At 44.2% G+C, this 59,048-nt stretch overlaps 1 protein-coding gene and 1 non-coding gene across 4 annotated transcripts; both read right to left on the bottom strand.

Annotated features, from left to right (window-relative positions):
• Positions 1-11,360: 11,360 nt before the first annotated feature.
• Positions 11,361-22,401, bottom strand: RBMX (RNA binding motif protein X-linked). Of its 3 annotated transcripts, XR_010336693.1 has the most exons (10): positions 22,251-22,401; positions 20,954-21,098; positions 20,654-20,760; positions 19,532-19,703; positions 18,113-18,265; positions 17,401-17,515; positions 17,198-17,323; positions 17,029-17,111; positions 14,204-14,283; positions 11,361-12,589 (listed from the first exon to the last, which is right to left on the bottom strand). XR_010336693.1 is itself a non-coding variant. In XM_021669383.2 (9 exons), exons 2-9 carry the CDS (start codon positions 21,060-21,062, stop codon positions 16,082-16,084), a joined length of 1,176 nt encoding a protein of 391 aa, XP_021525058.2. In that variant the 5' UTR covers positions 21,063-21,098; positions 22,251-22,401; the 3' UTR covers positions 15,889-16,081. The 3 variants fall into 3 exon arrangements, 2 of the variants coding, with proteins under 2 accessions (XP_021525058.2, XP_064216959.1); XM_021669383.2 differs by lacking the exons at positions 11,361-12,589; positions 14,204-14,283 and adding an exon at positions 15,889-16,392; XM_064360889.1 differs by lacking the exons at positions 11,361-12,589; positions 14,204-14,283; positions 22,251-22,401 and adding an exon at positions 15,889-16,392 and having other exon boundaries at positions 20,954-21,194.
• Positions 20,835-20,906, bottom strand: LOC135269370 (small nucleolar RNA SNORD61). The gene has a single exon (XR_010337661.1). It is a non-coding gene; the product is annotated as a small nucleolar RNA SNORD61 (small nucleolar RNA).
• Positions 22,402-59,048: the final 36,647 nt, after the last annotated feature.

Raw genomic sequence — 59,048 nt, 5'->3', positions numbered from 1 at the left:
TCTCTATTAAAAATACAAAAAATTAGCCAGGCATGGTGGCACACGCCTGTAATCCCAGCTACCTGGAAGACTGAAGAAGGAGAATCGCTGGAACCTGGGAGGTGGAGACTGCAGCAAGCCAAGATCGTGCCATTGCAATCCAGCTGGGCAACAAGAGTGCACCTCCGTCTGGGGACAAAAAAAAAATAAGAAAGAAAGAAAAAGAACGGTGTTGCTTCTCTGCATGTTCTTTCTTTTTGTCCCTGATGTAATTTTTTTTTTTTTGACAAAGTCTCACTCTGTCACACAGGCTGGAGTGCAGTGGCACAATCCTGGCTCACTGCAATCTCTGCCACCCAGGTTCAAGCGATTTTCCTGCCTCAGTCTCCCCAGTAGCTGGGATTACAGGTGCCTGCCACCGCGCCCAGCTAATTTTTGTATTTTTAGTAGAGATGGGGTTTCACCATCTTGGCCAGACTGGTCTTGAACTTCTGACCACGTGATCCACCTGCCTCGGCCTCTCAAAGTGCTGGGATTACAGGTGTGAGCCACCGCACCCAGCCCGATTTAAATTTTTTAAATAAATGTGAAAACTATCCAAGTCTTGATCATCAGCCAGGATTCTGTCACAGCAATTTCATTCTCTCATGTGAACTTATACATGTCAAAGTATATTTCAGGGTGCAAACATCACACAAGTAACATATTTTACCTATAGATACTGGAGAAGATGTTCTTTTGCTATCTATTGTGAGTAAAAATAAAGCTGTTATCTACTGAAAATGTTCAAAATAAGGCTGTAATAGAAATATTTTTTCATTTTTAAAAAGGGGCCTGGTCGCCTGTAATCCCAGCACTTTGGGACGCCAAGGCAGGTGGATCACCTGAGGTCAGAAGTTTGAGACCAGTCTGGCCAACATGGTGAAACCCATCTCTACTAAAAATACAAACAAATTAGCCAGGCGTGGTGGCACACTGTTGTAATCCCAGCTACTCAGGAGGCTGAGACAGGAGAATTGCTTGAACCCAGGAGGTGGAGGTTGCAGTGAGCCAAGATTGCACCATTGCACTCCAGCCTGGGCGACAAGGGCGAAATTCTATCTCAAAAAAATAAAAAAACAGGCCGGGCACACTGGCTAATGTCTATAATCCCAGCACTTTGGGAGGCCAAGGGGGGCGGATCACCTGAGGTCGGGAGTTCGAGATCAGCCTGACCAACAGGGATAAACCCCGTCTCCGAGGCTAAGGCAGAAGAATTGCTTGAACCCGGGAGGCAAAGGTTGTGGTGAGTCAAGAGAGTGCCATCGCACTCCTGCCTGGACAACGAGAGTGAAACTCCATCTCACAAAAAATAAATAAATAAAATGGGGGCCTAAATTGTCTATATTGTAATTTGTGTTCATTATGTTTTATATAATACTTAGGTTAGATGACTATCAATTTAGATAAATGTTCAGCTGATGCTCCATGCGGAATTTCTCCTGTAAACTGCCTAAGAGTAGTCCATGAATGAGTTATGATACAGTAGGTTGTTTATTTGTTTTGGGGGTCTGTTGTGGTGGTGGGTTTTTTGGTTTTGTTTTTGTTTTTGAGACGGGGTATCCAGGCTGGAGTGCAGAGCCACAACCACACTCACTGCAGCCTCAACCTCCCAGGCCCAAGTGATCCTCCCACCTCACCGCCCAAGTAGCTGGAACTACAGGCATGTACCACCACACCCGGCTAATTTTTAAATCTTTTGTAGAGACAGGGTCTCACTATGTTTCAAGGGCTGGTCTCAAACTCTTGGCCTCCCAAAGTGCTCGGATTATAGGTGTGAGCCACCACACCCAGCTAGTTTGTGGATCAGACTGTACCTGATGTTCAGATGTTTTTCTCTCACAAATTTAAATTTTTTTAAAAGACCCACAGGGGCCGGGCACAGTGGCTCATGCCTGTAAGCCCGATAGTTGGGGAGGCCAACATGAGCGGATCACCTGAGGTCAGGAGTTCAAGGCCAGCTTGGCCAACATGGCAAAACCCCATCTCTACTAAATATAGAAAAATTAGCCGGGCATAGTGGCAGGTGCCTGTAGTCCCAGCTACTTGAAAGGCTGAGGCGGGAAAATCACTTGAACCTGGGAGGTGAAGGATGCAATGAGCCAAGATCTTACCACTGCACTCCAGCCTGAACAACAGAGTGAGACTCTGCCTCAAAAAATTAAGAAATAGGCCAGGCATGGTGGCTCACACCTGTAATCTCAGTGCTGGCAGGCTGAGGCAGGCAGATCACGAGGTCAGGGGTTCAAGACCAGCCTGGTCAACATAGTGAAACCCCATCTCTACTAAAAATACAAAAATTAGCTGGGTGTGGTGACAAGCACCTGTAGTCCCAGCTACTCGGGAGGCTAAGGCAGAAGAATCACTTGAACCCAGGAGGCAGAGGTTGCAGTGAGCCGAGACCAGGCCATTGCACTCTAGCCTGGGTGACAGAGTGAGACTCCATCTCAAAATAAATAAAAATAAAAAGACCTACAAAGAACTCCCACACCAACATCTGGGGGATGCTGTGTATCTCTTTCCTCTTCAAAACCCAAACTCTGATCTTTGCTTCCTTTGCCCAGTGAGAACACTGTGCTGTGTTTGAACTTCATCTTCCTATGCTACAATTAGAAAATTGCCCCTAGTCAGAGAACTAACTGAACATGGGGCTCTCCTCGTGTGGTTTTTTCTCAGGGATTGTCCTCCTAGAGCACTTGTGCAATGTCTGAAAATAGTTGCCTCATTATATGTTGTTTGGCTTTACAGTTGTTTATGGGGAAAGAACAAGTGTAGTATCGATTACTCCATCATTGCCAGAAGTGGAAGTTGCTTTGTTTACTTTTCTGTGTGTTTCCCTTCAATTTTTAAAATCTTTTTCACGCTCATTTTTGTGGTGGAATAAAAATGGTATTTTTTATGTTTTATGAGACAGGGTCTTGCTCTTTCACCCAGGCTGGAGTGCAGTGGTGTGATTATAGCTTACTGCAGGCTTCATGGGCTCAAGCAATCTTCCTGCCTCAGCCTCCCGAGTAGCTAGGACTATAGGCAAGTGCCATCACGCCAGCTAATTTTATTTTTTGTAAAAACAGTCTAGCTATGTTGCCTAGGCCTCAAGCTAGCCTCCTGCCTCGGCCTCCCAAAGTGCTGAGATTACAGGTATGAGCCATCACACCCAGTCAAAATGTTTTTTAAAAGCTAAAGAAAGATTATTACATCACACAGGCTTAGACCCCTCAGGATTGAAGGTTTAGTAAACCAAGTAAATACCACCATTAATTAAGGTAAAAAAAAAAATGGACATTTTTGGAAGAATATTATAATGACCAGCTATTGCCTTGTGACCAGTTACCTAACTAAGCAAGAGTCACAGTCTCTACCAGAATTTCTCCTTCTACTGTACCATACTCTTGTTTTTTCTTCTCCCAATATGTTATATAGAATGTTCAGGGATACATTTTAACATTTTCAGTTTATGTATTGAAAAATTTGCAGGTAAGACTCCAGACACTCTGCACTTGGAGTTGAATGCAACTATTCACAAAATTTTAGGTTGTCTTTCTTTGGGGTGGCCATAAAGCAGTACACCTGAAGATGTATGCCAAATAGCTAAAGTGTGTTAGGCAGAGGTATTTTTGAAAGAACAAATATGAGAAGTGAAGCATATTCATTCATTTAGCACATACTTGTTGAACTAATAATATGCTCTAGATACCATTTCAGGCTTTGGGGATGCATGAATAAACAAAACAGGCAAAGATCCCTGATCTTATAGATATTATATCCTATCAAGGGAAGACAAAAAGAAACAATGGGTTTTTAAACACTGGCAGATCACGAGGTCAGGCGTTTGAGACCAGCCTGGCCAACATAGTGAAACCCCATCTCTACTAAAAATACAAAAAAAAAAAAAATTGGCCAGGCATGGTGGTGGGCGCCTGTAGTTCCAGCAACTTGGGAGGCTGAGGCAGGAGGATCACTTGAACCTGGGAGGTGGAGGTTGCAGTGAGCTAAGATTGTACCATTGCACTCCAGCCCAGGTGAGTGTGAGACTGTCTCAAAAAAAAAATTGGTCCGTTGGCTGGGCATGGTGGCTCACACCTGTAATCCCAATACTTCGAAAGGCGGAGATGAGCAGATAATTTGAGGTCAGGAGTTCAAAACCAGCCTGGCCAACACAGTGAAACCCCATCTTTACTCAAAATATAAAAATTAGCCAGCTGTGGTGGTGGACGCCTGTAATCCCAGCTACTCAGAAGGCTGAGGCAAGAGAATCACTTGAGCCCGGGAGGTGGAGGTTGCAGTGAGCAGATATCACACCACTGCACTCTAGCCTGAGCGACAGAGTGAGACCCTGTCTCAAAATAAAAAAAAAAAAAAAAAGAGGTTAGGGAAGAGGATCAGGACACTGGAAGTAGTGATCAAGGGGTAAAAAAGTGCAGCATTCTAAAATTCAAATAAAGAAATTCTATCAGGGAAGGAGTGACTAATGGAGTCAAATATGGAAGGGGAAACCTGGAATTGAATGTAACAATGTGCAGGTCACTGGAGACCTTGACAAGAGCAGTTTCAGTGGAATGATGAGGGAAAGTTTGACTGAAATGAATTAAAGAGAATGCGTGTAGAGGAACTGCAGGCATAAGTAACTCTTTCAAGACATGTCGCCGAAAAGGAGAATGAGGAAATGGGGTAGTGTGTGGACAGCAGTGTAGTGCATAGTTATTACGGATTTTACTGTCCCATATCCATTCTACCTTCTCTTGGTACATCAATTTATCTTCAAGGAGCTACTTCTCCCTCACTATATACTTGCTTTGTGGGACCAACAGCTGCACTCAAGCTGTAAGTGTTGCTGGAGAAAAATACATAAGCATGCTTAACTGGTTTCTCTATAAATTGACGGTACAACTGTCAAATGGGACTCAAAACTACCAAGTGCTTCTCTAGTTTGTTTGCTTTCCAACTTTTCAAATGACTGTCTCATTTATTATCTCTCCTCAAAGCTCCACTACTCACTCCTCCTCACTTTTAGTTGATAACTTTGCCTCTAAATAACTAGAAAAAAGAAACAACATTAAAAGTTTCTTGGCAGGGCATGGTGGCTCGCGCCTGTAATCTCAACACTTTGGGAGGATGAGGCAGGCAGATCACTTGAGGTCAGGAATTCAACAACAGCCTGGCCAACACGGTGAAACCCTATCTGTCTGTACTAAAAATACAAAAAGTAGATGGGCCTGGTGGCAGGCGCCTGTAATCCCAGCTGCTCAGGAGGCTGAGGTAGGAGAATCGCTTGAACCTGGGAGGCAGAGGTTGTAGTGAACCGAGATCACGCCACTGCACTCCAGCCTGGGCGACAAGAGCGAGACTCAGTCTCAAAAAAAAGAGAACACATACAACAAAAGGACATATATTAAATGCATGACAGAGATTGCCAGTGATAGGTGAATGAATGGGAGTGGGAATAGGGAAGGAAAGTAAAAATAAAACGAGAAGGGCTCTGTGTGTACTAACCAGAATACACCAAAAAATTGAGGAGTACGAGGAACTCAGGAGAAAAAGGAAGCAACGCAGCTTATCTTGTCCTTGACAAGATGCTGATCTAACAAAGTGCTGGCCCCTAATTCCAGCCCTAAAGATGACACACAAGAAGAAAGTTGATGGAAATAATAGAATCTAACACTTATGCAGCATTTACCATATGCCAGGAACTATTAACTCATTTAATCTTAGCAGCCAATGCTATGAGATAAATACAATTATTCCCATTTTATAGATGAGAAAACTACTGAGGTGAAGCAACTTGCCGAAGATCACACGGCTGGTAATGCCGAAACTGGGATTTGAACTCAGTCTAGATAGAACAGAGAAACACCTAGAGACAGGAAACGGTGAGTTTGGGGTAGGAACAGAGGTCAGGGAAGGGTAGCCTAAGATGGAAGAGGGGGCTCCATGGACAGAAAAGCTAGGCGTGAAATGTGTAATTGTGCCCTTTCTTCTCCAACACTGCACCAGGAAGATCATCTGCCACCTCGTCGCCACAGCAAGACAAAGAACATCTGTGCCAAGCCAGCCGGAGGTGGGTTCCATTGAGGCAGCACTGAAGCCCAGTTGGATGGGGGAACATACTACATGTACAGGCACACAGGACACCCTGAAACCTCAACTACACCTTCAGTTAGTCAATACAGCCTACACTTTCAAGGCAAGGATTTGGCCATATGTTCCTTGAGGAATTCCTTCCAAGAAAACAACCCTGAAAAAATTGACATCGGGTTATCTTATTGTTTTCTGTTGTTATAACTGAGTACCTGGGACTGGGTAATTTATAAAGAATTGATTTCTAATATTTCTGCTTGCTGAGAAGTCCAAGGTCAAGGGGTCACATCTGGTGAGAGCCTCCTTGCTGGTGGGGACTCTGCAGATTGCAGTCTCAAAGCAGTGCACAGTATCACATGGTGAAGAAGCTGAGTGTGCTAGCTCACGTCTCTTCCTCTTCTCATAAAGTCACCAGTCCCAGTCCCATGATAATCCATTAACTCATTAATCCATGAATCACTGAAAATTAAGTTTCAACATGGGCCAGGCATGGTGACTCATGCTTGTAATCCCAGCACTTTGGGAGGCAGAGGTGGGCAGATCACTTGAGGTCAGGAGTTTGAGACCAGCCTGGCCAACATGGTAAAACCCCATCTCCACTAAAAATACAAAAATTAGCCGGGCGTGGTGGCATCTACCTGTACTCCCAGCTACTCGGGAGGCTGCAGCAGGAGAATTGCTTGAACCTGGGAGGTGGAGGTTGTGGTGTGCCAAGATTGCACCATTGCACTCCAGCCTGGGCCACAAGAGTGAAACTGCATCTCGAAAAAGAAAAAGTTTTACAACATGGGTTTTGGAGGGGACAAACATTCAAATGATAGCACAGGGGTTCTCCAACAAACAGCATCCATGGTGAAGCTTAGTAAAAAAGCCCTCAGAGCTTATAAACATGTTAATCCCCTCTTCTTATAATCATGAGCACAGACCCAAAACTTTCCAGTTATTTGAGGAAAGCCCCTAACAAGAAGTTTGAAGTAGGAAAAAAACAGTAATAGTAACTTCAAAGGAAAAAAAAATCCACTCTGCAGGGAGCAAACTTTGGGACCTTAAAAATTACTATCCTTAGAGAGCTTCCTATAAAACTACAGTAATCAGGCCGGGTGCAGTGGCTCACACCTGTAATCCTAGCACTTTGGGAGGCCGAGGCGGGAGGATCATCTGAGGTCAGGAGTTCAAGACGAGCCTGGCCAACATGGTGAATCCTTACCTCAACTAAAAATACAAAAATTAGCCAGGCACCTGTAATCCCAGCTACTGGAGAGACTGAGGCAGAATCGCTTGAATCAGGGAGGTGGAGGTTGCAGTGAGCCGAGATCATGCCATTGCACTCTAACCTGGGCAACAAGAGCAAAACTGCGTCTCAAAAAAAACAAAACAAAACAAAACAAAAAACTGCAGTAATCAAGATAAGGATGGACATTACTGATCAATTTTTTTAAGTACAGTAATGGACCCAGATATGTGTATTTCCTATTAAGATACTAAGTACTGGAGGCTAGTCTTTAAAAACTGATGCTCAGAGGCTGGGCATCGTAGCTCACGCCTGTAATCTCAGCACTTTGACAGGCGGAGGCTAGAGGATCAAGGTCAGGAGATCGAGACCATCCTGGCTAACTCGATGAAACCTTGTCTCTATTAAAACTACAAAAAACTAGCTGGGCATGGTGGTGGGTGCCTGTAGTCCCAGCTACTCAGGAGGCTGAGGCAGGAGAATCGTTTGAACCCGGGAGATGGAGATTGCAGCAAGCCGAGATCACGCCACCACACTCCACCCTGGACTAGAGCAAGACTCTGTCTCAAAAATAAATTGCTAATGAGGGCATAAAATGGTATAACCACTTTGGGAAAACTTTGGTAGTTTCTTAAAAATTAAAACATACTGGCCAGGCACGGTGGATCACGCCTGTAATCCCAGCACATCAGGAGGCCGAGGCGGGCAAATCACAAGGTCAGGAGTTTGAGACCAGCGTGACCAACATGGTGAAACCCCTTCTCTACTAAAAATACAAAAATTAGCTGGGTGTGGTGGTGCGCGCCTGTAGTCCTAGCTACTCAGGAGGCTGAGGCAGGAGAATCGCTTGAACCTGGGAGGTGGAGGTTACGGTGAGCAGAGATCACACCACCGCACTCCAGCCTGGGCGACAGAGCAAGACTCCATCTCAAAAAAAAAAAAAGAAAATTAAACATACAGCAGATCCTTTAAAAATGTCACTTTGGTCAAGATCATTTTGTTGAGGAAAAACAAATCAACTCCTGGCTGGGACCACTGTTACGGAGTTAACACATCCTCCCCGTGTCTGCATGGGCTTTCTTCTCTGGGTACCCGAGTTCCCTCCCACATCCCAAAGACCTGAGGTAAATTGGCAAGTCTAAATGGTCCCAATCTGAGTGAACGTAGGTGTGAGCATGGCCTGCAATGAAATAGCCTCCTGACCATCATCAGTTCCCACCTCAGCCTTGAGCTGGCTAGATAGGTTCTAGTTTCCTGAGACTCTATTTAGAATAACTGGGTAATTTACTATATACCTTGCTTTTTCACCCTTTCTTAAATGTATGCATAGCTCACGTTTACTTCAATATTTAGATGTGCTTTGGCTCTTATTTGGTGCCACATGCAGTGGCTGACACCTGTAATCCCAGCAATTTGGGAGGCGAAGAAAAGATTGCAAGGTTCAAGACCAGCCTGGGCAATGAAGGCAGACCCCGGCTCTGTCTATATTTAAAAAAAAAAAAAAAAAAAAAAAAAAAGTCAGGCATGGTGGCACGGGCCTGTAGTCCCAGCTATTTGGGAGGCTAGGGTGTGAGGACTGCTTGAGTGCAGGAGGTCAAGGCTGCAGTGACCCATAATGGCACTACACTCCAGCCTGGGCAAGAGTACGATGTCTCAAATGTTTGATGTTTGTAACCAGAAATATGCTGTAGGAACTTAATTCTTGTGTCAATTAGCCTATGGTGAAATTGATTTCATTATATATCATTTCACTTAGTTTCCAATAACTCTTCAAATAATCTGCAACAATGTTTAAGATTTATTGTATTATCTACACCCTGTCACTCCACAAATCCCACTCAAGACATTTATCCAAAAGAAACTGTCACATCCAGGCTGGGAGCGGTGGCTCACACCTGTAATCCCAGCACTTTGGGAGGCCAAGGCGGGTGGGATCACAAGGTCAGGAGTTCGAGACCAGCCTGGCCAACATAGTGAAACCTCATCTCTACTAAAAAACACAAAAATGAGCCAGGTGTGGTGGCAGGAGCCTGTAATACCAGCTACTCGGGAGGCTGAGGCAGAAGAATTGCTTGAACCAGGGAGGCAGAGGTTGCAGTGAGCCGAGATCACGCCACTGCACTCTAGCCTGGGCCAAAAAGCAAGATTCTGTCTCAAAACAACAAAAAGAAACTGTTACCTCCAAAACTTGCACAATACTCATAGCAGTATTCTTAATAGGCAAAAACTGGAAATGGCCCAGATGTCCATCAATAAAGTTACTTCATACACTGCAATTCTACTCTGCAATAAAAGGAATATACATTCAACTATGTGGATGAATCTCAAAAATACTCTTAAGCTTAAGATAATACAGATTATCTGTGTGATCTGTTTATCAAATTACACAGATATAGAATTTACATAAACAAACATGCAAAAAATATGATGGAAACCAGGTCAGTGTCTGTTGCTGGTGTTGGGAGGGGTCTATTGGCTGAGAATGGCACACACAACTTTCTGGAGCAATGTTCTGTGTCTTCATGTGCTAAGCATTTCTCAAGGCTGACTGAACTGTACATGAGATCAGTACACTTCACCATATTCTTTAAGTGCTACTCATTCCTCAGGGGATAAGCCACAAATTCAACATAAGGGCTAAACTTTAACACCAGATACTGACGAGGGCAAATTACCTCACACATCGTTGGCTGTTTCCAAAATATTACTTTGGACAAAATGCCTGGCCATCTCAAAAATCTATCCTGAATCAGCAATTCCATATCTGTTTTCATCTCAGTAATTACAAAAACTAGTGTTAAGAACATTTATGGCAACTTTATGCATGAAAACAAAAAACTAGAAAAGGCCCAGGTTTCCATGATTATGTAAGCATACTATACTCATGATTCGAAGTAAAAAGGAACTGATGTATACATGGATAAAACGCAAGTTTTTAATCTTGGTAGAATACACATTTCTCACAGTTCATAAAACGGCACACTTAATACTTTAAGATTACAGATTTAAATGTTACCTTGAAAATCAGTAAAAGCTGAATTCATTGATACAAAAGTCCAAATTATCTTTCAGGGAAGTATACTGATATGTGCAACATAAAGTATTGATGGGATGGGTAGATTGATGTTTTTCTGGAACAGTAAGCGTAGGGCTGGCTGGGCGTCGTCAATCCCAGAAGTTTCAAAGGCCAAGGCAGGCAGACCACTTGAGGTTAGGAGTTTGAGACCAGGGTGGCCAACATGGTGAAAACCCCTCTCTACTAAAATACAAAAATTAGCTGGGTGTGGTAGTGCATTGCACACCTGTAATCCTAGCTGAGGTAGGAGAATCACTTGAATCTGGGAGGCAGAGGTTGCAGTAAGCCAAGATGGCACCACTGCACTCCCACCTGGGCAACAGTGAGACTGTCTCAAAAAAAAAAAAAAAAGGTAGAGCTGAGACTATTTTCAGAATGACAATACTTACGGCTTTCTCTGCCATTTTAATGCTCAGCTGCTTTCTTTCTCCATGTGATGAGTTCTGTTCAACTGACTACATAAACCCAAATGCAATGTCCAGTTTTAGATGCAAATGATCAATTAGAGTCAGATATACATAGGACACTAGGTAAAGCAGAGGAACTGAAAACTAAATTCAGAAGCATATTATCATATACATTGCTTGGCCCAAAGTTATCTGGAATCCACAGCCACAACTGAGTTGTTGCTGACCTGTTTTTGAAGCGGGAATTAAGTAAAAGCACTATAATTGATTCCTGGTATTTAGCCTCTGCTTCTTAGGTGTGTGATTGTTCTTCCATTTAATTTTTAGAGTGAGGATTGAATGAAGTCATCGACATTACCGCTCAAGCTCACTATCAAAAAAGGAGGCCTAGTCACATGAACAGCCTCAATGGCTCAGGACATTCCCATGCAACTGATTAAGTGCAATCAATGCAACAGAGCTGGTGTTTGGGGGAAGGGGGACATGAGAAACACTTAAAAACATAAACCCCTAATTTCTAAAAGTAAAAAAGAGCCCCTTGCCACAAAAAAGATGCCATGTTAAAGTTTTATTAAGTTTCAATACAAAACATTCCAAAAAGTGAAAAGAGATCTAAATACCCAAGTTCTATGTTCAACTACCAGTTAAACAAGAAAAACATTTTCTGTATCATTCTGTTTTACAACCAGTATAAACCCAAAAGAATCAAGATCTGATTCTTTTTCCACACATCTGCTAGGTCAGTAAACTATTTATCAAACAGGTATCTGGTCATTTTAACATCCTCCTTGCTCTGACGTTAATATTCATTTATATTTGGTACAATCTCTATATCCTATACTATCTTTAGGATATCTAAATATCTTAAATATTTAGGATATCTCAAGAGCCAAAAGGTCCTCACAGAAGCTTTAACCCAAGTAATCATAAGAGTATGGAAGACTGGGCTAAGACAACTATGGAAGTGCAACAACCACATAAATTTGGTGATTACCCTTGTGGTCTGTTGATTAGTAGTCATCTTTCAAATCAGAGTTTAAAATGTTGTATTTACTCTCCCTAGTTGCAAATGTTAAAACAGGACAGTGCGATAATCACAACAAAAAAAATCTTGTAAGTTGAGTTAGTTCCTCTACTCCAACAACTCAAGTCTGTTTCCTTTCAGAACATTATGCTATTGGCTCTAGTCTCCAAAGCAATAAACTAAAACTTGTTTCCAAGACTGGGAGATAAAGCAGGCTTATAAAACAACTTAACAAACGAAAGCCAAGTGGCCTAATTGTTTCCAGTGTGCTTGCTATCTCAGCATGGTTGTTACTTTCCAGATGTTACTCTTAATTCTACAACTAAACTGTTTCTGGATAAGCTACCACCAAACAATGTTTCACTTACTGACAGACACTTCACTAGATAGAGCTACCACTTCTATCCATCATTTTTATAATTCAACTTAAGTTCTAAATTGTTGTCCCCATGACTTTAGCTAAACAAAATGAAAGCCAAAGCTGTACAATCTATGTAAAGAACCACAAGAACTTCCTGACTACCTCCACTTACCAACTTCCTTAATTACTTCCCCTTCTCCATTTGGTCAGTTACTTGTTTTAAGTAACTACCACTCACTCCCTAGTTATGAGTGTTAATCAACACTTATGCCTTCCTCAGATCCACAGGAACCCCCAAAGGCAAAAATCTATTGCCTGCCCCAAACCAATTCTGACAGTACTGCTTGTGCAACTGTAGTGATTTATCGACAATCAGCCGCCTTCTCCTTCAACAACTCTGTAAAATGAAAAACATGGGATCTTGTTACGTGGTATTTGTATTACTGCGAAGTACTTCCCTCCCCAACTATTTTTTAAATATATACTTCCTTGTTGCTTTAGCTTAAAATAGAAGTATATGCTTTAAAACCAAGTCTGGCTGGGTGCAGTGGCTCATGCCTATAATCCCAGCACTTTGGGAGGCCAAGACAGGTGGATCACTCAACGTCAGGAGTTCGAGACCAGCCTGGCCAACATGGTGAACCCCATCTCTACAAAAAAATACAAAATTAGCCAGGTATGGTGGCACACACCTGTAGTGCAGTGAGTTGAGATCAAATCACTGCATTCCAGCTTGGGTGACAGAGGGAGACGACATCCCAAAAAAACAGCTGGATGCCGTGGCTCATACCTACACTCTCAAGCACACTAAGAGGCCAAGGCAGATGGATCACCTGAGGTTAGGAGTTTGAGACCGGCCTGGACAACATGGTGAAACCCCGTCTCTACTAAAATTACAAAAAACTAGCCAGGCATGGTGGAGGGCACCTCTAATCCCATCTACTTGGGAGACTGAAGCAAGAGAATCCCTTGAACCCAGGAGGAGGAGGAGGTTGCAGTGAGCTGAGATCATGCCATTGCACTCCAGCCTGGGCAACAAGAGCAAAACTCTGTCTCAAAAAACAAAGAAACAAATACAAACCCACACAAGCTCTAAAAAGCAACCATAGGCCAGGCACAGTGGCTCACACCTGTAATCCCAGCACTTTGGGAGGCCAAGGCAGGTATATCAACAGAGTGAGACACCATCGAAAAGAAAGCAACCATAAATACCCCATTACAATTACCATAGGCATCAGCTTGGTACTATTAAAATTACATACTAGGTCATCATTATGTCAATAAAATTATATTAATCCAACAGGAAACCTGCAGCCACAGCTGCATCATCAACTCCACATTTGGTCAATTTGTATTGCGGCTGTGCAAATGAGCAGGCACTAGTAACAATGGAGTATATCCTTTTACAAAACACACTGAGCAAACTTTTTTTTTTTTTCCTCTTCTTGACACGGAGTCTTGCTCAGTTGCCCAGGCTGGAGTGCAATGGCATGATCTCGGCTCACTGCAACCTCCACCTCCTGGGTTCAAGAGATTCTGGTGCCTCAGTCTCCCAAGGAGCTGGGACTACAAGCACGTGCCACCACACCTGGCTAATTTTTGTATTTTTAGTAGAGACAGGGTTTCACCATGTTGGCCAGGCTGGTCTTGAACTCCTGACCTCGGGTGATCCGCCCACCTCAGCCTCCCAAAGTGCTGGGATTACAGATGTGAGCCTAAGTATATACTTCCTGTTAAGAATGCTTGCATATGAAGAGCTATTAGCAAGCTTTACAGGTTCAAAAATAAGAATAATCACATGAATGAGCCACACTCATGGAAACGTACTTTCACAATCAATGTGCCAGGTATTACACATTAAAGCACTTAATTACATCTTCAATTCCAAGTGGTAGTCTTTTACAAAGTGAGAACCACAAGTGTAACAACTTTCCAATGTCACAGCTAAACTAAGTGGTAGTTACACAGCATTTAAACTTTCAAAGGCCACTGCTTTCAAAACTTACCTTACCCTTTGATTTCTCTCACTGCCAGCTTTATCTACTGTGAATAAATCAGCACTCCACGACCATAATGAGCATAATCCTCAACCTGCAAAAGTTAAATAAATGAAAACTAGTTATCTCTCTTAAGGAAATTCTTCAAAACTTGCCTATTACTGCCCTCTTTTCCAGAAAGAAAAGGCAAGTTCAGACTTGCAGCTTAACATATTTCATGTTCTACTACTTCTCTTAAGTGGTGGAAGATTCACTGGCTTGGGATGGACTGGAATGGCTTAAATGGTTAAGTTGCATGGCTTATGGATTGTCATTCTGTTCCAATGGTGCACTGCCACGTTAAATCCATAAGTTGAACGAACAAAACTTATTTGAAGGAATAAGTGCAGTATAAGGATTTTTAGTTGGAGGTCTTCAAGTTTACTATATTCAAGAGCATCTTTTTCAACTTCATGGCTGGACCTGGGTCATGCTGCCTCAGGTTTTGCTTTTTAAAGACCACTTGCAATAGATTTTCTCCATACAGTGTAGTTTCATAGAACTAAAAACAAGTCAGGCATCCAACTAAACGTTAAGTTTGCAATGGCTTACAGGGGTAAAAAACGGGACCCCAAACTTAAGCCATTTCCTATATTGACTAAAAGACTAATTTGAAAAAAAAAAATGTAAAAACATATGAAGCATGTTTAAAGGTCTTCATCAAAAATAGACTTTGAAAAAATACCCTCCCCCAAGCCCCAGATCGCTATTGGTAAACAACAGCTCTATTATTAAAGCCTTTAAGTGTCACACATGCTTTAAAAAAAAAAAAAAAAATCCAAGTGTTGAATTTGGAGGACTTCTAATATGCTATTGAATATTTGTTTTTTCCAAGTTTTTTTTAAATCTAGAAGGCATTTCCATTGCCATGAGGTACAGTATGTTTCACTGTACTATGAGGAAGGTAAGTGTTCAATTTCGACTTAGACGGAAAAACTAGTTTGCTTTGCTTACCATCTTTGCTGTTTCACAGGCATTTGATGCTTTAAATCTGATGTGGAATGCTGATAGATTCACTTTTTAGAAGTCATAAGCCTTTAGGAAGTTGGAGATAACTTCATTGCTTATCTATTTTCTCCTTTGCAATCAAGCTGTTCCTTTAAAAGTGAGACACTACAGAGTTGCAAAAATTTGAAACAGTAAGAGCAAGCACCTTTGCAGCTTCATGGTTGGTTTTGGCCAAACTTTTTATTTAGTATTCTGTAGTTGTTTAACACACACTTAAATGGTCTTATTGGGGGAGGGGAAAGGGGAGGTTCTTGCAGATTCCCAAGGAAATGTCAAAGGCAAAATGGCCAGCATTATCCATTTGCATTTTTGGGTTTACTGGGTGATTATTTCCTTACATAGGCATCTGATTTCAGGTTTTTCATACTGAGATCATGGAGGTTTTAGTTGGAAGACACCCTGAAATCTTATGAGTAGCATACCCCAACCACCCTCTAACAGCTAGTTTGTTTGTATAGGCAGAATGATTCATCTCTCCATTTTAGATGGCTAGATGTTCTGTGGAAGATCTTAAGAATTGCTTGCCTCACTTACTGGGAAAAATCATATAGGAAGTGGCCTTTAGGGACACTTTAACTTGGAAAGTTACAACACTAGTACAACAAGTCTTAACACATTTAACATTTGCTTGTTGAAAAGCAATGTCATAAAGTCAAATAATATTAAACATGTTTTACTTTTTTCCTCACAAGAACATAAAAATTATGGAGGGGAACTTAACAGGGAATTTAAAAAAGGTAACACAATTTTTCTTTTTAGCAGTCCTTGGGTAGTTATGACAGAATAGTTTCCACTTTTTGTTTGTTTCTTTGAACTGGGATTTTGGTCCAAAGTTTTGTTTGTTTCTAGTATCTGCTTCTGCCTCCCCCTCTATCAGATCGGCTTCCTCCACGGCCACCACCTCTTGGTGCTCCGCGGCTTGAACTGCTGTAGGAATCACGTGGAGGAGGGTACCCCCTTTCCATAGAAGGGGGAAGCCCTCTTTCTTGTCTGCCAACCCGATCACGACCACTTGAGTAGAGATCACTTCGGCTGCTTGAGTAACTGTCTCGACTTCCACCATATCCGTCACGTGAGCTGCTGTAATCATCATAGCGACTGCTTCCACCATAAGATGGCGGGGGCCCTCGTGTAGGTGGAGCACTACGTGAGTTACCTGCAGGGTCAATGGTCAGGTAATATGGCAACACTATAAATTGTATATATACAACATTTTAAATCTGAATTTACAGAATTCTTGTATTAAAAGTTTACTTTCTCAACTGGGTGGGAGGTTTTAAACTCTGCCATTGCTGGCCATAACAGGGATTTGCTCATCTGCTGAGATATGGAAATGGATTCATTTTAATGTTTGTTTGAAAAGACTGAAGACGGTGTGTATTTCAAGAGGATATTCCAGAGAGCTTGTTATTTTATAGTAGACACTCAGCCACTTTCCAGTGATAAGTTGCAATTTTGAACTGTAGAACTTGCCTTCATATTGCAATGGTAAATATTTGATCTTGTTAATAAATATTTTTTAATTGTATTTTCACTGTTGGGGGAAAACACATAAGGCTGCCAATTTAAGCAAGCAAAATCCCCTCCAAAGCAAGCAAACAGCCTCAAAAGAAACTTAGAAAAACAAAAAAAGCCCCTCACAAAAACTAGGAAAAGCCCAGCTGATAAAGTTATCCCCTTTAAAAGCAAGCAAACATCCCTTTAAAAGCAAGCACCACGCAGCCTAATAAACTGGCTCACGAACCTAAAAACTCAAGCTGGTGATACTCAAGACCCTTAACCAGTATCTTACCATAACTCTCATATGAATCTCTGTAGGAACCTCCACTTGGATGATCTGAATAGTCACGATCACGACCATATCCATCTCTATCGCTAAATTAAAGAGAATGGTTAAGTGCCAGAGCATCAACTTTCATAGTGATTTTTCTTACACGCAAGCCACAGAAGCAGTCACTTACCTATAGCCTCTTGATGGATAGTCATCACGTGAACTGGAATGACCATAATCACGGTAAGTATAATCTCGTGGTGGTGGTGCATAATCTCTGGTATCACGAGAACTTGGGTAATCTCTGCTGGAATAGCTACAAAAACACAGGTTTTGGTTTGTGCTTTTGATAAGTTTTCTTTTAATTATTAATAAACAAGCTGCACTTGTTACCTGTCTTTAGTAGAATACCCATCATCTCTTGGGGACAAATAAACATCTCTACGAGAAGGCAGCGGTTCTCTTCGAGGTGGACCTCCGTAACTATCTCTTCCACGTGATACAGGAGCTTAATGAAAAAAAAATTGTAAACACAGAGAAAAATGTTAAAACGTGAACTTACATTCAGGCTATGAAAAGTAATGAGACTGACTTCAAAGATGACATTATGGAGGCTAGATATAATTTTATTTTCTAGAATTTTCCATTCACATTTTAGATTTTTTTCAGTGCTCACTAATTCCATGTATCTAGATCACCTAGAACCCAATGATTATTTCTTTTTTTTTTTTTTTGAGACGGAGTTTCGCTCTTTCTCCCCGGCTGGAGTACAGTGGCTTGACCTCAGCCCAAAGCAACCTCTGCCTTCCAGTTTCAGGCAATTTTCCTGCCTCAGCCTCCAGAAAAGCTGGGACCCACAGGTGTCCACCACCATGCGCATCTAATTTTTGTATTTTTAGTACAGATAGGGTTTCACCACGTTGGCCAGGCTGGTCTCGAATTTCTGACGTGGTGACCCACCTACCTCAGCCTCCCAAAGTGCTGGGATTACAGGCATGAGCCACCCTGCTCGGCCTCTATGATTAAGGTTTTAGGCATCACTCGCCTCTCAATTTTTTGTTATAGTAGTATCATAGATTGTCATACATGGAACATTTACATTTACCTCTTCCTCCCATTCCACTGCTGCTGCGAACTGGTCCTGAAGGTGCAGATCTCTTAGGAGGAGGACCCCCACTTCTTGGTGGTGGTCCTCTTTTTACTGGGAGTGGTCCTCTGGAAGAACTCATGTTAAAATTCATGGAATATCCACCGTCATCTACATTAGAATAGAAAAGAAAAATGTTACTACTCACAAGAATCAAGGAAGCTATAGAAGTTTTTTGGTTTTCTTTTGTTTTTTTTTTTTTTCTTCTTTTGAGCTCACTGTCACCCAGGCTGGAGTGCAGTGGCACAATCTCAGCTCACTGCAACTTCTGCTTGAGTTCAAGCAATTCTCCTCCCTCAGCCTCTCAAATAGCTGGGATTGCAGGCACATGCCAACATTCCCAGCTAATTTTTTGTATTTTTTTTTTAGAGAGGGGGTTTCACCATGCTGGCCAGCCTGGTCTCAAACTCCTGACCTCAAGTGATCCGTCGACCTTGGCCTCCCAAAGTGCTGGGATTATAGGTGTGAGCCACTGCACCCGGCCACTATAAGTTTTCTTTGCTTCAATAAGAATATAACCATCATTGGGCCAGGCGCGATGGCTCACACCTGTAATCCCAACACTTTGGGAGGACAAGGCTGGTGGATCACCTGAGGTCAGGAGTTGAAGACCAGCCTAACATGGTGAAACCCCGTCTCTACTAAAAATGCAAAAATCAGCCAGCCCTGGTGGCACATGCCTGTAATCCCAGCTACTCGGGAGGCGGAGGCAGGAGAATCACTTGAACCTGGGAGGCAGAGGTTGCACTGAGCCAAGATCCCGCCACTGTACTCCAGCCTGGGTAACAATAGTGAAACTGTCTCAAAAAAAAAAAATATATGGCCATTATTTAGTTGGGTGGTCTAGTTTCACTTATACTTGATAGAGCATGTAGTGCAGTCATATAGACTGGGGAAGTAAGAACTGAAGGTAGTCTTAAACTTTTTTTTTTTTTTTTTTTTTTGAGAAGGAGTCTTGCTGTGTCACCCATGCTGGAGTACAGTGGCGGGATCTTGGCTCACTGCAACCTCTGCCTCCCAGGTTCAAGCGATTCTTCTGCCTCGGCCTCCCAAGCAGATGGGTTTACAGGCATGGGCAATCACACCCAGCTAACTTTAAAAAATAAAAATTGCTTCCATGTCCAACACCTAGGCCTATCAAAAATTTTTAAATGTCTTTCCTACAAAGTGAACTACTTGGACAAGGACACCGTACACAATTTAACACTATAACATGCTTCCTATGCTTTCAAGTGGCAATCACTTTGGTAGACGAACAAGTGTTGTCAATTTTAAAAGTTGGTGCCTTTCCTCAAGGACTTAACCAAAACATCCACTTGGTATGAGTTTGCAGTCCCTGACTTACACACTAAACCCGAGATCCACACAAGTCATTACCCATGTGTCCTCCCCGTGAGGGAGGTCCCCTGGTTCCTCCACTTCCTCCTCTTCCACCTCTAAGACCTCTTGGAGGGCCTCTACTTCTTGGAGGTGGAGGTGGCCCACGTCTACCACTTTCAAATGATGGTTTGGTGGCTTGTTCCACTTTGATGGCTTTTCCATCTAATGACTACAAAAAAAAGATATGGTTAAATTAAATCAAGATTTAAAAATAATTTGCACATCTATGCACTAAGACACTAACAGGTCCTTCAAAATGCAGTTATGGATAAGTGTTGCTCATTAATTAGTCAAAGAAAAAACACTGCAAATACAGTCAGTTTATATAAATGGGGCTTTTCCACCTAAAATTCTTAATACTTAAAAATGATACTGATGGGCCAGGCACGGTGGCTCACGCCTGTAATCCCAGCACTTTGGGAGGCCGAGGTGGGTGGATCACCTGAGGTCAGGAGTTGCTGTTTGGTAAAATTTAAAACAAGGCCAAGCAGATGACAGCTTGTTATCAAAACTAAAAGCCAAGTTATCAGAATATGGCTTAGGGATCTCAAGATAAAATGTATCATGATGGCAGGGCGCAGTGGCTCATGACTGTAATCCCAGCACTTTGGGAGGCTGAGGCAGGTGGATCACTTGAGGTCAGGTGTTTGAGACCATCCTGGCCAACATGGCGAAACCCCCATCTCTACTAAAAATACAAAATTAGCCAAATGTGGTGTCGGATGCCTGTAATCCCAGCTACAGGGAAGCTGAGGCAGGAGAATCGCTTAGAACCCAGGAGGTGGAGGTTGCAGTGAATGGAGTTCACACCCTTGCACTCTAGCCTGGGCAACAGAGAAATACTGTCTCAAAAAAAAATGCATCGTGTAATGACATAATTATTTTGAACTGAGAGCATGTTGTTAACAGCGTAAGATATAACTCACTACTAGATTTGGTTCTGGAATTACAGAATATTCTTTGGAAAAGAATCACAAAAGGGCAGGATCAGTTGGTCCCAGACAGGTACATACTGAAAAACAATGAAAACTCAAAAGCTGTCCTAGTCCAGACTGGGGCAACTACATGTTATTTTATGCACTAGTAACAGGTTATCATCCACTGTGTAGACAATCTCACCTTTCCATTCATGTCTCTGGCTGCATCCTTAGCGTCTGCTGGGCTTTCAAAAGTGACAAAAGCAAATCCTCTTGATTTGTTGGTTTCACGGTCTTTCATCAAGAGTACTAAAAAGTAGTTTTCAGAAAATTAAGTGTTACCCTAGTTCAAATGAAATAACCAAAGTAAATGTGTAAAGAGAAAGCTCAGAACTTCTTAGAGGACAAAATACATTATCACGTCAGATGATCAATGCAATCAAATTCATCATAGCTTATGTTTTAATTATAATAGCCCAGCCTGTACTTCCAGACAACTCACCTTCCACTATTCGTCCATATTTGCCAAATACTGCTTCAAGAGCTTTCTCATTTGTTTCCGTATTAAGCCCACCAATGAAGAGCTTTCCTGGGCGATCTGCTTCAACCATTTTTTTTTTTTTTTTTTTTTTTTTTTGCCGGTGAGTCTGTTGAGAAGGAATAATATTACCTCACTGCAAAAAGTTCCTCAAGTTTATTCGACACTTTTACTGTGGCACGTTTTTCATTATTTTCCACTAAAACCATTATTTCTTAATGACTAAAGAAAACGCTAACAAGCTAAGCCTCAGCCACAGTAGGAAGCAATTTGAATTAAGGAGTTTAGTAACAGTGTAATTTACATAAAACTGGTTAAAAGGGCCAAAATCACTTCTACCACTACCCTTGATCAGCCTTAGCTATTCTTCGCAACAGCTGCTTAACATTTGAGAAAGCAACTTTTAGTTCTAGTCCTTTATTTCTGTTGCCTTTGAAAGATTCAATTATTCATCACACCCTTCCTAAGGATGGGGTTTTAAAAGACTCCCAAGGTCACAGGCCAGACACACGACTTTAACACCAAGCCCTCTTCCAAACGACTCCTCTTTTCCTCATTAGAATTCCCTACTAAATCTAGGGAGAAATGTGAAGTTTGAGCCAAGTTATGCCACCTCTTCTTCACCGGTCCCCGCCCTACCGAAAATGCTACTCTCCAGCCAAAAAGATAAAAACAAATTGTCAACACTATTTCCTATTAAGTAACGGAACGCGGACGCACACACTAACACTCGACACTCCGTGACTGCAGCGGAACCTAATTAAAACTCGTAATTAAAAACCGCGTGTAAAAGACAAAATGGCGACACTTGGATTCAACCCAGAACCACCGACACCGGTAATGGGACTAACTTTTACCACCAACACTGGCTGTGCACATTCAGAGGGGTTTTTCTCCAGGACCGCCAATGAATACGGAGCCCGCAGCCCGCATGGAAGTCCACATGCCCATCATTAGCGCCAGCGCCATCCCAATGCAGGTATCGCGGTGGTGCAGTCGCTCCTCGCCCGGCTCCAGCCTACAAAGCCCCGACCTCCGCTACCCACTCCCGCAGGCGACTGCCAAACTTTCTCGAGAGGCATACAACCAAACAGACCCCCTCATTTGTTTTCCCTCGACCCCCTCAGCTTTATTTAAATAGGTCGGCACCTTTGGGTTCTTAAAATGGCGCCCGCCACCCCCATCTCCAGAGAGATATAATCCCCAATTCTAACACGACGAGAGTGTCAAGAAAAACAGACTGAGGAAAGGAAACACGTACCGGAGGGGTGACAATGGGTTCAAGCTCCAACGAGGTCGCCGAGAGGGGCTTCCTAGCAGCTTAGCACCAAAAGCGGCTGCCGGGTCCGAGCACCGAAACGCGAAGCCGCTAGCACTACTGCGCAACGAGGACGAACAAAGGAGACAGCAAACTTTATACTGCCCGGGAACGAGGCTGAAGGACCCGGATGGAAACGGAGCTTAGAATTTGAAACGCAAAGGGAGGGGGGAAATAGTTCCCAGTCTCCCCATTGGCTGCCTCCTCTGTCGTTCACTCTTCGCTCCTCCCATTTTCCCGGACCCTTGGTGTTGGGTCGGCGGACCTTTCTAACCGTTTTCCCTTCCCCCACCCGTTCCTTACAAACGCGCTTTTTTTGCTTGGCGCTAAAATGGTGCACAGGCTTTATTTAATAAAGAACTGTATTGAGCTTCCTAGTGGGCCGGGCACAGTGCAAAACTTTACTTTTACTTTTTCACTAACTCTTTTAATTGCCAAAACAATGTGATGAGGGTAGATACTCCTACGCCAATTTTGCAGAGACGGAAAACAAAGAAGTTTTGGCAATACAATATATTTTCCAAAATTGTCTTGAATAAGTGATTTCAGTGGATGTGGGAATTTCTGATAAATACATGTAAATTTCAGATGAGTAAAAAACGTACAAAACAGCATGCAGATAGTTCATTCATATACAGCAATTACCGAGCACCTTGTAAATGAGCTCTGGGCTAGGCCGGGAGGATACAACCTTAGGAAAAGACAAGAGTCAAGCCTGTGGGTAAGGGTGTCGGATTTAAGAAATGAAAATACAGGACGCTAATTTATTCTGGGAAGCTGTCAAAAAAATTTTAAATACACATATGGGATGATTAAGTTTGAATTTCAGATAACGAATACTTTTTAGTATAGTATGTCCCAAATCTCATATTTTAAAAGTTCGCTGTTTATCGGAAATTCAAATTTAACTAGGTATTCTATATTTCATCTGCGCATCCTACTTGTTGGAGGAATATTACAAAACTTTTAAATTTACTTTTTCTATTAAAGAAAGAAATTGTGCGGAGCGCCACGGCTCACGCCTGTAATCCCAGCACTTTGGGAGACCGAGGCGGGTGGATCACGAGGTCAGGAGTTCAAGACCAGCCTGACCAACAAGGCGAAACCCCCATCTCTACCAAAAATACAAAAATTAGCCGGGCATGATGGTGTGCGCCCGTAATCTCAGCTACTCAGGAGGCTGAGGCAGGAAAATCGCTTGAACCCCGGAGGCAGAGGTTGCAGTGAGCCAAGATTGCGCCACTGCACTCCAGTCTAGTCTGGGTGACAGAGCCAAACTCCGTCTCAAAAAAAAAAAAAAAAAACAGGCCCGGCGCGGTGGCTCACGCCTGTAATCTCAACACTTTGGGAGGCAGAGGCAGGCAGATCGCGAGGTCCCAGCACTTTGGGAGGCCAAGGTGGGCAGAAGATCACAAGGTCAGGAGTTCAAGACCAGCCTGACCAATATGGTGAAACCCCATCTCTACTAAAAATAAAAAAATTAGCCGGGCATGGTGGCAGGTGCCTGTAGTCCCAGCTACTTGGGAGAATTGCTTGAACCGGGGAGGCGGAAGTTACAGTGAACTGAGATCTGCCACTGCACTCCAGCCTGGGCGACAGAGCAAGACTGCATCTCAAGAATAAAAAAAAAAAAAGAAAGAAATTGAATATATTTAACAGAAGAATGACATATTATGTTAATGCCAGGGAGGAAATAAACTAGTTGCTTTTTGATGGGCAATATTAGGGAGACCAAATTTAATTAAAACATCAGGGAAGGTCTATGTGAGGAGGTGACTTTGGAGATTAGAACTGAAGGAAGAAAAGAAACTAGCTATGGGAACAGCTGAGGCAAAAGCCTTTCAAGAAAATAAGAGAATATTAAACAGAGGAGAAGTAGCCTGCTGGCAATATTGGGGCCAAACAGCACTTCCAAGGATCAAAAGCGAGTGGGTGGGGCAGGGATGGTTAAAGAAATTGTAGGAGGGTATCAGTCGACTATATTGTCTAGTAGGGACACAGAGAAAGAAGAAGCTTGAAGGGGAAGCAGAGTGCTACTGACTAGATCTGGAGAGTAATAGAGACGGGAGCTTTTTTTTTTTTTTGAGACAGGGTTTTGCTTTTTTGCCTAGGCTGGAGTGAAGTGGTGCAATCTCAGCTCACTGCAACCTCCACCTCCCTGGTTCAAGCGATTCTCCTGCCTCAGCCTCCTGATTAGTTGGGACTACAGGCATGTGCCAGCACGCCCGGCTAATTTTTTTGGATTTTTAGTAGAGATGGGGTTTCACCATGTTGGTCAGGCTGGTATCGAACTCTTGACCTTAGGTGATCCACCCACCTCGGCCTCCCAGAGTGCTGGATTACAGGCGTGAGCCACCATACCCGCCTGGAATTATTTAATAAATACAGGTGGCCTTAAATCTGGATTTAATTACAAGGGGCCCATATTTCATACTAAAAAAGGAAAAACAATAAGCAAACCTGTAGTTTTAAAAGCTGCAACCAATTAAATTTAAGAAATAACCTTTCAGTCATCAAACCAGGAATCACTGCAATGAGCAGACTGAAGCTCTCCTGTCCGGCTTGCATTTTTACAGGAAGCGCATTTGTATGGTCACTCTGTTTCCAGTTATGCTTGTTCTCCAAAGTACAGAAAGATAACCCTGCCACATATTAGAAAAAAAAATATCTGTTATCTTGTGCTAAGGAGGAAGGAAAAAGGGAGGAAAGAAGTAGATGTGATTAAAAACTGGGTAACTTTCCAAACCACTTTAAGTAGCCACCATCCAGAAGATAGCCTACTTAGCTACAAAGAGCAAGAAATAAAAACATTTTAACCAACATATGGCTCTTGTATCTATCTTGGAACTGACTGACTAAATAAAGATACAATTCTACTGTATTTTTCTCCACGATAAAGGAGATGATGCATTTTAACCAAACTTCATATCCAATTAAAATGAACCAAAGTATGCCCTAAGAAACATTTGGGCCAGGCATTGTGGCTCATGCCTGTAATCCCAGCACTTTGGGAGGCCAAGGCTGGTGGATTGCTTGAGGTCAGGAGTTTGAGACCGACCTGGCTAATATGGTGAAACCCTCTCTCTACTAAAAATACAAAAATTAGCCGGGAGTGGTGACATGTGCCTGTAGTCTCAGATACTGGGGAGGCTGAGGCATGAGAATCACTTGAACCCAGGAGGCACAGGTTGCAGTGAGCCGAGATCGCGTCACTGCACTCCAGCCTGTGTGACAGACCAAGACTCTCAAAAAAGAGAGTGGCTCACGCCTGTAATCCCAGCATTTTGGGAGGCCGAGACAGGCGGATCACCTGAGGATGAGAGTTCAAGACCAGCCTGGCCAACATGATAAAACCCCGTCTCTACTAAAAATACAAAATTAGCTGGGTGTGGTGTCACGTGCCTGTAATCCCAGCTGTTCAGGAGGCTGAGGCAGGAGAATCTCTTGAACCTGGGAGGAGGTTGCAGTGAGCCAGGATTGCACCACTGCACTCCAGACTGGGCGACAGAGTGAGAATCCTAAAAAAAAAAAAAAGAAAAAAGAAAAAGAAAAAAAAAGAAAGAAAGAAAATATTTAATAGGGACAGAAGCAATGCTTGTGGCAGCCAGAAGTAGAGATGGGGTTTGACCATGTTAGCCAGGCTCGTCTCAAACTCCTGGCCTCAAGGGGTCTGCCCACCTCGGCCTCTCAAAGTGCTGGGATTACAAGCGTGAGCCACGCCTCCAGCCCAATGTCACTTTCTTAGTGAGGCCTATAGTTTAAAATTTGCACTCTTCCACTCATACTTCTTACTGTCCCGCCCCCCCCCTTGCTATTCTCTATTTCTTTAATAGCACTTTCTACATTCAAACATACTTCTTTTTTGATTTTTCGGAGTCTCACTCTGTCAACAGGGTGGAGTTCAGTGGTGCAATCTCGGCTCACCGCAACCTCTGCCTCCTGGGTTCAAGCGATTCTCCTGAGAGATGGTGATCCCTGCACCTGCTCTCCAGAAAATATCCTTTATTAAGCGAGCTTTTAGGGTAAAGCAGGTACAACTGGTTACATCTCAGACTGTCTTGCCAAAACTCATGACCACTGGGGAAACTAGACAAGCGTCTCTATGAGGAGCTATTTATGCTTCAGGCATTGTTCTGAGACCTTGATGCGGAACACCACCTTGATGTGCAGGAGTCAAACATCAAGTCATTAAAAAAAATTATCAGTCACATGGTGGTTTCACTTCAAGATGGCATCACTCTAGCCATGCAATAGGCTCTTTTCCTAAAGCAACCCAGAAGAGGGTCCTCACCAGAACCCAACCGTGCTGGCATCCCAACCTCGGGCTTCCAGCCTCCAAAAATATGAGAAGTAACTCTTTTTTCCTTTTTTTTTTTTTTTGACACTCTTGTTCTTGTTGCCCAGGCTGGATTGAAATGGTGTGATCTTGGCTCACTGCAACTTTTGCCTCCTGAGTTCAAGAGATTCTCCTGTCTCAGCCTCCCGAGTAGCTGGGATTACAGGTGTGTGCCACCATGCCCGGCTAATTTTGTATTTTTAGTAGACACGGGGTTTCTCTGTGTTGGTCAGGCTGGTCTAGAACTCCTGCCCTCAGGTGATCTGCCCACCTCGGCCTCCCAAAGTGCTGGGATTACAGGTGTGAGCCACAGCTTCTGGCTGAGAAGTAACTTTTTATTGACCCAGTCTATGGTAATTTGTTACAGCAGCCTGAACAGACTGAGAAAGGGGATAGAATATAAACAGCAAGCCAAATAAATAAATAAATTAGAAGTATGTTTGAGGCCGGGCATGGTGGCTCATGCCTGTAATCCCAGCACTTTCAGAGGCCGAGGCAGGAGGATCACGATGTCAAGAGATCGAGACCGTCCTGGCCACCATGATGAAACCCTGTCTCTACTAAAAATACAAAAATTAGCCGGGCGAGGTTGTGCATGCCTGTAGTCCCAGCTACTTGGGAGGCTGAGGCAGGAGAATCGCTTGAACCCAGGAGGCGGAAGTTGCAGTGAGCCGAGATTGCACCACTGAACTCCAGCTTGGTAACAGAGTGAGACTCCAAAAAAAAAAAAAAAAAAAAAAAAAGAAGTATGTTTGAATGTAGAAAGTGCTATTGAAGAAATAAAGAATAGCAAGGGGGGGGCGGGACAGTAAGAAGTATGAGTGGAAGAGTGCAAATTTTAAATGGTAGGCCTCACTAAGAAGGTGACATTGGACTGGAGGCGTGGCTCACGCTTGTAATCCCAGCACTTTGATAGGCCAAGGTGGGCAGACCACTTGAGGCCAAGAGTTTGAGACGAGCCTGGCTAACATGGTCAAACCCCATCTCTACTAAAAATACAAAAATTAGCCGGATATGGTAGTGAACGCCTGTTATTCCAACTACTCGGAAGGCTAAGGTAGGAGAATCGCTTGAACCCAGGAGGCAGAGGCTGCAGTGAACTGAGATTGTGTCATTGTACTCCAGCCTGGGTGACAGAGCAAGACTCGGTCTCAAAAAAACCCACACACAAGGTCGGGTGCAGTGGCTCACCCCTGTAATCCCACCACTTTGAGAGGCTGAGGTGGGTGGATCACGAGATCAGAAGATCGAGACCATCCTGGCTAACAGGTAAAACCCCATTTCTACTAAAATACAAAAAAATTAGCCAGGCATGGTGGCATGCACCTGCAGTCCCAGCTACTTGGGAGGCTGAAGCAGGAGAATTGCTTGAACCCTGGAGGCAGAGGTTGCAGTCAGCTGAAATTGTGCCATTGCACTCCAGCCTGGGCAAAAAGGGCAAAACTCCGTCTCGAAAGAAACAAACCACACACACGTAAAAGAAGGTGACGTTGAAGTAAAGACGTGGATATTCAGGAGAGGAGCATGCTGGGAATACTGAAATATACCTATCATGTTCTAAGAACAGTAAGTAGGTCAGTATGGCTGAAACTGAGTGAGAGAATACAAGAGTAGTAGGAGATGATGCTGATAAGTAGCAGAAGAGCCAAATCATGTAGGTTCATGTAGGCCGTGGTAGACTTTGGCTTTTACTGTGTGTGAAATGGGAAGTCACTGGAGGGCTTAGAGCAGAGGAGTGATATATCTTACTTACGTTGCAACAGGATCACATTGGCTGCTGTGTTGAGAATACACTGTAGGGAGCAAGGGTGAAAGCACGGAGACCAGTTAGGAGAGTTTTATAAATAGTGCCTTGGATCAAGGTGGTAGCAGTGGAGGTGGTAAGAAGTTATTGGCTTCTGAACATATTTTGAAGGTAGAACCAAAAGGATTTCCTGACACAAAATCCAGATGGCATGAAAGAAAAGACTGACTCATTTGACGATAAAAGCATTCATTCATTCTCAAACTGCTTTGATGGTTCATTCTTTTCTAGTGGAACTTTATAAATATTTCTTTGGCTTTGTTACCAAACCCTCTTGTTTTTTTCATTCTGTCATTACTTCTTAGGCAATTTCATCCATTCCCAGGGTGTTAGTTACACTAACTATCCCTAAGACTCTCAGATTTATATTTCTGTGCCAAATCTTAGCCTCGAGCTCCCCAACTTGCATATCCAACTTCCCACTTGTCATTATCACTTGGCTGCCTTAAATTCATTAACTCATTCCCTTGAGGAATATTTATGAGTACCAAATATGTGTTAGACACAACAGTATACAATGGTGAATGGATGAAACAGACTTGGGCCCCTGCACTCATGAAGCTTCCAGTCTAGTGAGGATGGGGGCTGGTGGGGGGTAAGAAAATAAATAAAAAAACAAACAAAAAGTGCTATTAAAAAAACAAGTTGCAATAATACAGAATAAAAAGTATGTATATGCAAGGGGAGGAAATTTCTCTAAAGAAGTTTCATGGAAGCTGAGAGTTCAAGGAAGAGAAACAACCACCCATGAGGAGAGCTATAGAAAGAGCAGTGTAGACGACAGCAACAGCATGTGCAAAAGCTCTGTTGAGGAAAATAATTTCATGTATTTGAAGAACTAAAATGAAGCCACTATGGCTGGAACATAGTAATTAAGGGAAAACAGTGATAGATTATTAAGCTGGGGGGTTAAGAAAGTGTCAGATCAGGCAGAACCTTATAAGTCATAGCTGGGAGTTTGGGGCTTTAGTCTAAGAACAATGGGAAGCCATTGAAGGGTTTTAACCCAGGAGAATAATTTGAGCTGATTTGTGAGTTGTTTTTGTTTTTGTTTTGAGATGAAGTCTCGCTCTGTTGCCCAGGCTGGAGTGCAAATGGCTCGATCTCAGCTCACTGCAATCTCCACCTCCTGGGCTGATTCTCCTGCCTCAGCCTCCCAAGTAGCTGGGATTACAGGTGCACGCTACCACACTGGATAATTTTTGTATTTTTAGTAGAGATGGGGTTTCACAATGTTGGCCAGGCTGGTCTAGAACTCCTGACCTCAGGTGAACCACCCATCTCGACCTCCCAAAGTGCTGGGATTATAGGCGTGAGCCATCGCACCCTGGCCTGATTTATGTTTTTGAAAGATCACTCTGGCAGCTGTGTGGAGAACGAGTTGCAAGGGGCCAAGTGTGGAAGCTGGGAAATCACTTCGGAGTTAAAGGCAGTATTTTGAGTGAGAGATGATGTGACTTAGACTAGGTTAGTGGTCATGGAGATGTAGAGAACAAGGTGGATCAGATACATATATATTTTGTTGTTGTTGTTGTTCTTTTGAGACGGAGTCTGGCTATGTTGCCCAGACTGGAGTGCAATAGCACAATCTTGGCTCACTGCAACCTCTGCCTCCCTTGTTCAAGTGATTCTCCTGCCTCAGCCTCCTGAGTAGCTGGGAGTATAGGCGGACCACGTCCAGCTAATTGTTTGTATTTTTAGTAGAAACAGATATTCGAATTATAGAATCATGGTTAAAAGCATGAGCTCTGGAGCCAGGGAGCCCTGGTTCAAATCCCATCTCTGTCACTTCCTCGCTGTGTGACCCTGGGAAAGTTAACTGAAGTCTCTAGTCCTTCATTTTTACAATCAGGAGAAGGGCAACAAAAAGAAAAAAGAAAAAGAAGAAAGAAACAGGATTTCACTGTGTTAGCCAGGATGGTCTCAATCTCCTGACCTGATGATCCACCCGCCTCAGCCTCCCAAAGTGCTGGGATTACAGGTGTGAGCCACCATGTCAGGCCAATCAGAAATAAGTTTAGGAAGTTGAAACAATGCATAGTAGCATAGTTAAGAACATGGACTCTGGTGATAATTACCTGGCTTGAAATGTAGCTCTGCCACTTCCTAGCTGTGTGAATTTGGGCAAATCCATAAACTCTCTATTCCTTAGTCTCCTCATTTACAAAACGAGGATAGTCATATTTGTACGAAGTGTGGGGGTTAATATTCACAAAGCATTTGGAATCACTCCTGGAGCACAGTAAGCACTATATTAATTGTTAGCTATCAATAATGATGGTGGATGGCTGGGTACAGTGACTCGTGCCTGTACTCATCACTTTGGGAGGCTAACGTGGGAGGAATGTTTGAGCCCAGGAGTTCAACACTAGCTTGGGCAACATAGCAAGACCCCATCTTATTTAAATATTAGTAAAAAATGGGCCGGGCGTGGTGGTTCACGCCTGTAATACCAGCACTTTGGGAGGCTGAGGCAGGCGGATCACGAGGTCAAGAGATCAAGACCATCCTGGCCAACATGGTGAAACCCCATCTCCTACTAAAAAATACAAAAATTAGCTGGGCATGGTGACGTGTGCCTGTAGTCCCAGCTACTCTGGAGGCTGAGGCAGAAGACTTGCTTGAACCCGGGAGGCAGAGGTTGCAGTGAGCCGAGATCGCCCCACTGCACTCCAGCCTGGAGCCTGACTCTGTCTCAAAAAAAAAAAAATTTTTTTTTAAATGAAAGAAAATAAAAAATGATAGTGGATTGACTGTGAGGATCGAGGGAGGAACCAAAGGTGATTCCAGGTTTTGGCATGAGCTACCAGATTTTTTTTTTGTTTTTTTGAGATACTAGGGTGGCAAAACCTCAGTCTTGGGGGAAGTCACTAATTCATCGTCCACATCAACTGGACAAAGTCATAGATTTTCAATGGAACAGATCGAGTCTATTATAAAATTCATGATCACAGATCTCAAGTGACAAATTTATATCATCTAGCAATTCTACTTTACATCTTTGGTCAATTCACTCTCCTACCTTCTGCAATCATTTTTGTTAAACCTATTCCATTCTTCTCTAACCTTCTAGTCCAGCACCAAGTTCCCCCTGCACTCACACTTGTAATATTTGACCCAAACTCCTACTTTACAGAGAAAATAGAAGCTGTCTGATAGGAACTCCCTCATCTTCTGGATACCAAACGTACATACCTACCCATCTCTATATCCATCCTATCTTCTTTTCCTCCTGCTACACAGAATAGTGATTCCCAAAGTGGTGTTAATTTCCCCAGAATAGCAGCATCAGCACCACCTGGGAAGTAGTTAGAAATGCAGATTTGCAGCCTCATTGCAAACCTACAGAATCACAAACTCTGGGGTAGGGTGAAGGAAGGGGCAGCTTTCTGTGCTTTAGTAATACTTCCAGGAAGATTCCGATGCACACTCAGGTTAGAGAATCACTGCAATAAGGAGAATCGCTTGAATCCTGGGGGCAGAGGTTGTGGTGAGCCGACATCACACCACCGCACTCCAGCCTGGGCGACAGAGCCAGACTCTGTCCCCCCCAAAAAAAGAGAGAGAGAAAGAGAATCACTGTAATAGAATAATGCCTCCTTTCATTTAAGGCCTACCCTTCTACTTGTGCTTCAGATAACGTCCTCCCTGTCTTCTTTTTCTTCTTCTTCTTTTTATTTTTTTAAGAGGGAGTCTCACTCTGTCACCCTGGCTGGAGTGCAATGATGTGATCTCGGCTCACGGCAACCTCCAGCTCCCAGGTTCAAGCGATTCTCCCCCCTCAGCCTCCTGAGTAGCTGGGATTACAGGCACCCGCCATCATGCCCAGCTAATTTTTGTGTTTTTGTAGAGATGGAGTTTCACCATGTTGGCCAGGCTGGTCTTGAACTCCTGGCCTCAAGTGATCCGCTTGCCTTGGCATCCCGAAGTGTTGGGATTACAGGCGTGAGCCACTGTGCCCGGCTGTGTCTTAAGAATTTTATGTCATTAATTGTTCTTTTTTTTCCTCCTGTGTATTTAACCACTCCTTTTCAACTGGAACTTTCTTGTGTACATAAATAATGCTCAAACCTTTCTCGTATACAAAACCTCCTCTCTTAATGGTTCATCTCCTTCCAGCTACCTCATGATAGGTTTCTTCTCCTCCACAAACAAAAGAGTTGTCAGCATCAAAAAGAAAGGAAATCCTGCAGTATGTGACAGCATGGGTGAAGTGACATTATGCTAAGGGACATAAGCCAGTCACAGAAGGACAAATACTGCATGCTTCTACTTGTATGAAGTAGCTAAAATAGTCAAACTCATAAAAGCAAAGAACAGAATGGTGGTTGCCCGGGACTAGGGAGGGGAGGAAACGTGGAGTTGCTAATCGATGTGCATTACATTTCAATTATGCAAGATGAGTAAATTCTAGAGATCTGCTATAAAACATTCTGCCTACAAATAACAATACTGGGTCGGGCATGGTGGCTCACGCCTGTACTCCCAGCACTTTGGAAGGCCAAGGTGGGCAGATCACTTGAGGTCATGAGTTTGAGACCTGCCTGGCCAACATCGTGAAACCCCATCTCTACTAAAAAAGTACAAAAATTAGCTGAGTGTGGTGGCAGGCACCTATAAAGCCAGCTACTTAGGAGGCTGAGGCAGGAGAATCTCTTGAACCCAGAAGGCGAAGGTTGCAGGTCGCTGAGATCACACCATGGCACTCCAGCCTGGGTGACAGAGCGAGACTCTGTCTCCAAAAAAAAAAAAAGATACTGAGCTGGGTGCAGTGGCTTACACCTGTAATCCCAGCACTTTGGGAGGTGAAGGTGATAAGATTGCTTGAGGCCAGGAGTTCGAGACCAGCCTGGGAAACAAAGCAAGACCCACCGCCCCCTTCCCTTGCAAACCCTGCCAACTCTACCAAAAAGAAAAATAAATAACTATATATATATATAATTAAAAAAAAAACAAAAACAAAAAAACCAGTACTGTGTTGTACACTTAAAAATCTGTTAAGAGCTGGGCGTGGTGGCTCACACCTGTAATTCCAGCACTTTGGGAGGCTGTGGTGGGCAGATCGCCTGAAGTTAGGAGTTCTAGACCAGGCTGGCCAACCCGGTGAGACCCCGTCTCTACTAAAAATACAAAAAATTAGCCGGGCATAGTGGTGCACGCCTGTAATCCCAGCTACTCGGGAGGCTGAGGCAGGAGATCGCTTGAACCCAGGAGACGAAGATTGCAGTGATCAGAGATCCTGCCACTGCACTCCAGCCTGGGCAACAGAGTGAGATTCCATCTAAAATAAAAAATTAAAAATTAAAAAAATCTGCTAAGAGAGTAGATATCATATTGTCTTCTTACCAAAAATAAAATAAAATAAAGAGTTGTTGAAGGTATGGGGAAATGGGTAGTCACTAGTCTCATACACTGGTGGGAGGAAAATTGATACAGCCACTTGGGTTGGCAGTTTAGAAGTATTTATTAAAATATAAAAAATGTACCTGGGTGTGATGGCTCACACCTATATCCTAGCACTCTGGGAGGCTGAGGTGGGCAGATCACTTGAGGTCAGGAGTTCGATACCAGCCTGGCCAACATGGCGAAAACCCATCTCTACAAAAAATACAAAAATTAGCCAGGCATGGTGGCAAGTGCCTGTAGTCCCAGTTACTTGAGAGCCTGACCCACAAGAATTGCTTGAACCCGGGAGGCAGAAGTTGCAGTGAGCTGAGATCGTGCACTCCAGCCTGGGTGACAGAGCGAGACTCTGTCTCAATAAATAAATAAATATAATATAGAAAGTACAAGAAGTGTCTATTAAAATTTTATTTTATTTTATTTATTTTTTTAGATACATGGTCTCACTAAGTTGCCCAGGCTGCCTCAAACTACTGACTCAAGCAATCCATCTGCCTCAACCTCCTGAGTAGCTGGGACTAAAGATGTGCTCCACTGCATGTAGCTGTCTATTAGAATTTTAAATAAGTGGCTGGGCGCGGTGGCTTACATCTGTAATCCCAGCATTTGGGAGGCTGATGCAGGCAGATTGCCTGAGGTCAGGAATTCAAGACCAGTCTGGCCAACATGGTGAAATCCCATCTCTACTAAAAATACACAAAAAACCAAAAATTAGTCTGGCGTGGTGGCGTGCACCTGTAATCTCAGCTACTCGGGAGGCTGAGGCAGGGCAATAGCTTGACCAGGGAGGTGGAGGTTGCAGTCAGCCAAGATTGCGCCACTTCACTCCAGCCGGGGCAACAGAGAAAGACTCCGTTTCAAAAAAAAATTTTTTTAGATAAACATACCCTTTTTGTTGTCCACCCTAGAGAAGAACCGTCATACAGGCCCAGGGCAGCATGTATGAGGCCATTTTTTTTTTTGCAGAATTGTTAACGACTGTGGAAAAAATGAAAACTTAAATGACCATCAGTAGAGGAATGGCCTAATAAATTATGATATACTCATAATATATAATATCAAATATCTGTTAATGCAGTAGTTTATTCTATATACATCATGTTATACTATATATAATGTGTGTATATAAAACATATGTATATGTAAAATTATGCTATATATGATGATAATATGTTACCACCTAGAAAAAAGCAGGAAGGGCTGGTCCGAAGGTAATGAGTTATCTCAATTGACTATTCAGTCAGTTACAGATCGAGCTCCTTGTTCTACTCTTTCCCTGCTTCTCACTACTGGACTTGACTAGTCTTTACAAAAATAAATAAATTAAATTAAATTAAAGAAAAAGAAAAAAGCAGGAAGGACACACACCAAGCAAATAATAATGATTACCTCGGAAAGGTGGGGGAGATAGACTGGTGGCAGTGGTTAAAGGGGATTTTAGTCTTCTCTGTAATATTTTAATTTTTAATTTATTTTTATTAATTTATGTTTGAGGCAGGGTCTTGCTCTGTCATGCCACCATGCCCAGCTATTTGTTTTGTTTTTGTTTGTTTGTTTGTTTTGAGATGAAGTCTTACCCTGTTACCCAGGCTGGAGTGAAATGGCGTGATCTTGGCTCACTGGAACCTCCACTTCCCAGGTTCAAATGATTCTCCTGCCTCAGCCTGCTGAGTAGCTGAAACTACAGGCGCCCGCCACCTCGCCCAGCTAATTTTTGTATTTTTAGTAGAGACGGGGGTTTCACCATTTGGCCAGGCTGGTCTCGAACTCCTGACCTCATGATCCGCCTGCTTTGGCCTGCCAAAGCTCTGGGATTACAAGTGTGAGCCACTGTGACCCGCCTATGTGGCTTTTTTTTAATTTTTTTATTTTTTTGTAGAGGCAGGGTCTTGCTTCGTTGCTCAGGCTGATCTTGAACTCCTGTCCTCCTGTCCTCAAGTGATCTTCCCATCTTAGCTTCCCCAAATGTTGGGATTACAGGTGCGAGCCACTGCACCCCCTTGCCTGTTACAATTTTTTAAAAGAAGAACATATATATATATTTTGTAGTACTTATGTTATTAAAAATGAAACGAGGGCAGGCGTTGTGGCTCACGCCTGTAATCCCAACACTTTGGGAGGCCGAGGTGGGCGGATCACGAGGTCAGGAGTTCAAGACCAGCCTGACCAACATGGTGAAACCCTGTCTCTCCTAAAAATACAGAAATTACTGGGCGTGGTGGCATGCGACTGTAATTTCAGCTACTCGGGAGGCTGATGCAGGAGAATTGCTTGAACCTGGGAGATGGAGGTTGTAGTGAGCTAATATTGTGCCACTGCACTCCAGCCTGGGTGACAGAGTGAGACTCCATCTCAAAATAATAATAATAATAATAATTGTGGTTTAGCCACTGAAACTAATGGCAGCCAGGCTTGGTGGCTCACGCCTGTAATCCCAAAACTTTGGGAGGCTAAGGTGGGTGGATCACTTGAGGTCAGGAGTTCAAGACCAGCCTGGTCAATGTGGTGAAACCCCTTCTCTACTAAAAATACAAAAATTAACTGGCTGTGCTGGCACATGCGTGTAACCCCAGCTATTTGGGAGATTGGGGCATGAGAATTGCTTGAACCCTGGAGGCAGAGGTTGCAGTGAGCCAAGATTGTGCCACTGCACTCCAGCCTCTGCAACAGAGCAAGTCTCCATCTCAAAAAAAGAAAGTAATGACAACAGCTACAATTACTTTTGCACCAACCTAGTAAGTGACCCCTCATGCCCGTTTTCAGTTAACCCTGTCCCCAACTCCAGTGCCAGGCAACTACTAATCTACTTTCTGTCTATAAATTTACCTTTTCTGGACATTTTATTTTATTTTATTTTATTGAGCCAGGGTCTTGCTATGTTGTGCAGGCTGGCCTCTAACTCCTGGGCTCAAAGGATCTTCCCACTTCAGCCTGCTGAGTAGATGGAACTGTAGGCATACACCACCACACATGCTTTTGGGCATTTTATTTTTATTTTTGTTTTCATTTTTGAGGTGGAGTTTTGCTCTTCTTGCCCAAGTTGGAGTGCAATGGTGATCTTCGCCTCCCGGGTTCAAGCGATTCTCCTGTCTCAGCCTCCGGAGTAGCTGGGATTACAAGTACCTGCCACCACACCCGGCTAATTCTTTTGTATTTTTAGTAGAGACGGGTTTTCACCACGTTGGCCAGGCTGGTCTCCAGCTCCTGATCTCAGATGATCCACCTGCCTTGGCCTCCTAAAGTGCTGGGATTACAGTCATGAGCCACCACATCCTGCCAGACATTTTTTATGAATGGCATTATACAATATGTGGTCTCTTGTATGTCTGGCTTTTATTTATTTATTTATTTTTTGATGGAGTCTTGCTCTGTCTTCCAGGCTGGACTGCAGTGGCATGATCTTGGCTCACTACAACCCCTGCCTTCTGGGTTCAGGCGATTCTCTTGCCTCAGCCTCTCCAGGTGCATGCCAGCACGCCAGGCTGATTTTTGTATTTTTAGTAGAGATGGGGTTTCACCATGTTGGCCAGGCTGGTTTCGAACTCCTGACTTCAGGTGATCCGCCTGCCTAGGTCTCCCAAAGTGTTGGGATTACAGGTGTGAGCCACCGTGCCCAGCCGTGTGTCCGGCTTTTTGCACTTAGTATGCTCTTGAGATTTCTCCATACTGTAGTGTGTGTCAGTAGTTCATTCCTTCTTACTGCCAAATAATATTCCATTTTATGGATATGCCATATATTGACTATCCATTCATCATTTTATGGACATTTAAGTTGTTGTTTACAGTTTTTGGCTATTATGAATAATGCTTTATTATAAATAATGCAACCACTATGAATATTTGCATAAAAATATTGTTGTGGAAACCTGTCATCATTTCTCTTAGGTTTGTACCTAGAAGTGAAACTGCTTGCTTGTATGGTAGGTTTATGTTTGACATTTTGAGGAGCTGCCAAAATGTTTTACAAAGCAGATGCACTATTATACATGCCCACAAGCAATATAAGAATGTTGCAATTTCTCTATATCCTAGCCAAAATTTGTTACTACTTGTCTTAATTTTTATAACCATTCTTGTGGTTATGGAATAGTATTTCAATTTGCATTTCTGTACTGATGAATGATGTCGACCACCTTTTCATTTATATGTCCTCTGATGAAATGTCTGTTCATATATTTTGCCCAGTTTTGATTGAATTGTTTTGTTATTGAGTCATGAGTTCTTCCTAAATTCAGGATACAAGTCCTTTATCTGATATGTGCTTTGCAAATATTTCCTCCAAGTATGTGAGGATTTTTTTCCTAATTTTCATTATTATTATTATTATTATTATTTGAGACAGAGTCTTACTGTGTCACCCAGGCTAGTGTCGTGGCACAATCTCAGCTCACTGCAACCTCTGCCTCCTGGGTTCAAGTGACTCTCCTGCCTCAGCCTCCCAAGTAGTTGGGATTACAGGTGTCCACCACCATGCCTAGCTAATTTTTGTACTTTTAGTAGAGAAGGGGTTACACCATGTTGGCCAGGATGGTCTCAAACTCCTGACGTTAGGTGATCCACTCACCTTGGCTTCCCAAAGTGCTAGAATTACAGGCGTGAGCCACCACACACGGCCCTAATTTTTTTAATGATGTCTTTTGGAGTGAAATATTTTGAATTTTTGTAAGGTCAAATTTACCATATTTTTTCTTCTATGGAACATGCTATTAGAGTTGTATCCATATGAGATATTTGCCTAAGCTGAAGTCTCAAAGATTTTCCCCTGCTTTCTTTTAAAATTTTCATTGGTTTAATTATAAAAATGAAGTCCAGTTTTGTTTGTTTGTTTTTTTTTTTTTTTTTGAGACGGAGTTTCACTCTTGTTGCCCAGGCTGGAGTGCAGTCGCGTGATCTCGGCTCACTGCAACCTCTGCCTCCCGGGTTCAAGTGATTCTCCTTCCTCTGCCTCCCGAGTAGCTGGGATTACAAGCATGCGCCGCCATGTCCGGCTAATTTTCTATTTTTTTTTCAGTAGAGACAGGGTTTCTCCATGTTGGTCAGGCTGGTTTCCAACTCCTGATCTCGTGATCCACCCGCCTTGGTCTCCCAAAGTGCTGAGATTACAGGCATGAGCCACCATGCCCGGCCTCATTTATTAGATCTGATAGTGGGTTTTCTAAATTTCTTAGGATAGTCTATGTACAGGGTTATGTAATCTACGATTATTTTATTTATTTATTTATTTATTTATTTATTTATTTATTTATTATCTATTGAGACAGAGTGTCAGTCTATTGCCCAGGCTGGAGTGCAGTGGTGGGATCTTGGCTCACTGCAATCTCTGCCTCCTGGGTTTAAGCAATTCTCCCACCTCATCCTCCCAAGTAGCTGGGACTACAGATGCACACCACCACACCTAGCTAATTTTTGTACTTTTTTGTTGAGACAGGGTTTTACCATGTTGGCCAGGCTGCTCTGGAATTCCTGATCTTAAGTGACCTATCCTCCACAGCCTTCCAAAGTGCTGAGATTACAGGTAAGAGCTACTGGTCCCAGCCCTGTCATCTACAAATCAAGGCAGTTTTACTTCTTCCCTCTCAAAATAGATGGCTCTTATTTTTTGTCCTTGCCTTGTTGAACTGGCTACAACCTCTAGTATTATGCTAAATAGAATAAGTGAAAGTGGATAGTCACCTTGTCCTCAATCTCAGAAGGAAAGCCCTTAGTTTTTTATCATTCAGCCTGATGTTTACTGCAAGTTTTTCATAGGTGTCTGTGATGGTTAATTTTATGTGTCAATTTGGGCTAAGGGATGCCCAGACAGCACTGTTTTGGAGTGTGACCGTGACGGTGTTTCTAGGAGAGATTAGCATTTGAACTGGTAGACTGTGTGCTACAGATTGGCTGTGTGTCCCCACCCAAATCTCACCTGGAGTGGTGAAAATCCCCACATGTCGTGGGAGGGACCCAGTTGGAGGTAATTGAATCATGGGGGCAGGTCTTTCCTGTGCTATTCTCTTTTTTATTTTTTAAGATGGCGTCTTGTTCTGTCGCCCAGGCTGGAGTGCAGTGGCACAATCTTGGCTCACTGCAACCTCTGCCTTCCAGGTTCAAGTGATTCTCCTGCCTCAGCCTCCCCAGTAGCTGGGACTACAGGCACATGCCACCATGCCCAGCTAATTTTTGTGTTTTTAGTAGAGACGGGGTTTCATTATGTTGGCCACGCTGGTCTCCAACTCCTGACCTCAGGTGATCTGCCCACCTTGGCCTCTTAGAGTGCTAGGATTACAGGTGTGAGCCACTGTTCCTGGCCTCTGTGCTGTTCTCTTGATAGTGAATAAGTCTCATGAGATCTGATAGTTTTATAAAGGGGAGTTGCCCTGCACATGCTCCCTTGCCTGCTTCCATGTAAGATGTGCCTTTGCTTCTCTTTTGTCTTCCGTCATGATTATGGTCCACAGACATGTGGAACTGTGAGTCCATTAAACCTGTTTCCTTTATAAATTACCCAGTCTTGGGTATGTCTTTTTTTTTTTTTTTTTTTTTTGAGATGGAGTCTTGCACTGTTACCCAGGCTGGAGTGCAATGGTACGATCTCAGCTCACTGAAACCTCCACCTCTCAGGTTCAAGTGATTCTCCTGCCTCAGCCTCCGGAGTAGCTGGGATTACAGGTGTGTGCCACCACACCCGGCTAATTTTTTGTATTTTTAGTAGTGACAGGGTTTCACCATGTTGGCCAGGCTGGTCTCAAACTCCTGACCTCGTGATCCACCAGCCTCGGCCTCCCAAAGTGCTGGGATTACAGGCGTGAGCCACTGTGCCCGGCTCAGGTATGTCTTTATTAGCAGTGTGAGAATAGACAAATACACTGAGCAAAGACCAATGTGGATGGGCGTCATCCAATCTGTTGAGGGCCTGAATAGAACAAAAAGGCAGAGGAGGGATGAATTCATTCTCTGCTTGAGCTGTGACATCCATGTTCTCTTGCTCTGAGACAATGGCACTTCTGGTTCTTGGGTTTTGGGACTCAGAACAGGACTTCCATCATTGACTCCCTGATTCTCAGGCCTTCAGACTCACATCAAGTTATATCACTGACTTTTCTGGTCCAATAGCTTGCAGATGGCAGATTGTGGAATTTCTTGGCCTCCATAACTGGATAAGCCAATATCCGTGATAAATCTTCTCATATTTTATTACTTCTGTTTCTCTGAAGAACATTGACTATTACAATGTCCTTTATCAGGTTGAGGAAGTTTCCTTCTATTCTAAGTTTATTAATTGTCTTTATCATAAACGAGTGGAGACATCTTAGACAAATTCTTTCATCAGATCCTTTCAATAATCTTATGCCAGCATGGGCAACACAGGGAGACCCCATCTCTACAAAAAAATTTAAAAATTAGGCCGGGCACTTTGGGAGGCCGAGGCAGATGGATCACCTAAGGTCAGAAGTTTGAGACCAGCCTGACCAATATGGTGAAACCCCGTCTTTACGGAAAATACAAAAAAGCTGGGCATGGTGGCATGTGTCTGTAGTCCCAGCTACTTGGGAGGCTGAGACAGAATAATCGCTTGAACCCAGGAGGCAGAGGTTGCAGTGAGCCGAGATCATGCCACTGCACTCCAGCCTGGGTAACAGAGCAAGACTCTGTCTCAAAAAAAAAAAGAAAAATTAAGATGCATTCATTAAAAAAAATTTTTCTTATTTTTTTAGAGACGGGGTTTCACCATGTTGGTCAGGCCAATTGCTGTCTCAAACTGCTGACCTCAGGTGATCCACCCGCCTCAGCTGCCCAAAGTGCTGGGATTACAGGCGTAAGCCACCAAGCCCATCCTCATTTTTATATTTGCATGACAGTCATGATTTATCTTTCTTTGAAAACTATCTTTTAACAATGGCAAGGACAGGACAGCAGGAAGCCAGAGATGAAAATAAAATGACACTGTTAAAAGTTTAGACGCTAGTGGTCCTCATGCCAAGATGTCCCACACTTGGGTCCCCAGACTTGTACCTGCCTTGCTGCTCAGCCTGCTGGCTGACCTACAAAAGGCTGATCCCCAGCCAAATGTGGTCTCTCATTCACCTGGCCCAAAGGATTCAAATGCTGTGGCGACAGCTGCTGCCAGGAGAATGAGTCCTTCTCCAGCCCCTTGAGAATATTCTGAAGCCCACCCTGGGCCTAAACCCCAGAACCACCCCCTCCCTATAGCTTCAGGCCTGAAGAACATATCTGGGATCGGAGGGACATTGACAATCCACCTTTCTGAGTCACCTCCTGCCTGGAATCTTGTCACCAGGAACCTCCTCTCCAGTGCCTCCTGGATCAAGCTAGAGACTGCTGGCACTCTGGAGTGTCCCTCCCCATCCTGGACATTTCTGTTCATTCTCGGATTTAACTTACTGCTTTTTCTGCCTCTGTTTCACCCCAGCTGTCTCTCTTGTCCTGTAGGTTGGGCTGAGTGACAGGATCTGTGCTCCCCCATCCCAAGCCCAAGTGAGAGGCTGCCAGAAGGAAAACGACAACCAGTAGAGGTGCCCAACAGCAGAATGGGCTACTCTGAGGGGTAGGAAGAGCTCCAGTTCTGGAGGTATGCAAATCTTGACTGGACAGCCAACTCTGAGATTTTATTAGGGCATTTCTGTACCTGTGGGAGAGTGTAGTGGATTAGCTCTGAGCCACCTTCAGATCCTACCTGACTAGAGAAGAACTCACTGTAACCCTTGCAACACACGATAAACACACATCCTCACTAAGTAAATAAATAAATCCATAAATAAATGTTTAGACACTGGGATAAATGTAGGTAGGTTTAAGGAGATGAGAAAATCTTAAACTTTATTTTTATTTTATTTTTTATTTTTGAGACAGAGTTTCACTCTTGTTGCCCAGGCTGGAGTGCAGTGGCGGGATCTCGGCTCACTGCAACCTCTCCCTCCCGGGTTCAAGTGAGTCTCCTGCCTCAGCCTCCCAAGTAGCTGAGATTACAGGTATGAACCACCACACCTGGCTAATTTTTGTATTTTTACTACAGACGGGGTTTCACCATGTTGGTCAGGCTGGTCTTGAACTCCCGACTTTGGGTGATTGACCTGCTTCACCTTCCAAAGTGGTGGGATTACAGGCATGAGCCAACTCGCCCGGACAGGAAGAGAAAATCTTATTGTTAAGGTTAGGCTTGAAAAGCAAGAAAAGACGAAAGACTGTTGCGTTGCCTAGATAAATCGCTGTACATAATTAGAATTTCATAATTAGGATTGAATGAGTATCCTTGCTAAAGTTTTAGTATATAGAAAACTGTAATAAAGGCATATACTCTTTTGGGGCCGGATGCAGTGGCTCACACCTGTAATCCCAATACTTTGAGAGGCTAAGGAGAGCTGATTGCTTGAGCCCAGAAGTTCGAGACCAGCCTGGGCAACATAATGAAACTCTGTCTCTACCAAAAATACAAAAAATTAGCCAGATATGTTGGTGCATGCCTGTGGTTCCAGCTACTCAGGAGGCTGAGGTGGGAGGATTGCTTAAGCCCAGGAGGCAGAGGCTGCAGTGAGCTGAGATCGCACCACTGCACCACTCTAGCCTGAGGCAACAGATCAAGACCCTGTATTAAAAAAAAAAAAAAGGCAAGGCTGGGCGTGGACTTTGGGAGGCTGAGGTGGGCGGATCATGAGGTCAGGAGTTTGAGACCAGCCTCGCCAACATGGTGAAACTCCATCTCTACTAAAGACACAAAAAATTAGCCTGGTGTGGTGGCGTGCACCTGTAATCCCAGCTATTCAGGAGGCTGAGGCAGGAGAATGTCTTGAACCCAGAAAGCGGAGGTTGTAGTGAGCTGGGATCGCTCCACTGCACTCCAGCCTGGGTGACACGGCGAGACTCCATCTCAAAAAGAAAAAAAAAGGCCTATACCCTCTTGATAAAAAGTTGATACTGGTGCAGGATTCTGATTCTCAGTCCAAAATCCAACAGTGTCAAAAGAAAAACCTAAAACTTTCCACTCTCACCATATCATAGAGTATGTAAATGACAAGAACAATTACTCAACTGGGCACGGTGGTTCATGCCCGAAATCCTAGCACTTTGGGAGGCCAAAATGGGCAGATCACTTGAGCCCAGGAGTTTGAGACCAGCCTGGTCAACATGGTGAAACCTTGTCTCTACAAAAAGTTAAAAAATTAGCTGGGCATAGTGGTACATGCCTAGAGTCCCAGCTACTCCAGAGGCTTGGGGAGGATTGCCTGAGCCTCGGAGGTGGAGGTGGCAGTGAGTCGTGATCTCACCACTGCATTCCAGTCTAGGTGACAGATCAAGACCCCGTCTCAAAAATAAATGAATAAATAAATACAAAAAAAGGATAATTACTCCAATGGAAAACTCAATCCTCAAAGTGTTAAGCCTGTGACATCAAGCTATTTTGAAAGTGGTAAGTGTGGCCCGGCACAGTGGCTCATGCTTATAATCACAGCACTTTGAGAGGCCAAAGTGGGCACATCACTTGAGCCCAGGAGTTCGAGTCCAGTCTGGCCAATGTGGTGAAACCCCATCTCTACTAAAAATACAAAATATTGGGGCCGGGTGCAGTAGCTCGCTCCTGTAATCCTGGCACTTTGGGAGGCTGAGGCAGGTGGATCATGAGGTCGGGAGTTTGAGACCAGCCTGACCAACATGGTGAAAGCCCGTCTCTACTAAAAATGCAAAAATTAGCCGGCTGTGGTGGTACATGCCTATAATCCCAGCTACTCAGGGAGCTGAGGCAGGAAAATTGCTTGAATCCAGGAGGTGGAGGTTGCAGTGAACCGAGATCTCGTCACTGCATTCCAGCCTGGGAGACAGAGCAAGACTTGTCTCAAAATAAATAAATAAAAATAAAAAAAATAAAAAATGTTAGCTTGGTGTAGTGGTGGACACCTGCAATCCCAGCTGTTTGGGAGGCTGAGGCGGGAAAATCATGTAAACTTGGGAGGCAGAGGCTGCAGTGAGCTGAGATTGCACCACTGTACTGCAGCCTGGACAACACAATGAGACGAAGTCTCAGAAAAAAAGAAAAAAAAAAAGAAAGTAGTAGGTGTGGGTAGAAGAAGATTTAGAATAAACAATTGACTAATGAGGGAGGCAGACAGAGCTATAATACACTGTGATAAATGATAAATCAGAGGTACACACAGGGTGCTTGGGAGTGCATATCGGGGCACTTAATTCAACTGTATGAGTGAGTGTGTGTGTGTGTGTGTGTGTGTGTGTGTGTGGTGTATGTGTGGAGGTAGGGGTGCTGCTAGAGAAGATTTACTGGGAAAAGTAACTTTCAAATTAAGAGATAAACTATTTATAATAGCAAAGACATGGAACCAACCCAAATGCCCATCAATGATAGACTGGTTAAAGAAATGTGGTATATATACACCACCACCACCACAAATTAAATGCTGAAATATACAAGCAAGATTTCAGCCAAGCAAAAGGCAGGAGAAGGGGTGGCAGGGTCAGCAGAATATACTTGACTTAAGGAACAGCAAAGCTCTTCCTTGCCCAGAGCCTGCAGAGGATGGCTTCTTAGTGTCACTGAAAGCAGTTCTGTGGACCAGGAACAGAGTGGAGTGTGTATCATACTTCCCCATTGAAGTTTGATACTGGAAAGGTGTATGTGTGCATGGGGGGAGGGGGGTCAGATCATGCAGCACTTCCTAAGCAAAGGTAGAATTTGGACTTGATCTTTAGGCCAATGGAGAGCCAATAGATAATTTTTTTTTTCAAAATTTTTATTTTGAGATAATTTTAGACTAACGGAAACTGCAAAAACTGTACAGAGAGGTCACAAGAGGATGTGAATTAGAGGAAGAAAAACTTGTACAGAGAGATTTTTTTTTTTTTTTTTTTTGAGACGGAGTCTCGATCTGTCGCCCAGGTTGGAGTGCAATGGTGTGATCTTGGCTCACTGCAGCCTCCGCCTCCCGGGTTCAAGCTATTCTCCTGCCTCAGCCTCCCGAGTAGCTGGGATTACAGGCACTTGCCATCAGGCCTTGCTATTATTATTATTATTATTTTTGTATTTTTTGTGGAGATGGGGTTTGGCCATGTTGGCCAGGCTGGTCTTGAACTCCTGACCTCAGGTGATCTTCCCACCTCGGCTTTCCAAAGTGCTGGGATTATAGGTGTGAACCACTGCGCCCGTCCATATTAATAGTCTTAAGGAAAAAAAAAAGATCACATCAATTGGTGCAAAAAATTTGATAAAACTCAATATGATGAAAACTTTCAGTGAAATTAGAAGGGAACTTCCTTCACCCAATAAAGGGCATCTACAGCTGGGCGCAGTGGCTCACGCCTGTAATCCCAGCACTTTGGGAGGCCAAGGCGGGTGGATCACTTGAGGTCGGGAGTTCTAGACCAGCCTGACCAACATGGAGAAACCCCGTCTCTACTAAAAATACAAAATTAGCTGGGCATGGTGGTGCATGCCTGTAATTCCAGCTACTCGGGGGGCTGAGGCAGGAGAATTGCTTGTACCTGGGAGGCGGAGATTGCAGTAAGTCGAGATCTCGCCATTGTACTCCAGCCTGGGCAACAAGAGCAAAACTGTTTCAAAAAAAGAAAAAAAGAAAAGAAAAGAAAAAAGAAATATGGCTGTCCCTATTTGCATACAACATGAGAAAGTGCACAGAGGTGGCAGGCAGGGAGGCTGGTACCTGTCTTTGCCGTCTCACAGGCTTTGTTGTTGGAGAAAACCAGGCCTGCCCAGTGGATGCTTTGGCTGTTCTGGGGCCTTATACATCTTGCAAGGGTGTGAGGAGGCAAAAGATGAACATGGTTTGGATGGATCGACTGACCAATTCCTAGAGCCTCTGAAGTATACTGAATATGCTGGAATGGACTAATAGGTTTCTGGAAGGTAGTCGTGTTGCCCACATCAGCTGAGTAGCTCATGGTGGGTGTGCTGTTCATGCAGGTAGTGCACGCGCTCGGCTTATCTCCAGACCCCATTTGGTGTCCAGCAAGTGGCTGGAGCTGGCAACAATTACACACTGGTGGCATCAGGAGAGCTGCGTCCTGTAGCCTTTGGTGATGTTTCACTTCCTGAAGTGGACATAGGCATACGCTGTCCCTGCTGTGAACCTTAATGAAAGACCTCAATGGCACTGTTAGAGTCTGACCAGAGTCTGCTTATAGGTGGGGCCTACGTCCTGGAGGTGACCTGGGAGGCAGGGATGTAAAGGTCATACCTTCCTGCGGAGCCTCGGGACCTCCTGAGGTTTGCTTCCTTGGCACCTGGAAGAGCCGGTATTCACGCTCCAGGACCAGGCCTGGGAGGCCGTCCTGCTTTTTTTTTTTTTTTTTTATTACACACGTTTTCAACCAAAGGCAGACCAGAGAGCCATACTAATGCAGCGGTGAAACACACGATTTTCATCCAAGCTCTGGTTACTTCCAACCGTGACCGCTCTCACGCTTCCTAGCTCCCTTTTCCCATTCCTCTTCACAAAGGCTGTGCCCTGGCAATCATGCTATTCTGCCCTTCAAATCTTTACACGGGCTTCTCCAGTTCTATTGGTCAAGTTCAATCTTCAATCTTTTCACTCTCACAACTCCCTTATTTCTCATCGTTCACACATTTCCTTTCATTTCCCCTACAACTTTTTCAACCTCTCTAGTCCAAGAGTTAACTTGCTACATTTCTACACGCCTCGGCTCACCGCCAGCTAGATGCCTTTGTTCTGTCTTGAATCGCCGCCTGCCAATCACCAGGAGACGCAGACCTCTGGAGCGAGGGAACTTGGAAAGAAAGGCACTTGGCGAGGCGCACACGACTCAGCGTAAACAAGTGCCTCTTGTTCTCCAAAGCTCTTGAGACACAAGAGGGAAAAATAACAAGCTCTTCTACTATCTGTGTCCTATCATACCTACAGTACTCTCTCGGTTCAAATGCAAGCACTTAGTATTATACTACACCACAAAGAGCAAAAGGTAAGGAAGACAGGATTCTAACAGAGGTCGTAAAATAAGGTCCCCGCTGCTGAGAGAAAGAAGACTTTCTTCCAATAGCATAGAGCAGGCCTCCGCCTCCCTTTTCTTCAGTCTTTTGCCCTTCCGTCTCCTTCCCCAGACCAGCGTTATCCAGTAGAAAAATAATGCAGGTCACATACCGTGTAATTTTACATTTCCAAGTAGTCACATTAAAAAAAATCAAAAGTAGCAGGTGAAATTGCTTTAAGTAATGTTTTATTCAACGAAGTGGACCCCAAATATTATTTTCAACATATCACCCACGCAGCAATTAGAAACGTTTTAGTTTCTTTCCTTTTTTTTGAGACAGTCTTGCTCTGTTGCCTAGGCTGGAGCGCAGTGGTGTGATCTCGGCTCACTGCACTCTTCACCTTCCAGGTTCAAGCAATTCTCCTGTCTCAGCCTCCCGAGTAGCTGTGATTACAGGCGCATGCCGCCACGCCCGGCTAATTATTGTATTTTTAGTAGAGACGAGGTTTCACTATGTAGATCAGGCTGGCCTCGAACTCCTGACCTGAGGTGATCCACTCGCCTCGGCCTCCCAAAGTGCTGGGATTACAGGCGTGAGCCACCACGCCCGGCCGAAATCTTTTACTTTCTTTTTGTCTTTGGCCGTCGGTGTGCATTTTACACTTACAGAACATTAAACTCCGACAAGCTGCACTTCAAGTGCCTCATAGGCACCGCACTGGACCGCGAGGCCCTAGAATGCAGCACCCGCCAATCCCTGCGCCAGAAATGAAGATAGCAGGGGAGGTAACACTGCTAGTTTGGGACTAAGAAAGGCAACGTCGGGAGGAGGCAGCCGCTGCGATGACGCTACCTCTAGGACAACCTCCCCTCGTCCCCCACCCTGTACAAGGACTAGCAAGGCTGCAAGAGAGGCAGAGCGCGAAGCACCGCCAGAGCCGCGGGAAAGGGCGGGGCGGGAAAGTCGGGGGTTGGGGGCCAGGGAGGCTCGGCGGCGATCCGTACGCATGCGCACCCCGCCGGTTCACTGTGCCCGCCTCCTGGCGCCCTAGCAACCGGGTTGTGAACCACCCTTTATCCCGACTAAGTGGCCATCCTGGGAGTTCTAGTGCCACTAGCCGGCTTCGGCTCTTCCCTGTCTGAGGGTCTTGTCATTTCCGCTTCTTTCCTCCACGGGTGCCGATTTCATGTGTGTGTCCCCGAGTACCTGAGTCGGCTCCTAAAATGAGTATTAGTGTTTTCCGCGTGGGAACCAACTTCGGGCGCCAGTGGCCCGGCCTCCCTGGGCTGAGGTGGCTGCTGGGGCTGGGGCTGCTCCTGAGGCTTCAGGCTGTGTGCTGCACGGCTTTCTACCTCCCCGGGTTAGCCGCGGTCAACTTGTGCCAGGCGGAGCGAGAAATCGCATTTTGTCAGGTGAGGACTAGACGGAGGCAGTGAGTGTGAGGGGAAGCTTCGGGTAGGGGTGTGGGGCCGATCGGGGACGACCAGGGTCGAGAGCTCTTCGACTTGGACCCAGAATGCCAATGTCCTCTCTGTGGGTGTGTCTCGGTTTCTCTCAATTTCGTAGCCTCCCACTTTGCGGATCTTTCCCTCCCTCTCAGTAGCTCCTCCTTCCTCACAGCTCCTCCCCTTCCTCTTCTCTCTCAGCTCCCTCCCTTCCCTCTCATGTGGTCCTCATCATTCTCCCTCTGGGCTCCAACGCCTACGGTCTCGGCCCCACCTTTTATCTTGGCCCTCCCTTCCCCCACTTATCGGCTCCTTACCCCGCCCCTTTTTGTTACGCGAGTGCTCTCTCTCTCGGCTCCTTCCCCTCACCTTTCTCCTGGATTCTCTGCCCTCTCCCTCTCACCTCCTTCTCTTTCCCCTCCCTCTCGGCTCCTCTCCCTACCCCTCCCTCTCTTCTTCATCTTCCTTCTCTCTGCTGGTCCTTCTAGTCTCTTCCCTTCTGCTCTTCTGTTTTCCTTTTAGCTGCTCCTCCTCCTTCCTCTAAGCCCCTCCCACTTCCCTCCCTATTGGCTGCTCCTCCATCCCCCTCTTGGTTCTGCCTCAGCTAACTCCTCCCCTCCTCCCCAACGTCTTCCTTTCCCTCTCAGCATCTGTAACCCTCCCCTTCCCTCCACCCTCTCCCTCTTGTTCTTACACAATCTTCCATTCTGGACACACACACTCATTGTGGTCGTTCTTCGGTACATCCCCACCATGCTGTGTTACCCCTCTCTCCTATGGTCTCACACTCTTACCCCCCTGATTCTTGTTAATCCACTTTGGTCTCCTGGGTCCTCTCTCTGCAAACAGTATTACTTGCTTCTAGAGATTTGTGAGAATAAAATGAGATAGTACATGAAAAGCACCTGGCACATAGTAACCTTTAAATAAATGGTAACTATCATTATTACTTTTATTTTTTCTTTCTTTCTTTTCTTTCCTTCCTTCTTTCTCTCTCTCTTTCTTTCATTCTTTCTTTTCTTCTTTGAGACAGAGTTTCGCTCTTGTTGCCCAGGCTGGAGTGCGGAGTGCAATGGCGTGATCTCTGCTCACCGCAACCTCAGCCTCCCTAGTTCAAGTGATTCTCCTGCCTCAGCAGCCATCCCGCCAGTAGCTGGATTACAGGCATGCACCACCACGCCCGGCTAATTTTGTATTTTTAGTAGAGATGGGGTTTCTCCATGTTGGTCAGGCTGGTCTCGAATTCCCGACCTCAGGTGATCCACCCGCCTCAGCCTTCCAAAGTGCATTACTTTTCTTTAGCCGTGGATTCCTGGCACAATTCCTCTTCCGTGTGTCCCTCAACCACCAGTAATTTCTTGGCTCCCTTCCTTACTAGCCTCCTTGTTTTCATTGTAAACTGACTCAAAAGAAATATTTTTTGCAACTAATCAATTCAAAAAGTGATAAATAAGACATGTTCTGATCTCTAGTTGCCTAATCTAGGACGTAGGGGGGTATTCTGGTAGAAGGCACCACAGATGCACACAAAGTTGAGGATGGTGCTGGGTGCCATTTGACTATAGACTTAGCCAACTTGAAGGTTCTAGGAGTTTTTAAAAGGCTAGCTCTAGGTGAAGTATGTTTACTTTTGAAACCTGGAGCTTTCCTTTCCCTGTGAGAAATATTGATAGCAGTGTTTTGAGCCAACACCTTGCTAAATCCGTGTAATGTAAGAAATAGCATTCTTTTTATATTTTTCATTTGTCTTTTCTCTGACTGTTAATATCTAGTTCTTGCTCTTTATTCTCTATTTCAGCAGGCTCCCTAACAAAGACACATGATTATTAAGCATAACATCTGGATGCTTTCTTTCTTTCCTTCCTTCCTTCCTTCCTTCCTTCCTTCCTTCCTTCCTTCTTTCTTTCTTTCTCTCTCTCTCTCTCTCCCTCTCTTTCTTTTCCTTCTTCCTCTTTCTCTCTTTCTTGATGGAGTCTCGCTCTGTCTCCCAGGCTGGAGTGCAGTGGTGCAATCTCGGCCCAATTCTTCTGCCTCAGCCTCTCAAGTAGCTGGGATTACGAGCATGCACCACCACACCCAGGTAATTTTTGTGTTTTTATTAGAGACAGGGTTTCGCCATGTTGGCCAGGCTGGTCTGGAACTCCTGGCCTCCAGTGATCCTTCTGCCTCAGCCTCCCAAGGTGCTGGAATTACAGGCCTGAGCCTCCACGCCTGGGCTGTGTTTTAATCTTCTTCTTTTTTTTTTTTGAGATGGAGTCTTACTCTCTTGCCCAGGCTGAACTGGAGTGCAGTGGCGCGATCTCGGCTCACTGCAACCTCCGCCTCCCGGGTTCAGGCGATCCTCCTGCCTAAGCCCCCTTAGTAGCTGGGATTACAGTCATGTTCCACCACACCTCGCTAATTTTTTGTATTTTTAGTAGAGACGGGGTTTCACCATATTGGCCGACTGGTCTTGAACTCCTGACCTTGTGATCCACCCGCCTTGGACTCCCAAAGTGCTGGGATTACAAGCGTGAGCCACCGCGCCCAGCCTGTTTTAATCTTAACAGGGTTTTGTTTTTTCTTTTTCTTTTCTTTTTTTTTTTTTTTTGAGATGGAGTCTCACTCTGTCATCCAGGCTGGAGTGCAGTGGCATGATCTGGGCTTACTGCAACCTACACCTCCCAGGTTCAAGTGGTTCTTCTGCCTCAGCTTCCTGAGTAGCTAGGATTACAGGTGTGCACTACCACACCTGGCTAATTTTTGTATTTTTAGTAGAGATGAGGTTTCACCATGTTGGTCAGGCTGGTCTCGAATTCCTGACCTTGTGATCCGCCTGCCTTGGCCTCCCAAAGTGCTTGGATTACAGGTGTGAGCCACCACGCCTGGCCTTAACAGGGTTTTTTCACAAAGCAAAAGTTTTTTTGATGAGGTCTAATAATCAAGTCTTCCTTCTATGGGTTGCCCATTTAGTGTCAAGTCTAAGATGTTGCACAGATTTAGGGTTTGAAGATTTTCTTCCATACTTTCTTCTAAAAGTTTTTAAAAATTTTTCTTGAATACATTTGTGAAATGAAAACAAACCTTGGGACCCTCAAATCACTAAGCTAAAGGGAAAAGCGAAGCTGGAAACTGCTTAGGACAAACTTGCCTCCCGTTCTATTCAAAGTCACCCCTCTGCTCACTGAGATGAATGCCTGTCTGATTGCTTTCTGATTGCTTCCGGCTAGTTAGAAACTAAAAAGAATGCAACCCTTTGTTTCTTATCTACCTTTGACCTGGAAGTCCCATCCCTGTTAGGAGTTGTCCTGCCTTTCCAGATGTAACCAATGTTCCTCTTATATATGTTGTTTGATATCTCACGTCTCCCTAAAATGTATAAAACTAAGCTTTGCCTCAACCACATTAGGCACATGTCATCAGGACCTCCTGAGGCTGTGTCACTAGTGTGCCTGTCCTCGACTTTGGCAACATAGTTTCGCTCCTGTTGCCCAGGCTGGAGTGCAGTGGTGCAATCTCTGCTCACTGCAACCTCCGCCTCCCGGGTTCAAGTGATTCTCCTGACTCAGCCTCCCAAGTAGCTGGGATTACAGGTGTCTGCCACCAGCCCTGGCTAATTTTTTTTTTTTTTGTATTTTCAGTATGGATGGGGTTTCACCATGTTGGCCAGACTGGTCTCAAACTCTTGACCTTAGGTGATCCACCCGCCTCGGCCTCCCAAAGTGCTAGGATTACAGGTGTGAACCACTGCGCCCGGCAACATAAGCTTTCTATATTGAGTGAGACCTGTCTTAGATATTTGGGGTTCATACATTTAAGTCTGTGATACATTTTGAGTTTTTTTGTTGTTGTTGTAAGATGTGAAAGTTAGGTTGAGATTAATTTTTTTGCCTCTAGATGTCTAATTTCTTTAGCATGGTTTCTTGAAAAGACTGTTCTTCCTCCATTAAGTTGCTTTTGCACCCTTTTTTTTTTTTTTGGCAGAGTGTCTGTCCCCCAGGCTGGAGTGCAGTGGCACCACCTTGGCTCACTGCAACTTCCGCCTCCTGAGTTCAAGCAATTCTCCTGCCTCAGCCTTCCAAGCAGCTGTTACAGGTGCCTGCCACGATGCCTGGCTAATTTTTTTTGTATTTTTAGTAGAGATGGGTTTCAACCATGTTGGCCAGGCTGGACTTGAACTCCTGACCTCATGTGATCCTCCTGCCTTGGTCTCCCAAAGTGCTAGGATTACAGGCGTGAACCACCATGCCTGGCCCTGCCTCAGCCTTCTGAGTAGCTAGGGCCATGCTCGGTTAATTTTTGTATTTTTAGTAGAGACGGGGCCAGCCTGGTGTCGATGTCTGACCTGAAGTGATCCACCCACCTCGGCCTCTCAAAGTGTTGGGATTACAGGTGTGAGCCACCATGCCCAGCTGCTTTTTTACCTTTGTAAAAAATCACTTGGTAGCTGGGTGTGGTGGCGGGTGCCTGTAATCCCAGCTGCTCGGGAGGCTGAGGCAGGAGAATTGCTTGAGCCTGGGAGGCAGAGGTTGCAATGAGCCGAGATCACGCCATTGCACTCCAGCCTGGGTGACAGAGCAAGACTCTGTCTCAAAAAGAAAAAAAAATCACTTGGGCAAAGTCGTATGGCTGTGTTTCTGAGTTTTCTGTTGTTCTGTTACTTTGATTTGTGTGTCAGGCATTAGCTTTTTGATGATTAAATTTGCATGCAATACCCTTGTGGAGTGCCATTGTTCTAACAGGAAAGTGTACCTTATCAAGAAATGCTGGGCCGGGTGCGGTGGCTCACGTCTGTAATCCCAGCACTTTGGGAGGCTGAGGTGGTTGGATCATGAGGTCAGGAGTTCAAGCCCAGCCTGGCCAACATGGTGAAACCCCCTCTTAAAAAAAAAAAAAAAAAAGAAATGCTATCCCTTGGACTGAAGAAACTTGGCAGTGTATTACAACTCTACTACCAATAAGATTTTTTTTTGGTTTATATTTGTATTATTTCAGGACAGTAGGTACTAAAATATGACTCTTTTTTTCATTGTTTACTCATGCTCATTATTTCCTGATTCATAACATTGGCATATTTCATCGGAAGGCTCTGGGAGAAAAAATAATAATAAAAAAACCTGGCACTTTACCTTGATAATCCTCCACAGCTAGACCTTGTAAATAAGAGATTTTGTATTAAAAGTATCAAATATTTTATTATCACATTCTTTTGGTAACAGTGTTATTCAGAGATAAATCATGTACCAGATAATTCACCCACTTAAAGTGTCTAACTTAGTGGTTTTTAGTATATTCAGTTGTACAACTAGTACTCCCATCAATTTTATTGTCACTTTTAAGTGAAGGATTGTATATCAAGGTAGTTTTTAGGAAGCTAAGGTAGATTTCATATCCCACCTTGTATGTTATTGAAGAAGACAAATTCTTCTGTTTAGTGATGGCAGCATTGTGTGTGTGTCTAGTTGTAATCGTTTCAGTTATGAATGAAAACTTAGATGAGGTAGTGTACAGAATGATGGCATACTGAAGTCTTTGAAGATGTTTTACCTGTAAGATAAATTGCTTATTTCATGACATTTGAATTATAAAATTTAGGCAAATCTTTGAATATTTTCAATTTTTTCTTAACAGGTTTCTTTTAACAAAACAGAAATGTGTAAAAGTTTGTGTAAAATCTTAAATGGAGACCAAATGAACAAGCTGGCTTTTCTGAAGAAAGGAATACGACTGAATTACCAGCATCACTGGTAGGTTTGGCATCTGAAATAATGTGACGTGGCTGGGTGAGGTGGCTCATGCCTGTAATCCCAGCACTTCTGGAGACTGAGGTAGGTGGATCGCTTGAGGTCAGGAGTTGAGACCAGCCTGGCCAGCATGGCAAAAACCCATCTTTACTAATTTTATTTATTTATTTTTTGAGACAGAGTTTCACTCTTGTTGCCCAGGCTGGAGTGCAATGGTGCGATCTAGGCTCACTGCAACCTTCGCCTCCCGGGTTCAAGCATGAGCCACCATGCCCAGCCTGTCTCTATTAAAAATACAAAAATTAGCCAAGCATGGTGGCGGGCACCTGCAATCCCAGCTACTTGAGAGTCTGAGTCACGAGAATCGCTTGAACCTGGGAGGTGGAGTTTGCAGTGAGCCAAGATTGTGCCATTGCACTCCAGCCTGGGTGACAGAGTGAGATGCTGTCTAAAAAAAAAAAAGTTAGCATGACTTAATTAATTTTTCAATTCTGTTTTTTTGTTTGTTTTTTTGTTTGTTTTGAAACAGGATCTTACTCTGTTGCACAGGCTGGAGCAAAGTGATATAACCATAGCTCACTGCAGCCTCAAACTCTTGGGCTCAATTGATTTTCTTTCCTTAGCCTCCTGAGTAGCTAGGACTACAGGCACGTGCCACCATGCCTGGTTAAGTTTTGATTTTCTTCTTCTTTTTGTTCTTTTTTGCTGTCACCTTATTATTATTATTTTCGTAGAGACAGGGTCTAGCTATATTGGCCAAGCTGGTCTTGGAGTCCTGGCCTCAAGCAGTGCTTCCACCTGGGACTCCCAAAGTGAGTCACCACACCCTGCCCAAAAAGTAATCTTTTTTTTTTTTTTGGATACAGAGTCTCTCTCTGTCACCCAGGCTGGAGTGCAGTGCCGCCATCTTGGCTCACTACAACCTCTGCCTCCCGGGTTCAAGTGATTCTCATGCCTCAGCCTCCTGAGTAGCTGGGATTATAGGTGCCTGCCACCACGCCTGGCTAATTTTTGTATTTTGTTAGTAGAGATGGGGTTTTACCATGTTGGCCAGGTGGTCTTGAACTCCTGGACTCAAGTGATCCACCTGCCTCGGCCTCCCAAAGTGCTGGGATTACAGGCATGAGCCACTGCACCTGGCAGTGTTTCTTATATTTCAGTTATTCACTTACCAACTTGACGATTTTTGCCATATCTCAAGCACCTGTATTATTAATCTACTTTAAAAAATCCATCTTTTAAGGCCAGGCGCAGTGGCTCATACCTGTAATCCCAGCACGTTGGGAGGTTGAGGTGGGTGGATCACTTGAGGCCGAGTTTGAGACCAGCCTTGGCCAGCATGGCAAAACCCTGTCTCTACTAAAAATGCAAAAATATGAGCCAGGCATGGTGGCGCTCGCCTGCAGTCCCAGCTACTTGGGAGGCTGAGGTGGGAGAATTGCTTGAGCCTGGGAGGCAGAGGTTGCAGTGAGTCGAGATCTCACCACTGCACCACAGCCTGGGTGACAGAGAGAGACTCTGTCTCAAAAAAAAAAAAAAATCCATGCTTTATTTAGAAAGGAGACTATAATGTCCTAGAAATTATAGGTTTATTGCACCACTTCTTTTTTTCTTTTTTTGAGACAGAGTCTAGCTCTGTTGCCACGCTGGAGTGCAGTGGCGAGATCTTGGCTCACTGCAACCTCCGCCTCCCAGGTTCAAGCAATTCTTCTGCCTCAGCCTCCCGAGTAGCTGGGATTACAGGTATGCGCTGCCACACCCAGCTAATTTTTGTATTTTTGGAGGATGGGGTTTCACCATGTTGGCAAGGATGGTCTCAATCTCCTGACCTTGTGATCCGCCCACATCAGCCTCCCAAAGTGCTGGGATTACAGGCGTGAGCCACCGTGCCCAGCCACTACTTATATTTTTTATTCATCTAATTTCTTTCCTCTCTCCCTCCCTCCCTCCCTGCTTCCTTCCTTCCTTCCTTCTTCCCTTCCTCCCTTCCTGTCTTTCTTCCCTTTCCGTCTTTCTGTCTTTCTTGGAGTCTCTCTCTGTCGCCCAGGCTGGAGTGCAGTGGCACGATCTCGGCTCACTGCAACCTCCGCCTCCCGGGTTCAAGTAATTCTCCCACCTAAGCCTCCCGAATAGCTGGGATTGCAGGCACCTGCCATCATGCCTGGCTAATTTCTGTATTTTTGTAAGGACAGGGTTTCACCATGTTGGTCAGACTGGTCTCGAACTCCTGACCTCGTGATCCAAAGTGCTGGGATTACAGGCATGAGCCACTGTGTCTGGCCCTCATCTAATTTCAAGTAAATATATAAAAAGTAAAATTGTTTTTCCATCTACTACCTAAAATCATCTTGTATCTCTTCAGTGCTATGTAGTCTTCACAATGGGAAGCAGTGAGATAAAATGGGAAGAGAAGCAACAAACAACTGCTTAATTGATAGTTCTTTGAAAGCAAAGGTAAACTGGAAGAAGAAAGGAGTTAATGAACAGGAGAAATGTTCATTCATATGGTCTCTGCTTGAGACCATATATGAAAGCGGGTTCTTAGGGAACATTTAACGACGACATCTCTCAGGATCAAATCTGGGAAGAAGAAAGGGACCAATAGGATGAAAAAGCCCCAGTTGGCAGGAGCAGCAATAATTTTATCAACATTTGTAGGTTGCCAACTTAAAATTACCCAGGTTAAGTAAAGGCTTAAATAAAGCCAGCGGTTGCTTTTTGCTATTTCTTTTATAAATAATGGTACTCTTTCTTGTGAATTCCTTTTCCTTCTCCTTCTCCTTGTTCTTCTCCTCTTCCTTCTCCTCCTCCTTTTCCTTCTTTCTTCTTACTTGAGACAGAGTCCCACTCTGTCACCCAGGCTGAGTGCAGTGGCATGATCATGGCTCACTGCAACCTTGACCTCCAGGGCTCAAACGATCCTCCTGCCTCAGCCTCCTGAGTAGCTGGGACTATGGGTATGTGTCACCATGCCAGGCTAATCCTTGTAGTTTTTTTGTAGAGATGGGGTTTCACCATGTTGCCCAGGTTGGTCTCACTCCTGGACTCAAGCCATCTGCCTGCCTCAGCCTCCCAAAGTGCTGGGATTACAGGTGTGCACCACCGCTCCCAGCCTATTTTTATTTTAAAGATATTTATTTTGGATAGATATTTATGTCCTCCTCTCTTCCCCTTGACATATAGGCTCCTTTTCATTGCGAAATGAAAGTTTCAGGCAAGTTTCAGAAAAGTTGTTTATAGGTCGGGCGTGGTGGCGCATGCCTGTAATCCCAGCACTTTGGGAAGCCGAGGCGGCTGGATCACCTGATCAGGAGTTCGAGACCAGCCTGGCCAACATGGCGAAACCCCATTTCTACTAAAAATACAAAAAAATTAGCCGTGTGTGGTGTTGGGCACCTATAATCCTAGCTACTTGGGAGGCTGAAGCAGGAGAATCGCTTGGACTTGGGAGGCGGAGGTTGCAGTGAGCTGAGATTGTGCCATTGCACACCAGCCTGTGTGACAGAGCGAGAATCTGTCTAAAAAAAAAAAGTTGTTCGTAGTGCCATTGATCTTATCAGTGGGAGTAAGTGGGAAAAATTATACCGGATATTTTCAAAGTGCCGTCTGGGGACCTCTGGGAACTTCAGGGAGTCTGCAAAGTCCAAACTATTTTCATAGTAGTCCTAAGCTGTTATTTGCCTTCTTTACCCTCATTCTTTCATGAGTGTATGATGGAATTTTCCAGAGGCTATATAAAGTGAGAATGATGTCATCACTCTGTGGGCTAATGGAATGTGTGCTTCTGTATTCTTGTGTTTTAAAAATGTCTCATTTTAAAGTTCTAATACAGTAAATATAGGTAGATATAACCCACATAAACAAAAGCTCTTCAGTGTTCTTAATTTTTTTTTTTTTTTTGAGACGGAGTCTCCCTCTGTCACTCAGGCTGGAGTGCAGTGACACAATCTCGGCTCACTGTAACCTCTGCCTCCCAGATTCAAGCAATTCTCTGCCTCAGCCTCCTGAGTAGCTGGAATTATAGGTGCCCACCACCGCACCTGGCTAACTTTTTGTATTTTTAGTAGAGACTGGTT

This window comes from Aotus nancymaae, unplaced genomic scaffold, assembly GCF_030222135.1.
Source record: "Aotus nancymaae isolate 86718 unplaced genomic scaffold, 86718_ANA_hifiasm-v0.15.2.pri h1tg000004l, whole genome shotgun sequence".
Classification (NCBI taxonomy): domain Eukaryota; kingdom Metazoa; phylum Chordata; class Mammalia; order Primates; family Aotidae; genus Aotus; species Aotus nancymaae.
The sequence above is the reverse complement of the archived record's forward strand: the minus strand, read 5'-3'. Positions and strand labels throughout refer to the sequence as shown.

What these genes read in the sequence shown, in the direction of transcription:
- RBMX (XM_021669383.2), bottom strand. Translation starts at nt 21,062, where the DNA reads ATGGTTGAAGCAGATCGCCCAGGAAAGCTCTTCATTGGTGGGCTTAAT. An exon ending in CTCACGGGGAGGACACATGG is followed by an intron (nt 18,266 to 19,531) that starts GTAATGACTTGT and finishes ATTCTAATGTAG; the next exon opens with ATGACGGTGGATATTCCATG. An exon ending in CAGTGGAATGGGAGGAAGAG is followed by an intron (nt 17,516 to 18,112) that starts GTAAATGTAAAT and finishes TTTTTCATTAAG; the next exon opens with CTCCTGTATCACGTGGAAGA.